General features: G+C 41.0%; 3 protein-coding genes across 3 annotated transcripts; all 3 read right to left on the bottom strand.

Moving 5' to 3' along the window:
* Positions 1 to 21,125: 21,125 nt before the first annotated feature.
* Positions 21,126 to 23,398, bottom strand: lratd2b (LRAT domain containing 2b). Its single transcript, XM_088307762.1, has 2 exons — positions 23,237 to 23,398; positions 21,126 to 23,003 (listed from the first exon to the last, which is right to left on the bottom strand). The coding sequence occupies exon 2, from the start codon at positions 22,861 to 22,863 to the stop codon at positions 22,030 to 22,032; it is 834 nt and encodes a 277-aa protein (XP_088163888.1). The 5' UTR covers positions 22,864 to 23,003; positions 23,237 to 23,398; the 3' UTR covers positions 21,126 to 22,029.
* Positions 23,399 to 25,784: 2,386 nt separating this feature from the next.
* On the bottom strand, positions 25,785 to 37,883 carry nsmce2 (NSE2 SUMO ligase component of SMC5/6 complex). Its single transcript, XM_088306431.1, has 6 exons — positions 37,369 to 37,883; positions 32,304 to 32,416; positions 32,018 to 32,171; positions 27,074 to 27,162; positions 26,283 to 26,389; positions 25,785 to 26,103 (listed from the first exon to the last, which is right to left on the bottom strand). The coding sequence occupies exons 1-6, from the start codon at positions 37,487 to 37,489 to the stop codon at positions 25,992 to 25,994; spliced, it is 696 nt and encodes a 231-aa protein (XP_088162557.1). The 5' UTR covers positions 37,490 to 37,883; the 3' UTR covers positions 25,785 to 25,991.
* Positions 37,884 to 40,984: 3,101 nt separating this feature from the next.
* On the bottom strand, positions 40,985 to 60,611 carry washc5 (WASH complex subunit 5). The gene is made up of 29 exons (XM_088306430.1): positions 60,467 to 60,611; positions 59,832 to 60,048; positions 58,645 to 58,790; positions 58,455 to 58,539; positions 58,179 to 58,279; positions 57,430 to 57,622; positions 56,433 to 56,585; positions 55,541 to 55,654; positions 55,248 to 55,419; positions 54,911 to 55,038; positions 52,564 to 52,693; positions 52,065 to 52,177; positions 51,297 to 51,463; positions 50,935 to 51,010; positions 50,726 to 50,836; positions 50,410 to 50,550; positions 50,073 to 50,153; positions 49,873 to 49,974; positions 49,612 to 49,791; positions 49,401 to 49,525; positions 49,122 to 49,284; positions 48,921 to 49,023; positions 48,757 to 48,836; positions 48,547 to 48,650; positions 42,559 to 42,688; positions 42,360 to 42,456; positions 41,935 to 42,088; positions 41,714 to 41,801; positions 40,985 to 41,629 (listed from the first exon to the last, which is right to left on the bottom strand). The coding sequence occupies exons 2-29, from the start codon at positions 60,015 to 60,017 to the stop codon at positions 41,573 to 41,575; spliced, it is 3,480 nt and encodes a 1,159-aa protein (XP_088162556.1). The 5' UTR covers positions 60,018 to 60,048; positions 60,467 to 60,611; the 3' UTR covers positions 40,985 to 41,572.
* Positions 60,612 to 63,834: the final 3,223 nt, after the last annotated feature.

Here is a 63,834-nt window from a genome sequence, read left to right on the forward strand (position 1 = left end):
GATTGCCGCGGAGCAGGACTCCGTTAAGTTCACTCAGTGTTCCACGCTCGTGAAAGTATCGCTTGGCTGGGATGGCTGTAGTTTTGATGCTGTCTGGCCAGCCGTTTTTAACATAGTTGAGGACACGCTGCAACTCACTGTCCGTTTCCGTTTTCTCTTTGATTTGGTCCAGGATTGGCCTCCTCACCCCAATGCTCTCCTCTATAGCATCCACATAGGCCTGTATCTCTCATTCCAGGTCACTGGTTTCAGTGGTCTGCAATGGGCACCTTGACAGGGCGTCGGCAGCAACGAGGTTCTTCCCCGGTACGTACACGGCGGTAGGGTTGAATCGCATCAGTCGGATCAGGAGGCGCTGGCAGCGGAGGGGCGTAGCATCAAGGTCCTTTGAGTTGATTAGTGTGACCAGTGGCTTGTGATCTGTGTAAAGCTGGTATGACTCTAATCCACACAAGTACTGATAGAAGCGCTCGGATGCCCAGACACCAGCCAGGCATTCTTTTTCGATTTGGGCGTATTTCCTCTCAGCGTCCGTTAGCGTCCGAGAACAGAAAGACACAGGCCGAAGCTTCCCGTCGTGCTCCTGCATCAATAAGCCACCTAGGCCGTAGCTGCTGGCATCTGAGCTAACCACTGTCGGTCTCTGAGGATCAAAGTAGGCCAACACTGGTGCAGAACAGATCTGAGTTTTCACATCTTTGAAAGCACTTTCTTGTCGGGGATCCCAAATCCACGCTCTCTCGGTCTTGAGAAGGTCATTCAAAGGTTGGAGTCGGGTAGACAGGTCGGATACATAGCGACCTACATAGTTCACCATCCCTAGGAACCGACGTAGTTCTGGGACGTTCTCCGGGGCGCTCATGTTTGTGATCGCAGCAACTCTCGCTGGATTGGGTTTGATGCCATCTTTGCTCACAACTTGTCCTAAGAAGTCCAATACTGGTCGAGATAGCTTGCACTTGTCTTTGTTGAGCTTTAGACCCGACTTCTCTATGGTTTCCATCACCTTTCTGAGTCTCACGTCGTGCTGTTGTTTGCTTTCTCCGCTGACCAGGATGTCATCCATATAGCATATCACACCCTCATGCCCTTGTAGTAATTCAGACATTTTCCTCTGTAATATTTCGGGTGCTGAAGTGATGCCGAACGGCATCCTCCTGAAGCAGTACCTTCCCAGGGGGGTGATAAAGGTTGTCAGCAGAGCGGACTCTTTATCCAATGGAATCTGCCAGAAACCGCTGGCCGCATCCAGGCTTGAGAAGACTGTACTCCCTGCTAGCTTGGGGAGGATGTCATCAATCGTGGGCAGAATGAAGCGTTCTCGTTCAACGCTTTCATTGAGCTTCTTTAAGTCGACGCAGATTCTGAGTCTTTTGGTCTTTTTGACGACTGGGACCATCGGTGCGCACCATTGCGTTGGCTGAGTCACTTTTTCGATAATCCCCATGGATTCCATGCGTCTTAGTTCTTCCTCTACTTTGGGAAGTAGTGGGACCGGAACACGACGAGGTGTGGCCAGACTGTATGGCTTTGCTCCCTTTTTAAGCACTATCCTCACGGGATCTCCCTTTAAGGTTCCTAGTTCACCGTACACGTCATTGATTTCGTTCAGTCTTTTAATCAGGCCCAATTTGGTAGCCACTGCACGACCAAGCAGATTCTCTCCACTGGATTTTACAACAACTACTCTAAAGTGACAGTCCCGCAGCTTGTTCTGGATCTCAGCTTGAGTTTTGGCAATAAACTGTCCCCTGGTAGCGACCATGCCGCCTGGACTTCCTAGAGATGTTCTCACTGGGTTTAGCTGGGGTTTTTTAGCTAGGCTATTGTAAGTAGCCTCCGTGATGACTGATGTATCAGCTCCCGAGTCTATTTTAAATGTCACTGGAGTGTTGCATATGCTCAGTACTGTGTGCCATGGTGGTTCATCCTCTGTTATCACTTCGTTCACATTTGCTTTGTTTTCAGTGAGTGAGCCGAGGAAGACAGACTCCTCTTCATCACTTTTACAGTTATCTGCATTTTCTATTATCTCTCGCACACTCTTTGTGTAACAAACAATTGCAAAATGTCCCACCTTCTTGCACTTGTTGCATCTCCTTCCTTTAGCTGGGCATTCGTCGGTCTCACTGTGTTCTCTGTTACATTTTCCACACTTTCCATCTTTGGTTTTATCTCTTTTTAGCCTGCCAGCATTAGCCACGCTTTTATTATAGTTTCGCTTCCCTTTGTGTTGGAAGGACTTTACTTCATCCACATTATCTGACGATCCATGTTGTAGGTTCTGTCCTTTAATTAGCTCATAGTGTCTCGCCATCTCTATTGCACTACGTAGGGTCAAATCTTGCTTCATTTGCAGCTTTTGAGACAGTTGTTTGTCACGAATTCCTATGACCAATCTATCTCTCATTTGTTCTTCCTTTTGGGCGCCAAAGTCACAATTTTCAGCTAGCTCATAGAGTTGTCTGATAAACACTTCCACGTTTTCACCAGGCTGTTGCACTCTGGAGTGGAACTTAGCTCTTTCATAAATGACGTTCCTTTTCGGGATGAAATGGGCGTCAAACTTTGCTAACACTGTTTCATATTTTTCTGCATCTGCTTCGGTGTCGAACGTGAAAGACTTGAATATGTGCTCAGCCTCTGCTCCCATTGCATAAATCAGCGCACTGACCTGCACCGACTCATCCTCCTCCATTAGTTTAGTAGCGACTCTGTACCGGGAAAATCTCTGTCTCCAGTCAGGCCACGCCGCCGGCTTCGTGAAGTCCAGCGCGTCGAGAGGCGAAAACTTTGCCATGGCGATGCACAAACGTCGTCTTTCATGCTTCTTTTCCTTCCCCTTCAAAAGCGTTTACTTCTGACACCATGTGGCGTTATGTTGTACGCGCGAATTAGAGTTACGATAGTAACAGTGAGGCTCGACTCCCGTTAGCAGTGCAAACACGGTTAGCCTTTATTTAACGTCTGCCAGGCACACACCGCGCCAGTCCGCATACGCGCTCTCACGCACGCAAAGCATCATGGTCAATGTAGGCTGAACTATTCACCATTTGTGACAGAGTGAACGCCCCCACGTCAGCTGGGCAGACAATAACAAAACATGAAGCATGGCAAAAACGGATCATGACAGCTGTTTTGGGTATCTCCTGAAAAGTGATGATTTTGGAAATACAAGGATTCCACCGGGCATCAGCGATGTATTATGGCTGTAATAAAAATAACAACTACAGTAGCTGCACCAACTTAACCCGAGATCATGCGGGAGAGGGGAAAATGATTTGTAATTCAACAGTGACTGGATCCATCCTCGCCCGACAAAGCATAGGCAGTCTCGCTATGGAGCTGCGGTTTCCCTTAAAACATTAAATTCACTTCTTTGCCCTTTTTTAGAATTACAGTTGGTAACACACAAGTGGGTGGAGCCTTGTGGACCACCCGATCAACAGAATGTATGTCATGCATTATGTTAATCAACAATACAAAAAAAAACACGCCCAATTTTAGCTCTGTGAATCGAAACACTTTTTGGTCAAATAAACAACATTTTACTCTGACAATAAAAACTCAACTGAGACCTGTTTTGTCTCAAAACTTAGGGCAAAAGAAGTTCTGCACCCAAAGCAGATAACCTGTCAGTCACAAGGTGAATTGGCTGGGACTCAAGCTTGCACGAGCAGCAGTAAGTTATGTGAACCTCTACACTACGGATATCTCTCTCTTACCGCACCTCCAAAGGATTTTTTTGTGCGCGTGTTTGTGTGTATCTGACCAATATTCAATATATATGAATATAGGAAATATATTTTAGAAAAATATTTCAAACAATTTCAAAGATACATTTCGCGTCCTAGGACACAGACTGGTCAGCTTCTCGTTGGACATTCAAATAACCAAGTGGGCATGATCCATTATGTACAGCCTATGGAGCAGTAATAAATGTGCACCGTGAACTCTGTCCAGCAACGTCATTGGAAATCTGATCGGGAAAAAGAATCAAAGCAATTTTCTGATAACATTGGTGATGTTGTCTGTGTTAACTAGTTGAGTTTCAATCCATTTCAAATGTTTGTTATCAAGAGACACTGAATTTTAAACAGAACTTCAGATGGTAAGCGAGATGAATGTAGTTTTGAAAGTCCGTAAGTGTGTTGTGCTCCACCACCCGCCCTGCTTCCCCCCTAAAGGAAGAGACACATCCTGTTCTCTGGCAAAATGTCTTGATGATAAGCAAAGCTCTCCACCTTTTATCTCGCTCTGGGAATGCAAACTATAAGGCCATTCTCCCTTAAAGGTGAAGTCAACACATTATTACGATTATTGATTTATTTTTATATTAATATGTTCTATGAGGCTGCACTAGTCTAAACACACATCCAATTAATATTGCCTTTGTGGAATATGAATTAAGCAGAAAATCCACACATTTCTATCCATTTCATGGGCTACCATTTTGCCACTTGCTGTTGACTGAAAATGACATCACAGTTGCTCAGCGCTCAGCTAACGGACAATGGCTCACCGATTTTCTGAGTTTGGTCATGTGCAACTATGATGTCATTTTCAGTCGCCAGCAAGTGGCAAAATGGCCACCCCGTGAGATGGATAAAAAAGAGTTGATTTTGCTGCTTATATTCATGTTCCACAAACGCAATATTAATCAGAACACCATCTTTAGCCTCGTGGGACCCCATAGAATAGCTGTGGGCAAACTACGGCCCAGGGGCCACATGCGGTCCGTTAGTTTTAATCCAGCCCGCTGAACTTGAAAAAAATTAAATGAATAAACCTTGTTAATGTTTGATTTTCTAAATACTGTGGTTTTTCAAAGACATATTTATTGTTGTAATGCTTTTGTTCACTTTCTTTTAAAATTGAATGTATTTTTTTCTCAGATGAGGTGAGGTTACCAAAACACTCCATCCATCTGCTCTTGGTTTGGCCACTCTGTCAAATTTTAGAACCCTTTGTGCCCGCCAATCAAAAAGTTTGCCCACCCCTGCCATAGAACATATATAAAAGAATATTTTTTTTAGTTTAATTCCCCTTTAAGAGTGCTTTGTCTCTTTAACTGTGTGTACGGATCTTTGCATTAGCTGTGTTGTATTTTGTCAACTTATTCGAGCTGTGATGAACTGACGGGCCCATTGTTTGCTCTCAGTCTCAACATATCTCCAATTTGCCAAGTGGTGAGGGGCATAATTCTGGGTGGCGACGCCAGGGTGTTGCAAATCTGTTTGCAACCTACGGCTCCAACAAGCTACTGAGAGGAGTTTAGGATGATGACCAATCATTCCCCTCATTCGCCACCCTTGCCTTCCCACTCAGGATCCTTTCCACCACCTCCTTCTCATTAAAACAACTCACTAGCATGCTGATGTATTGTTAAGTACTCTTAATGGAACTTGAGGATTCTAGATGTGCCGTCATTCAAATGGTTTGTGTGTGCGCTCAATGCTGGTGAGTCCAAGTCCTCTGTGCTGCATTAATCTCCACCTCCTCCACTGCACATTCATTCATCTCCGGGTATAGGGAGAAAGGGCAGATTGGTGTGCACCCACAGAGGAGAGGAATGCTGACGGCAAAAGCATTCGCTTGGTGCCAGTTGGGAATTTTACCATCGGCCAGCGAGAAGGTAACAGAAAAGAAAAGCCAAATCGGTGTAGAGAGGAAGCGGCAGGGAAGCGAGAGAGAAAGTTATTGTAGTAGATGGGGCACAGTGACATCAATAGCATCCTAAGCAGGGCCACAAACTAGGGAGCTGACAGCTGGGGACCCGTGTGCAACGCCACAAGGGGATTAGCAGGGTTTCACCATCTGACACAGAGGGGATGAGCGTCACGGGCAGAATAAAGAGCGTCGTTTGGATTAGACAGTTTCCTGACACTCTACCAAAACTCATGAGGGGCTTAGAGGGATATAGATATAATTAGAGATCCAACACAGAGAGAGCAAGGAGGTATTTTTCCTTCTTCTTCAGTCTGAAACCCCCTTAGGTCGTCGCTCAGATTTTTAATGATCATGCATTCCGCGTACATACATTAAAAATCAATGAGAGGCAGGCCAATGATGCAACGTGGCCTCGCGTTGATCACTCTACTAAACACACTGCTCACCAGACAGACATGGACACCACTCACTAGTGTTTCCTCTGAATATTAGGTTTGAATTATTTATCCGAGAGCTGTGATTAAAATGCCAAACGTATCTTTGAATAATTGCGGGCATGTCTGGAAACAAGATGCACACTGACGGGCCAAGTTGATGGGCTGACATGACCACTAAACCCGATTCATACATGGGAACTTGCTGATTTGTCCTCCTTAAACGGAACGTTTCTTCAGAGAGGTGTCACCTCACCACTGGCGATGATAGCACTTTCAACAAGTCTAATATTTGTAGCTTGTACCAGTGTTTATAAATGATGGTGCAACTTAAATGGAAATGGGAAGAGAGAGAGCGATAGAGAGAGAGATCCAGCAGGCATGTAGTGTTGCATATAAACATGAGTTGACTGTCATCATGTTTCCCGTGAACCTTGGAAGACGATACAATGTATTTTTTTCAAACACTCCTTTAGTATAGCCAGGCACAACTCCTCAATGTAAGCTAGATAACACTGCCGCAGCACCTCAATGAACTGCCATTTATTTAAAAATACTACTACCACAATCTCACATAAGTTGTCACACTTCACAGACCATTTGAACTTATTAGACCTTAGCAACCACAATTCTGTGGTCAACTGGGGATGGTCAAGTAAAAATGCACTTGACTTTTTCCTTAACTGGTAAGACGCAACCATTTCTTTATGAACAGAGGGTGAGGGGCGGTTGAACTGGGAGTAAATTCAAAACATACTTTATATACACTATGGAGACAATATAAGGAAGATCTATAATAAAATGCAGAATTTGGCATTGATAACTTGATTCCCAATAGCCAGAGTTGGCAAATGGGGCTCAAGGCATTTGGTAATGGTGGTAGCTGCCACCCCTAACTACACTGTAAAACCGCCCTTCCGCCTCATCAATATGTCTTTGACAATCAACTCCGCAAGGGATTTATTTTTTGACACCAAGATAGCCTTTGTGGTGCCATGGAGCAAAGACTCAAACACATGGAGCTAGTTGTGTCGGAAAAATAGCCAAGGAGGACTAAAAGTTGGCTGAACATCAGGACAATCTGTTACTTGAAAAACACCCCCATGCATCATTATAAAAGTGCTGCCTCCGAGGCGAGAGGGACAACATGGACAGGAAGGCACATAGAGATAAGTGTGCGTGTTGTTTAGGAACACGCAGTTATCATCCTCCTCCTTCGCCTCTGCTCTAATGGAGTCGTTATCATGAAGTACTTATCATTGGTTAGCCGCTGCAGATCAAGAGCACAACTGGATTTGCCACAGGGGCTCCCTGCTCTTTGATGAACTTTGTCAAAGTTTAATTTAGGTAAATAGAAGGTCTGCTCAACTGCCTACTTCTTTAAAATGAGGACATTTTGTGCTCTTTTTCTTCCGTTCATTTGTTTTGGAACTTGTCGCCCCATTCTGTTTGGATTCTGCCACTCATTCTGTGCTCCATTCTTCATTATTGCTCACCCTCTCCCACTCCTCCTTCATGACCCCCCCAGGTACCCCCAGGAAGTGGATGTTTGTGTGCATGTGTGCATGCACGTGTGAGCATTTGTAAACTCCTTGTTCTCTCCTGCATGTGAACATGTGTACGGCTTAGCCATCTGATGTGTTCCCCTTACGAAAAGGCAACAAGCAGGAGATGATGATGATATATTTATCTTCTGTACCTTATTTGTCCATAATATAGGAGACATGTTGTAATCACCATCTTCATGTAGAGTGAAATTATTTTGACCCTTTGTGAGAAGTAAAATTGTTTCGTATTGAGTTTAAGTCAATAGTATCAACCTCTTATCCATTCATCCATCCATTTAGCTGTGGCTTTTTCTAGTTGGCTTTCAGTGAGAGGCGGGTTACACCCTGGACATGTCCCCAGCTAATCAATCAATGAATCAATTGGCATGCATAACAATGTTTTCATTATTTTCCCAACATTATGCTTCAATATTATTATTAGAAATGATAATTTTACATGATAACAATACTTTTGTACTAGTTCTCTGGACGCATACACAAATCTTTGGTCACCATTTTTGCAGTGACGTACAGTCACGGCATTCAAGGCCTTTTCTGCTGACCCAAAATATCAAAAGCACGGATCTACATTGACAACTGAGTTATATGATAGTATAGACTAATTTTGATATGCATTAATTCACTTCACTTTACTATGAAGAGGGCAGATCAAATTATAGTATCAGAAGACTGTCACGGCCTGGGAGGTGTTGAATCTTCAAAGTGAAGACTCACCAAGGCTAGTTGGATCGCAGACATTCCAATGAGCACTGTAAAAATAACCAGATCTTTCTCAGTGTAGGAGAGGAAGTTATTTGTGTCTTAAGGTAAAGATACATGGAGCACTGGTACTGAAGGTACTAACGTGTTCCCTGTGTAAGCATATGTAATAAGTGAATATTCACATCATTCCTTATAAGAAGAAAAACACAAGAGAGAGGAGAGTGCACCTCATGTTGGGAGACTTGTTTGACATCACCATGTGACCAAAATAAAAATGTTAAACGAACCAAATTGGCTGAGTCAGAGAAGTTCATTTCCATCACTAATCCAGCCTCACTCTGCGGACACTGCGGGAGCGGGATCGCACTTCCAAGGAAATACACTACAACACTTACCAGAAATTGGAATGCTTTATTTCCAATACTCCTTTGTCTTCATTTTATAGTGTGTGCCTTCCAGTTGTGTGTAATTTTTTTGTCCAATCGAATTTCATCTTCTAATCTATGTGAATGTTATCTGCCCAAGCCCTTTAAATCTAGAATATTGAAAACAAATGCATATGCTTCTTTTTATAACCAATCAGATTTTTGATTCACCATGCTGCGCCTTCACGATGACGTGCACAATTTTCCATCCTCTGACTGGTTCAGCTAAATAGTCTGCTGTTTACCGCTCTGATTGGTTGAGCTAAATATGCCAACCAAAGATTGATTTGCAGCAGAGTATGATGGTAGATGATTAAAAATTAATTTCCAAAGCACACAAGAAAAATGGGACATTGTGAGGATAGGTCAACCAGCACCTTTGTTAGCTGGCTGGTTTCAGCCGGAAAGTGATTTATTGAGGGCATTTTCAGAGCAGAATGTATGAGGCGAAGCATGGCAGTTTTATTTATATAGCTCATTTCAACCCAAAGACAGCTCAATATGCTTGACACAAGCAAAAACGCAGCGCCTACAAGCATTTACAGACGCAAAACAAAACACATTTAAAAGGAAAGTGAAAACCAAAGGACCTGACAACCATTACTCAAATGCACTTTGACTACATTTAAAAACAATAACAGAAAACTTTAATATCATTTAAAAGTAAAGTAAAGAAACAAACATAGGTTTTTAAAATTAAGTGAAAGGAAAAAATATCTAAAATTGAAGGCTAGGTTTGTGCTCACCGCATATTGAGCAAAGCAGGCTTTGGAGTTGGTCTGTTTTTATTCATTTTGCTAGCTTGTAGGTTTAATTTTAGCGTAATGGCTGTCCCATGTTATTCTTGACTAAAAACCTTTGTTGCACTGTTTTGGTGTCGGCTACAGCCCACATTAGCCGTGTTGTAATAATGAAAGGGGATAGCTAAAATTGTGCCCTGTGATTGGCTGGCAACCAGTCCAGGGTGTACCCCGCCTAAAGCTGCGAAAGGCTCCAGCACACCTGGGACCCTCGTAAGGATAAGCGGCTTGGATAATGGATGGATGGAGAGAACTAAACTAATGTCTGACGTCGTATTTTTGGAAGACCTTACAATATTTTCCAGCCACTTTGGACCGGGCCGCGGCCCGGAGGTTGCGGACCACTGTTGTAAAGGGTTATATAGAAATACAGAACAAATGCCTCAAGCTCACAGTGCAGTCATCACAGGCTGAGATTGTAATCATCAGTATTACTGATTGATGCATGTGTGTGTTTTGTGCACACTTTTGTAGGGGGTTTAGGGGGAGAGTGTAATTCATCTTTGTAATTAGCCTCATAATTATAAGGCAATAAACTTGGGTGCTCGTGGGAGATTCATCTGGTAGATGCATAATTAGCATAAGGAGATGTGGTATAGTGACAAATCTCCACTCACATAATGGAGCGCCACTTTAAACACCACGTAGGCCTGTGTCAGTATTTTTATCAACACATACATTCAGGATGTGTGAATATTGCAAAATTAAATGCTTTTGGGTTTTGGTGGCCTATGTGTCGTGCATTCACAAAATGATTTGAAATTCCTCACCTGTTGCTCCTTCTGTGCTTGGAGCTTGCCTTCAAGTTCGATCTGCATACATCAGATGACCACTGAGAGAGGCCAAATTGGCTTTACCTCTAATAGCTCCAACAGTGCCAGCAGCCAGCATGCAGCCTGCGGGGCCAGACCTCAGCTAACACCACCCACTAATTCTATCTCACACACGCACACACACCCCCACACACCCCCGCACATCCAATGGATCCACAGGTATTTACACAAACTTTGACTTCCATTTCCATATATTTACCAGCTGGATGTTTCATAGCAGGCGCTCAACAAGGATGATGGGATGTAGCTGATCACTTGTAGAAGAGAGTGAAGATTAGTCATGCCGGTGGAAAAATATTTCCACACAAACACACAGTCAAGTACAACACGAGTGTGTGCACAAAGGTTGTTTTGCGCAAAAATGTACACACAAATGCCTTTTGCTCTTTTAGCCTTTTCTTCATGACATACAAACCTTTTTTCAGTTTCACAGGTCACCATCTGGGCTCATGTAAAATAATGGATCAGAAGTTCATGCTTCAATCGAGAATTCCGCTTTTGCTGGATGAGCCTTTGAACTCGAGGAAAGGAGAAAAAAATAGGAAGAGGCTGGAACGTTAAGCCATTAAATGAATTGAAATGTGTTTATTTGAATGTGGATAAAGGTGGTTGACTCCAGAAAACTCTTTATTCATAATCAGCATTAAGTTGTGCCTTCATAAGGGCACTATATTTGCTATATTAGTTCACACCATAAATCAGAAAAAATAAATACATATAAATGCACTGGAACGAAATGTTGATGCAGACATTAAAGCATGTTTGTGTATTCTATACAACCGAAGCATGACTTCACAGATGGGCGCTTACATTTTATTAAATATGCACGATTCAATCTAATTCATGCCTGATTCAAATAATTATGTCTTTACAAAGATAACAAAGCTCAGTTTTGATTGTCACAGACAGGAAATATTATTGTGGTTTTGCATTGTTCAACGAAATTGCACTGTACTAAATCCAACAGTTTCTAATATTTTCATTACAGAATACAATGCAATTCTACTTAAATGCAAACTACAGCCTCAAAATTGGTAATTTTGTTGAAAAAATACACCCATGACCATGTCAATCAATACTGAGCTTTCATTTTCTGTGTAAAGGCAACACTTTTGACAGAGCTCTTATAATATGTCGTTTTGTGATATGTACCTAATGTTGTGGCTGGCGAGAAAGCTGTTTTGATAAATAGTAATACTCACATCAACAAAACACACATTTAATTTTAGTCAGTCTACCAATTTGGCTTCATCTCATCTTTTACACAATCAGTTAGCTTGCTCAGCCACGGTTGAAAATCTGCAAGTCAGAATGACATAGTAGGCTTGCCATTGCCACAAAAGAAGCACATGCAAAAATGCCATTAGTTTAAGTCGTCAGATTGCTCAAGCGAGAAACAAGGCCCTTCTTTTTAGGTGAACAGAAACACTAACGTGAATCCAGCAGTGAAGTCAAGTAAAGTTAAATAAAATGAATAAGCATATGTGTTACGTTTGCATCCTCAACTCGTTGCCAAGGAGGTTGTGCCCTACAGACTTAAAAGTTGACCCAGTAAAGAAAAGGAATCTTGTCACAAAAAAATGTTTTTTAAAATTAAATCCTTTAAACCAATTCAAACTTGCTGCTTCTAAGTAACGTGCTTCCAGTTCAATGAGAAGACAGTTTCAGAGAGACAGACATATAAATGAAAAAAAAATAAATAAAAGCTATTTCTGAGCTAGACATACTGTGTGTGTGTGTATTATACATATATATCAATACAATACAACATGCAATGTATGTATGGGAATGTGGAAGGAAGCCAGAGTACCCGGAGGAAACCCACACAGGCACGGGGAGAATATGCAAACACCACATAGGAAGGACTCATAACTCACGACCTCTGAATTGTGAGGCCAGTCGTGCTTACCAGTCGCTCACCGTGCCGGACATTTAGCTACGCTAGTCTGGCCCACATGCGTGGGATGTGGTCACGAGGCGGTCAAAGGTTCATCTAAACCTACTAAGCGAAATGAGCAAATGACAAAAATTACCTCAGAACGCACCAAAAGCGCCCCTACCAACTGTGCGTACTTACTTGCATTGGGCACGTTAGCGGAGAAGAAGAAAGAAGAAGAATGAGATGAAGAAGAAGGAAAACAAAAAAGAGGGAGATGAAGAAGAAGATGATCGTGGCCAGGAGGCAGGGAATTGACCAGCAAAAAAGGGTCAAGTGCCCAGCTCTGGAAATACAATTAACACAAAACATGTTGCTCATGTATCATGCCATTCATATCCCAAGTGCTGCAAAGCATTCTGGAAGTGCTTCAACCTTAGCCAATCAGATTACTGTTTAGAGAGACGTCACAAGTGGCATGCATAGGGAAGCGTTTGTTTTTGTTTTATTTTTTTTTTCCATTTTCTTTTCAAACCGTGGCCAACAGTGGGTAGTAAGAAATGCTCCCATCTACGCAGTGCTCTGAAGTATGAAACCTTCACCAACTGAGGTTGCTAAAGAGTCAGTCAGTTACTCAATCGGAGCTCATTAAAGTCACAAATTTTGGAACTTGGTCCACACATAAGGAGCATTGTAAGGAGTAGGCGGGTGGGAGGAGGAGCAAAAGGCTGAATGGCATTCAAAATGTCCTAAAGAAGTCTTGAAGGCTGTTGTCCACTCATTTCCCTTGCGAATTCTGATCAAGTGGTGAGCATTGTGTAGGTCAAGTTTCGTGATAATGGTAGCGGATTGTAGTGGTGCAAAAGCGGAATCGAGTAGCGGAAGAGGATACTCATTCTTGACCATAATATCATTTGAGACCTCGGTAGTCAACGCATGGTCTTATTGTCTTCTTCCCTATGAAAAAAAAAAAAACCTTCAGGAGATTTGGAAGTCCGAATTAGTCCGGCTGCGAGGGATTTAGAAATGTATTCCTTTTAAAGCCTTCTGCTCAGGTTAAGATACCTGATATAATCTGGGAAGTTGGACGATCGGTAATAACTCAATGGCACAGTCATAGGTTCTGTGCAGTGGTAAGGATTGTGCACAGTCTTTACTAAGAACTTGACGCAACACATGATTTTCACTTGGAACCCCATCTAAAGAAATAATCTCCGCAAAAGCCTCGATTGAGCATACACTTCTCTCTATTGTCGACCGCAAGCAATGAGCGTAACAGAACGGACTCCAATTCTCAATGGCCTGGCAGTCCCACGCGATGACCAAATCGTGCATCGTAACCCACAGTAAACCCAGTACTATCGGCACAGCTCGGAATGGAATGATAAAAAGCCTTTGCTGTTCTACATGATTCCCGGAAAGTTAAAACTAAAGGGTTGTCTGGTAATCTGGTTAAATTCCGCCAGGAGTCGCCTGTCAAGATTGTAAACCTGCTTAATTTCTTCTAACTCCTCACCGGGACAGCCTAGTTTCTCTCCCACTCGGTGGTAAACAAAGCAGTCGTTTGTCCCAGAACCGACGAGAGCTCAAATTTGGAGAGTTTGGTGAAGTCCGGATATTTGACCCTCTAACTCGAGTCTCCGGGGACTACGAAAGCTTCCACTTGCTTGGCCATGATCTGCCGGAACCAGTTCATTCTCACCAGGCTTCTGGTGGCCAGCGCATGTGGTAGTGTCTGACTTTGAGTTGCCAAGTTGGGATGATAGATGTGAAGGTCTCTTCGGGCACCTGGAGACTCTGTGACCATGAAGAGTCAAGTCAGGTCAATTTTATTTGTATAGCCCTTAATCACAGACAGTCTCAAAGGGCTTTGCATAACCACAATCGACATCCCCGATCTTAAGCCCCAGGAGGACAAGGAAAAACTCAAAACCCCATTAGGGGAAAAGTGAGAAACCTTGAGAAGGGACCACAGATGGGGGAATCCCCCTTCCAGGATGACCAGGCAGCAATGGATGCCAACTGGGCAACATTTGACACATACAATGATGCTATACAATAATAGATGAGATAATGTGAGAGTCAATTGAATGAAGTGCTGCAGGAAGATGACTTCAGTGGAGTGGGTCCTCATCCAGGGCCGTAATATCCATGGCAGCATATCCGAGGATGAGCCTTCGATCTTGTACCGGTCAGTTGGTGTAAATTCAGAACAGCCACTTCCAAGTGAATCACCATCACCTAATTCCCAAGTCGGGGAATTGGGAACAGAAAAAAAAAAGAGAACAGAAACAGTAAACAGGCCAACAAGTAGTTCAACGAAGTGCTGAAATATAGGGAAATCAGAAGAGGCGCTGCATGAAGACGACTTCGGCAGAGCAGGTCCCTCCCCGGTTGATCAGTGCCGTAATCTTCATAGCAGGTCACCATCACCTAATTCTCAAGCAGGGGAAGAGGAGGCAGAAAAGAGAAGAAGCGGCAGTAAACAGGCCAACAAATAATTAAATTAGATGCTAAAGTATATAAATAAATTGATCAAATGTCGCGCTGCAGGAAGACAACATCACTGGAACAGGTGCATGCCCAGTTGGTCAATGCCTTAATCTTCCTAGTGGGTCACCGTCACCTAATCCACCAGCCGGGGGAAAAGGAGGCAGAAAAGAGAAGAAAAGAGAAAAAAAGCGGCAGTAAACAGGCCAACAAATAGTTCAACTAAATGCACACGAGTATAAATGCATCTTTAATAGTGTTTTGAACATTTGTACTGAGGTGGCGCCTCTAATACCTGAGGGTAGTGCATTCCAGAGCATTGGTGCCCGAATAGAGAACGCTCTAGATTCTAGATATAAGTTCTAGAGTCTAGAACCTGCGGACTTATTTTTGGCTCGCGGGATCACTAAAAGACCAGCATTTTGTGAGCGAAGGTTTCGCGACGGAACATATGGTACCACGAGGTCAACGAGATAGGAAGGTGCTAAGCCGTGCAATATTTTAAAAGTAAGTAGCAGAACTTTAAAATCACATCTCAAGTGGACCGGAAGCCAATGCAAATTGGCTAATATCGGGGTAATATGATCAAACTTTCTCGTCCTAGTCAAGAGTCTAGCTGCTGTATTTTGAACTAACTGCAGACTTTTAATACTAGACATGGGGAGACCCGAGAGCAAAACGTTACAATAGTCGAGGCGAGACGTAACAAACGCATGGATTAAGATTTCTGCATCACAAGTTGATAGAATTGGGCGAATTTTAGCAATGTTACGCAGATAAAAAAACACAGTTCTAGTAATATTTTTAATGTGCATTTGAAACGACATAGTTGCGTCAAATATAACGCCGAGATTTTTTGTTGAATCCTTTTGGGCAATATTACATTTATCGATACTCAGAGTGGTGTCTTTGAAAAGGTATAGATGACGCGCTGGTCCAATGATCAGCGTCTCGGTTTTATCTGAGTTAAGACGCAAAAAATTGAAAGACAGCCATTGTTTAATTTCGGCAAGGCATGCCTCTAATTTATAGCAATCACGCGGATTCGTTATATCCAACGGCATGTATAATTGCGTATCATCAGCATAACAGTGAAAACTAATGTTATATTTCCGTATAATATCACCGAGCGGTAGCATGTAAATGCTAAACAATAGAGGTCCAAGTACCGATCCCAGCGGAACTCTCTACTAGAATTAGAATTAGAATTAGAAATCCCTTTATTGTCATTGTACTCAAGTGTGCAACGAGATTAGAGGGCTCCCCTCTCCAGTGCAATACAACAATAATACAGACAAATATATAAATTAGATAAATAAATAAGAGAGTGCAATGGAATTTAGTACTGAATAGGGTATATAAAAACACATCACGATGCTGTTCTGCAAGGTAAGGGTGTTCTCGTGTGTGTGTAAGAGTTCAGAATGGAGATGGCTCTCGGAAAGAAACTGTTTCTCAGTCTATTGGTCCTCGATTTGATGCATCTGTAGCGCCTGCCAGAGGGCAACAGGTCCCGTGGTAAGCGATAGATTTATTATATTTAAAACAGACGGTCCTAGGGTCGTAAACAGTTTTTTAATTAGTTTGCCAGGAAGCGGATCGAGCACACAGGTTATCGGTTTTGCCGCACTAACCAATTTTGTTAGGCTTTCAAGAGATACTTTTTTCAATTGAGATAAGGTTATCGGACAGTTATCAGCCCTAACGTCCCTATTAACACCATTTATCGCGGAATTCAACGGAATTTTAAGAACAGTGAAGACCACAGTAAAACAGGCTCTTGATTGGAAGCGCCGCCACCTCTTCTCCAGGACTAAATGCCCTCCTCCCAGCTGCAACGGTTCCTCCCCCGGCGCAACAGGCACTGCCACTAGGCAACACTCCTGTTTGGCGAGTCGGGGTGTCTCGTGCATAGATGATCCTTGATAATAGTGACGGCTCGCTGACTTGAAACGAGACTGCTTACTTCATGTTCCCAACGTCTCTCCCTTAAGCGGTTGTCCATTTGAATGGCTAAAATAATTAGTTCTTCCAGGGTCGTAGTGTTGTTGTCGACGACTAGTTCATCTTTTAAAGAGGAACTCAATCCGTGGCAGAAAATGGTACGTAAAGTGCAGTCATCTAAGCCACTTTCCGCCTTCCAGGATACGAAAGATAAAGGAGTAATCAAGGACTGACTACCCTGACTACAGTACAATATTTGTCCTCCGGTCTCCCTTCCCCAACCGGATGATTGAACACATGACGAAACGCCGCAAGAAAATTGAGAAAGGAGGACCAAAGTACATTGCTCAGGGCCATAGCCCAAGAACTAGCTTGGCCATTCACTAGACTCATCATGAACGCTATCTTGGAGTTATCCTGGGTTTATGTAGATGGCTGCCGATCAAAGATTAGGCACTATTTATGTATAAATTGACGAACAACCACTTGCACTCACACTCACAGCTCGGAACAATTTAGAGTGTCCCAGTGACACTTCTCAGTCACCTCTGGTCTCATGAGAGAAAGAAAGGCATTTTATTTGGTGATGATACACGATAAGCCAGGCGTGGGCAAACTACAGCCTGGGGTCCACATGCCACATTAAAGGTTTTAATCCAGCCCGCCGAACTTGAAAGAAATTAAATGAATAAACCTCGTTGATGTTTTCTTTTCTTAATACTGTGATTTTTCAAAGACATATATATTGTTGTAATGCTTGTATTCACTTACATTTAAAATGAAATGTTTTGTTTTTTTTCTCCGATGAGGTGAGGCTCCCAAAACACTCCAAAGATCTACCGGTACTAGTGGAAGTCATACTTGCCCGTGAATTATGAACCCTTACATGGGTTGTTGCTTCATCATTATATATTTTTTTAATTATAAAGTCAAAGGCCCTTAAATCATACTGCATAGATTTTAACCATAAAATAACTCTAAAGAGTTTTAATCACTGCCATCCGAGCTCATAAGCCCGAGCATCAAAGACTTAGCTTTTGGTTTTCTTTGGCTTTTTGCAAGACAATTTCCAAAGAGCAGTGTAGCACAGTGGTCTAGTTGAAAATACAAAATTGTTTGATTTGTGTAAACATGAAGAAATGTCATTCAAAATGAAACATCAACACCTTGAATCCTCTTTTCAGGAAGTGCAACATCAATAGTTTATCTTCTTTTTAGGAATTTGGGGATTCTGAAATTCAGTACCCGTTTGAGGCCAATAGATGTTGTTCTTTAATGCTGCTTAATTTGTTTGTGACACCTTTCATCCTTAATTCATGTATATATATATATATATATATATATATATATATATATATATATATGTATAAATATATATATATATACGTATATATATATATATATACGTATATATATATATATATATATATATACGTATAAATATATATATATACGTATATATATATATATCTATATATATATATACACACGTGTATATATATATATATATATGTATATATATATATATATATATACGTAAATATACACGTATATATATATATATATATATACATATATTTATATACGTATATATATATATATATATATATATACATATACATGTGTGTGTGATATTAATCGTTTGTTAACTTCATTTTCCTCTCATTTCTCATAGCTTAATTCATCCAACTATTCTCTGTCGCACTTGTCCTCATTAGTGTTGCAGCTAAACTGGAGCCTATCAACTTGATAAAGCTTGGACTGGCTGTCAGCCAATTAAAAACAATCATTCACACTCACACTAACACCTATGGACAATTCAGAGTCGTCAATTCAAGAGTCTGTGATGTTTTATTGCCGTGTAATGAAGCATGCACGGTCTGTTTACGACATCCACTTATGTTCCAAACAAAAGGACCAGTTACAGTTGTTAGCTTCTTTTTGCACTGGTGTGGCAAGAATGCTAAAGTCAGATCCAAGAGCAGAATCCATAATCTTTACGCTTTTATATTCATCTTGAATGTTTTGTCATCTTGAATGCTTTTTTTCTAAACATTAACAGTGGTTAACTTAATTTTACAATTTGCTTCACATTTGTGAATGTTCGAAAATGTACTTAAAACATTAAGTGTACACAGTTAATCAAGGTTTTAATGGTGACAAGTAAACCCTGAAACTGATTATTTGTGTTCTCACTATTTTCTAATCTTAGAAGTTGCACTTGTTTAGCATTTGGAGAATATTTATTATTCATTCAAACCACACACACACACACACACACCCACACACACCCCCACCAATGGACGAGCAAATTTATTTTTTACTCTGGGTTTCTGGAGGAAGATTAAGTCTTCAGTTCAAAATCCCAGGTGACGTCGCCCCCATACAAGATGGGACTTTACAACAAGTCCTAATTGAAACTCATATAACTCGAAAGCACTTATCTGATTTTGTGTTGTATCGTGATTTACAGTATACATGTCTAATTCGCTCAAGGTTGGAATGCAATCAACGGGCATAAAAGAATTGAATAAAATGCCTGGAGGTGCAATTTCATCCTTGTAATAGTCAAGCGATTAAGATTAAATTGTCAAATGCTCCAAAACATATTATGAGCACTCTTCTCCCACATGATTAAGTCCAGCAGTAGTTGAAGCGTAGGGGTGTGTGTGTGTACCTACTTTCAAACTTCCTGCAACCCAACAGTTAGTTTAGCACCTCCCTTGAAAGAGCATTCCGCATGACATGTTTGCGCATGGCAAAAAGTTTTTGTAGATAAAGACAATTAGTAAAGACTTGGGTGGGTTTGATTTGAGCTGACTCCAAAATTGACAGTTTTGCCTGGAGGAGGTGGGCTTTGCTCCAATCCTCCACGGGAACCAAGTGAGTCTCACTGCCCAACAGTCTGACAAGAATGAGCCAACATGTCAAACTAAAAGCTTCCCCTGTGGAACAATTGAAGGAAGAGGTGGGAGTGCTCACATCTCTTTCACTAGTCAGTGGATTGTTCTGTTAAGTATATTGTGCAATATACATTATTTTTTCTATGGTCCAAACCACACAATGACAAAAAAAAAAAAACATCAACAACAAAAAAACTAATGAGCATAAAAGTACAGTGGAAGTGACATGTAATCCAGTGATGGATGTTGATAAACCTCTGATTTGTTTTGGGGACAATTTATTCCAAGGGAAATAACGGACATAATAAAGATTCTGGAGTGTCACCGTTAGAATAAAACACCTTTAATTGTCAAGGCGATGTCTTGATGATTGTTTTAATATTGTGTACAGCCATACATGTGTGAAACGTTAACCACTGGTAACATGAAAACAGTCCAAATACGTAATGAAAGGTTGAGTCACACAGACATAAAAACAATCCTTAAACCACTTGGAATTATTTTCTTTGCTTCACTTCTGTTTTTATTCCAACCATTGTAGTTTTTTGGAAGTGTCTCCTAAAAGCCAAAAAGAGAGGTCTTCCTCTTTTGATGCTCTTGATATGTTGCACAAATTTGAAGCATACTTTTACTTGAAAAATTATACGACAAATTCCGAAATACACAACTTCAGGCATTCTCAACTTGATGCCTATCTTGCTTTGGGCAACTGATTGCATTTGTGCATGATGTAAAAAAGGTCACTAGAGCTTTTAGCTCCAACGTACACCCAACTGTGTTAACATTGTGTGGGCCCATGTGGTCCTCGCTCGGTTGCTGTTAAAAAAAAAATTATTATCATAAATATGCATCTCAAACATGCACAGACGATTCCTATTTCGTCACAGTGACAAACCATGGAGAATCGAAAAAATGCTAATGTGTCCAGCAGCTCATTTACTTGTTACTAGCCCACATTATGATCTTATTTTAGCTTTTTTGGGACATGACCTGCTTGAAAACGCCATGAAAAAATGCATGAAAACATTAACATGAGAGACAGAGACATTGTTCCACTTCAAGGCCATAACATTTACAAACAGAACAGGTGGACCTCCTTCTCGGGGCTGCAATTCAAGCCACATATGAATTCCATTTTAATTATGTTGCATGGTTGTAAATAAAAATTTGCAGACTCAGTGAAGGTTTTTTTTTTTGGCCTATTTATGAATGTTGTCAAATAAAACCTGCATGTGTGACTGAACTGTAATGAACTCTGTGGTACCAATGGAGGGAAAGAAACTAAATAATCATGCCTGTGGCAGCTCACAAACAAATGACTTACTTGCAGCCGGCACAGTGTGTACACAATGTCAAGAAGATGCCTAGCAAGGCTTAGAACACACTAGTCCACAAGCTGCTATTTCAGAAGCTAAATAGTCTCACCAAACTACAAAAATGAAGCAAATACTTGCCTTTGTGTATAAAAAAGGGGAACATGTATTGACCAAATATATATTTATTTTAAGATTTTTTCATACAAACATCATTATTTTCAAAAATAAACAGATGAATCAATAAAAGTGCTACGTAATGGCTGTAAATTGTGTCGACAGAAATCGCCAAAAAGTAGGTAAAGCTGTGTAATTATTGGATAGAAGCATGTTGACAACAATCAGGGGGGAATGGGCAAAGTCACACCTCTGTGGGCTCAAACCACAAAGCTGCAAAGGAATTAACACTTTCCGCTCTATAATGTGGAGAAAACAAAAAAGAACTGTGTTAATTGTTCCACACAGCTAGATTTGAATGTTGGATCAAACTAATAGCAATCACAAAACACATACTCCAGAGAAACTGCCCCACTTTTGTCAATGGTGTAAAAGAACTGCATGTTTTGGAGTGACTTAACTTTCTCACTATGCCTCCAATTTGAGTGAAAAACAGGGGCAGAAATGGTGCACTTATATAGCCAATGAAAGTGACTCTGTCTCACGGTCCATGTGTTGCAAATGTTATTTATCATATACTAGAAATCAACCCTGGACCACGTATGCTTTTGTTTTTCCTTTGTTTTCAGTACTCCTTAACCCCCCCTCCAAAAAAAAAAACGTACAAAAAAAATAAAAGACTTGGCACATATTGACAAAATATTCTATGTATTTTTTATACATCATTAGCTATACAAACAGAGAAAATAATTGTGTGCTTGTAATGCTGTTTTTTTTAGGTGCATCAGTATCATACGATAGACATATAAGCAATAGAATCTTATTGTTTGCCTTTTTATGTGACAATATATAAACAAGTGTCACTCATCTTGTAAGTATGGCTGTGTTTAAACCAATATAAATGAGCCAATGGGGAGAATTCAGTTCCTCATAGCCTAAGGCAATGAAACAGTTTCAGTTGCCCATAGAGTCCTGCCGAAATTCCTGTGTTGCGTTCAAGTGATTGGCCAATTCTTGCATTACAGCATCCTTCCCGATCTGGTCATTCCTCCTCCGCTCCATGATCACATCCTCCAGACACTGGAACTCCAGGTTGTGGCTCCTCCTCTCTGGAAAATGCATTTTTAAGCGGTAAGGCTGTTTTCCTATCCTGATCTCCCCTCCGATTTTAAACTCTCGCCGTCCAAAGCGACACCAGGCTGCAAAGCACTCAGAGTTCCTCCAGTAGAGTTCTCTGTCCCGTGAGCCCACGTGGTCCACGGCGTTGCGCACAATCACCTGCGGCTGGAGCGCACGGTACCTGTAGAGGCTGTTCACTATGCGGCCTCTCTTGCCCTGACTCACGTCAGTGAGGAAGCCGTTCTTGATCTCAGCCCGATGCAAGTGGACCACCTGGAAGTCGCCCACGTACACGGCCCAGTGCGGGTACTGTCCCGTGGCCACGAACTCCAGCACGTCTCCGGGTCTGCACTTGTTGAGCAGACTCTCTGGTGAGTGGGTGGCGGTTCCGGTGTTCCTCTCGAACATGCACTCCTCTCGGAAGTAAACCGAACACTCCAGCTCGTCTTCTGGTTCGAAAGGCTTCTCTTCGTGCTTCGCGAGGTGGTTTTCGGGCGGGTACGGCTCCGAAATCTCGTCCTCGTCGTCGTCATCGCCGCCGTCGTTAGAGAAAATATAAGAGACGCCGATTCGCGGTCCGTCGTCGACGTCCGGCTCGAAGCTATTCGGGTCCGACGTGGGCACCTCAACATAATTTAAATGAGTTAGTTTCTCCATCTGGTTCCCCATAAAGGTGAAAGGTGGCGGACGCAGAGTGGAGCGTACAAACGGGATCCACCTGTTCTTTACGCGACCACGTTAACCGGATCCAAAGTTGAGCCAATAATCCATGTCCCGGTGCGGAAATTCAGCACAGGAACAGCACCTGTCTGTGTGGACATAGACACGCACAAAGAGTCAAGACCGACTCGTCCCTCTCCATCTTTCCCTCCCACGCGCGCAGATAGATTGTATAAACACGGCTTGCAACAGGTGAGACCTGACCCACCTGTTGGCTCAGTTTGCAACACTTCTTTGCCCCGCGAGACTCCCGTCACGATTCCCTCCCGTAAAATTGTCACAATTTCATTTTATCCCGTCGCATTTTCGTCCATTGACTCACCCGTACAGCAGAAAGTTGTAACTCCTCTGCTGCCTTTGTTCGTAGTGTTTAACACAACTACCCAACTCGCCACTCCACTCCACTCCACTCCACTCCACTCCTTTCTCTCTTCTGCTGTAAGTCGTGGGACACTCAGTGTTCGTTTATGACCAAACTTACGCAGCTTTCATTGAGTCACTACTGGGAGGTGTCATGATTTAAAGGCACAGAACACCTTTTTTTGGGGGGGCGTAATTTGCATGGGACTTTGTCAACAGAGCAGTTACGGCAGTAGTAATTTCGCATATATATATACATATATATATATATACATATATATATACATATATATATATATACATATATATATACATATATACATATATATATATATATACATATATATATATATACATGTATATATACATATATATAAATATTATATATATATATATATATATGTTAGTGCTGTCAAGTGATTAATTTTTTTTAATCACAAAAAATTCCATGATTATTTGTGATTAATCACATTTTTCAACTACAATTTTTTGCAAAGCTTATAACATTACATGAATATCTTGGAATTGATGCAAAATCACCAAATATGAAGTATATTACATATACACATATATATATATATATATATATATATATCAACATAGATAAGCCAAGTAAAATAGATGCAGTATGTGGTTTTTAAAGGGTTTTATTTATGAAGGAAAAAAATCTATTCAGTTACGTTACCTGGCCATAAGCGAAACAACTACTTGCCCCTTCAAACTTAGTAGCTGGTTGGGCCACTCTCAGCAGCAAGAACTGAAATCCTGTGTTTTCTGTAACTGGCATCAAGTCTTTCTCTGGAGATATTTGGCCCTACCCTGCATTTTTTTAAACCTATTCAGAATTTCAGTGCTAGTGAGTTCTGCTGCAGAAATCCACGTCCGCTTCAACTTGAGGTCACAAACTGCCGAACAAACATTGTCCCTCAGTATTTTCTGTTAAAGAGCAGAAGTCATGGTTCCATCAATAACATAACACCGTCCAGGTCCTGAAAAAGAAGAGCAGCCACAGGCTGAAACCACATTGCCATGTTTGACTGTAGAAATTGTTTTTTTTTTCTGAAATGCTGTGCTAGTTACGCTAGATGTACGTAACAGACACATTCTCAAAAGTTCAACATTCTCCCAAAAGTCTTGGGAATCATTCAGATGTCTTCTTGCAAATGTTAGATGACTCTTTCTCCTCTTTTTGGTCAGCAGTGGCTTTCTTCTTGGAACTCTACAAAGAATGTTATTTTCACTCAGTCCTTATTGTTGAGTCATGAAAACTGACTTCAACCGAGGTGAGGGAGGCCTGCTGTTCTTCAGATGTTGTCCTGGGTTACTGAACTACAGAACTGAAACAATCCCCGTTTTTATTCAGAACACAAAACTATTAGGAAAAGAGTCTGGCTTATGCACTCTGAAATTAAACTTCAATATTTTATCAGTCGGAACATTGTGTGCTCTTCTCTGATATCAGACATTCATATTAGATTCTTCGAATATCAGAAAAAGCTAACTTCTCTTCAAAGAGAGCCAAACAGAGCCAACTTTGTTCAGTCTTATCGAAAACCTTGAATTTGACCTTTACACTGGGGCAGTCATGCTGGAACACAACAGAGCCTCCCACAAACTGTTCCCACACCCTTGTAGAATAAAATAGAAAATCTCTCTGTGAAATGAAGAATGATCATATTATCCATACTGTATCTAGAGCTCTGCAACAAAGTGCAAATGTATGTGACTGTGCGACACAAAAGCCACAAACGAAATGGTTGTTGCAAAACTTCCTGTGACATAAGTTGTGCAGACAAGATCTAATTGAGTCGATGTGCATTCACAGCACAAATGAATCAACACAAATTCATACCATAATTGGTGAAGTAGTCAAAGTTCTGAATAAAGCACTCATGGGGACTCAGGGCGGGGCAACGAAAGACCCTTAGAAATGCCTAATGCAAGGTTATTAAAAGATTATCTAAACCATGTTGTATCTCAACACAGCCTTTGTTTGTTACTATTTGGACCCTTAATAGGCTTGGAATGACTTGACGACATATGCAGCAGACTACTTCATCTTGTTTGCATGCATGCATCACAGTTGAAATGCATATTTTACTTTGTAAACATACAGCCCCAGGTATAACTTTACCAGGCTTAAGAATAAGAAGAATACCAGAAAAAGAAGACATCAGCAAAGAAATTCCTGAACAATTTGGATCACTGCCTGAATTAGTCAAATAAAGCATCTTCCTTCTCCTGTTATTAAGGATGTTCTATGAGTCCTATTAGCCTAGTTTCTGTCTTTGGTGATCAAAAACCTACAAAAATGCAGCAGAAACCATTACTCAGTCTTAAAAGATACATTTGGAGGTCAGAATCGAAGTGGGGTTTACCAAAAGAAATATGTCATTCTCTCCTTGGGAGTTACGGATCTGTCATAGGGCATATGCCTCCCTCTAGTGGCTGGTTAGGCCATCACTGAGACAAAAATCAGCATTTAACACCAATATAATGCACAATTTACATACAAATGGTATACTTTTATTCCAATTCAATAAGACTGAAAGGTATTGCAGAAATACAACGCCACAAATACTTGAACAAAACCCAAACAACAAAAACAAACTATCCCCTACACAACTATTGCTCAACAATATGGGTGCATTTCTGGTGAAAACAATGAAAATTTTACTAACAATTTGGAAAAGGACAATAACGAAAAGTGAGGAGTTCTACGTGCTGTTGCTTTGTCTCTTGAGGTCTAAGATCTGTCTCTTCAGAGTGTGGTCAGGAACCAGGTCGGACTCTTTCACATCTTTGTTTCCACAACCCACCACAGGGCAGCTGGAGGTCACAAACATAAATTCTTAGCAGTACAGCAGCAAATACAGGGTCTCTCTCACTTCCTTAAGAGCATTGAAATGGCTACAAACTAGAAGCTTACATGGAGTGATCATGACATTACAAAATCTTCCATTTCAAAATGACAGCCGTGAAATATGAGGAGAACTCAATCATCTTACCGGCACTTCTTGTTCTGATTACGTCTTGTTTCAATGAGGATTCGAATGGGTTTTTCATCATAGTGATGGCAACACTTCTTATTCTTCACGGGGTTGACCATGTTCTCCTGGATTAGATGCATATACACAGAATCATTTTAAACATGGAAATTAATCATTACACTCGCAAAAGACACCATTAGGTGAACCCGCACAATCTCACGATGAGACTTCGTTCGCTGATGCTTCATTAGGAACTGTTCAAAAGTATTTGGGTTTCCTTTAATCAGCATGATGGGCAAAATACTGATAGAACCCTGAAACATGATCTGACAATCTAACTAAACTTTAGCATAGTAATTAATGTGGTTTTAATACCAGCATAGAAGCCACGTGAACGTCACAGTCAACTCTCGATACACTAAACAAAAAACCCTTTTACACAAATCCCCTTACTCAAATGAAGGCAGACTCATATAAATTAGTGGAAGCATGGTGTTCAAGTCCAAGTTTAGCTGCCACAATATTCCCATCTTCTGAGGTAGTAACAGCACTGGGTAAACACATAATAATGGCACAGAGGGGCAGAAGTTCTTTTGCGAAGTCGGTGGGAAACCATGAAAACACAAAGAAGACAAAAAAAAAACAGTTTATAGTTTTAAATGGTTATGTGTCGGGTTATTTTGGTGGCTGTGGAGTGTATGGTACTGTGGAACTTTTCATGAGGGTGCTACTGATATTATTAGTCGACAACTATTATGTTAGTTTGAAATGGGTGTCGTGCAGTGAGTGTGGAAAAACAAGGATGGTACCTGTGTGAGAGGGCAGGTGAAGTTGACCTGGGTCTGCGTCACAGCAAGGTCCTCGTCAAGTTCCTCAATGTTCCTTGACTCGTGGCTGTCTGAAAACATAACACCCACACCACATGACACTTAATTAAGTACTTTTGACAAACTAACAGGCAACCTTAGCAGCAAAAGAAAACAGCATGTCCTGAAAAAGCGACCACATTAGCCAACATGCTAACCTCAACATTGTTTGTGGAATATGAATCAAGCAGTAAACTTCATCCATCTTTGTCTATCTGACCATAGGAGTCGCAGCGAGTCAAGAAATTTTGATTGTGACGTTTGCTTCACTTTGTAACATACTCAATAAGTGAAGAAGTAAGATGCACTTCCTTTAAAAATATATGATTGAATTTGAGGTAAGGTACAGAAAATTATAACGTGTTACCAAACTCAGTAACTGTAATAGTATTACAAAAAAAATTAGAGTAAATCGTTATGTTACTACACGTAAGGCGGTACCTCCAACACTGATGACGAGTTGTACTGAACATAAGATGGAGAAGCCATGCTGATTGCTAAACTAACCTAAAATTTACATGAAATCTGTCTGGAACTGCAAGTGGAGTGTATCCAACTTTTAACAACATAACAGTGTCTGGAGAAACAATTATATACATAGCCTACCATATTTTCACGACCATAAGGCACACCCAAAAGTCTTAAATTTGCTAGAAAATGACCACAGCGTCTTATAGTGTGGCGCGCCTTATGTGTGGACCGAGTTCCAAAATCTGTAAATGTTGTGTGACTTTCATGTGCACTCCGCTGGACTGCGTGGGAAAATTTCCTGCCGACACGCTGCTTATATTGAGGAAAGCCGGATGTTACTGATGACTGCATGTGGACGTTAAAGGGTGAAGGGTGGGTGTGAAAGATGACAAAAGGCATGCCCGCAGTAGGTTTAGGGAGAAATGTCTGAGGCAGGGCATGAGAAGTCTGCTTTTACTTTTGTGCTTATTTACCATGGTACTCATGGACAGAAACTGTCACCCATGAGGATTTTTAAGAGAAAGATGCTGCCTTACGAAAGCCGGAGTCATCATTAAGTCCAATCAAAATGTCTGGATGGACGAGGAGAAAACGAATGGCTGAGTGAGGCATACGTAAAATGTCTGGGTTTTTTTCCACACGTCAACCTCCCTGTTGATCTATGACTCCTTGCGCGCCCATCTCACAGCGGCTGTGAAAAAACGTGGCTCTCTCCATCAGCAGCGAGAATGACTGACATTGACAAGAGGGAACCTCGCGTGTTTGATGGAGAACTTGCCCAACTGTTCATTTCGGATACAGAAGATAAGGACTTTAAAGGATTTGTGGATGAGGACTGACCCAAAAATAATGTGAGTAAATTGTTAAATACTTTAATTAAGTACAACCGGATTGTCATTTAAAAAACATTCACTAGTTATGCATGCAGGCACATGTTTTAGTGTGCATGTATGCTAAGCTAAGATATGTTTTCACATGGCTGCGCCCAATACTACAGTGCGCCCTATGTATTTGTTAAATACAGACATAGCACCTGCAAATGAGACTGCGTCTGTTAATATTGTGCATGTATGGTTGTGAAAATACAGTAATAAGGAGAAATGATGCACACAGCTAAACAGGACTGAAACTGGAGTTGAATGACATTACATGGCACCGTAGGTCAGCTGGGATGAGTGGCTTAGAAGATAGAAAGTATATTAATATCCAACCATCCAGCCACTGTCCAAGCAGCTTATCCTCACAAGGGACCGTGCTGGAGCCCATCCCAGCTGTCTTTGGGCAGTAGGTGGGGTACACCCTGAAGTGGTTGACAGCCAATCACAGGCCACATATATTGATATAGTATACTGAATACCACGATCATATCACTAATGTTATAGGTTTGTTTTTACGGTGTAGTCCTGATTTTTTATTTGAACTTTTGCAATCTGCACAATAAATGTTCTCAAAATTACATTACAGTAGACCTTTTTTTAAAGTCAATTTAGCTTTGCTAAAGGTCTGTGCCAAGGTTATTATCGCAAACAAATACAAAATAAATAACGAAAACTAAAATGAAAAAAAAAACAATTGTTAACGAAATAAACTAAAAACGAGAACGTTATCATTTTTCCCAAGACAAACTAAAACAACTGCTCACAAATCCAACTAAAAAGAACAATAATCATGGAGAAAATATAATTTTTTTCCCCCTCTTTGTTAGCTTTTTGTGGTAATTTAAAATGTAAAACATGGCGCTGCCTGAATTACGCTAGACGTCCGAAGTGACATGAGGTCCCATGGGTATGAAAAAAAAAATAATAATCCAACAGCATAATCGCTAAAGTTGGGATAAAACGGCAGATCCCCATTTGAGATTATTCAGATTTTGAAATTAAGAAAAATAAAATTAATAATTTTTTAAATAAAAAAAAAAAGACCCTGATAAGTAATTTCCCACCATTAATGACCACAATAAAAGTTCCCTAACACATGGGAAAAGTGTTATGGGCTGATGAATCCATGGCTGGACCTTTTGGCCATATTTCGTAAAGGTATGTCAGGCACAAACACGACACTGCTCCTCACAAAAGAACACCATACCTGAAGCATGGTGGTGGCAGGATCACAATTTGGGCCTGTTTTTCTTTTGGTGAGACTGGAACCAATTATAAACAAGGCTATATACCCAATTATAAAATTGCGTACACACTGCTCACAAAGTCATTAATCTTTTTGTTGTTACTCAACTTCTCAAAAAAGTAAATAATCTTTTCAATTGAATTGTACTGATTATGGGTCACGTTAATAGTGGAATAACTTTTGAAATGATTTAATTTGTGTTATTTTTAATGTCACAAAAATAGCTTTGCAAAAGGCATGCTTAGACGATAACCACTAAGTTTAGCAACATTTACATTATGTTGTGTTTTGTCCGCGTTTTGACTTTAGAACAGCATTTTAATGAAACCCATGCTAGAGATCCCTGGGATTAACCTGCAGAAAATTGCTCCTCAAAATTAGAAAGTTGTTCCTTAAATAAAGTCAATCATTAGTAAGACTGCTACTCAAAAAATAGTATGAGAGAGTGAGAGTGAGTGAGAGAGAGAGCGAGAGAGAGACTTGAATGCCACGAAAAATATAAAAAGGTTACTGCCACTACTTGTCCCCATTAGCATTGCAGGTGATCAAAATATTGCAAATAATATTGATAAGATTGTAAATATTTAATATAATGTAACGAATTGGGTTATCTGTGTTCTTGGGGTGACATTTGTGTCTCGCTGAGGTGTGTTGTTTCCAAGTTTTCTGAACGCATGGGTTGCTCAGCGTTGGCGGCAACTCCGGACCACAGTGGCCGTCTTGTAACAATAAAAAAAGGAGAATATATAATATAAATGAAGGTCTGACGTAGTGTCTTTTGAAGACGCTACTATACTTAGAAAAGCATGATGTAAATAAATGACAGTTTTTCTTATTATTATTTTTCCAACTTCGCTTATCAAAACCGCAATTTAGCACCTCAGTCTTGTTTTATCTTAGCATTAACCAAACATTAGGAACATCAATACATAGCTGGCAAGTGACAGCTGTCCTCTCATCACGTTGAGCCCGTCGTACACGCAGACAAACCATGGGAACATCACAAATAAATCATTTGAAAAAGAGCAAAAATAATTTCTGACATTGCTACAGTGACACGAGCTCCGTCAATAATAAAACAACTTTATTCTACTTTATTACTATTCCAGCTTTGCGTCTTTCCCCATCCCGCGGGCCTTTTGGTCACTTCCGTTTCAGCTTTTGCCTCTGCACTTCCGTTGTGTTGTGACTTCTGCGATAGTGCTGTAGTTTAATGTTGTTATGTTGTGGCTTTTGCAATAGTAGTGACCTTTCTTGGCCATCGTAGTTTTGACCCTTATGATGCTGCAACACAAACTTGTGCATTTTCGCGACAAGCTGTTGCCTAGGCAGCGTTCTTTTCGCCAATAAAATACTTTGGATGTTATAAACTTCTACAGAAACTGATGCAATTTCGCAACAACATCAGGCCTGGCAGCAGCATTGATATTCCATTAGGTTATTGTGTGATTAAACAAAACAAAAAAAAAGGCTCAATTATGCTGTTGCAAATTTTTATCAAAGCAGCCGTTGGCTGTACGTGTCAACAAGTTCTAGTAAAAGTTGCAGGCACATGTGCCATCCTAAGATCTACGGAAAGTCACAGAAGATCCACCCTAAATTCAAAAGGAAGTAGGCCATTTTTAATTTCCTTTCAAATTGTTGGCCTTTTATGGAGGTTATATTTTATCAAAATTGGTTTTAATCTCATGTACTTCATTTTAAGAGAAGATTGCAATTCCAATGGGCCAGTATCCCAACGTGCCAGTACCCCAACGTTACCACGGCTGTGAGAGGCCTTTATAGCTGCTGGTAGCTCTAGTTATTATTGTGATTTTTTTTTTTTATTGGATTTACGCCTCTATTACGTAGTTGCGACCACATTGACACCAACTTTCAAAATACTTGTTCCACAACACATTTATCTTTGAAAATGCAAGACCAAGCTGCACACTGTGAGAGGAACGTGATCTATAAGACCGACAGAGGACAATTTCGACGGAACGTGGGTCAACAAAGGCTGAAATTTACATTTTTATCCTAAATTTGGTTTACCTTAATTAGAATGACTACACAACAGCTTTAGGAAATGACCAAGAGCATGACAAATTCTAAAGGATGTTTGCTCTGTCTATAGACACTAAATTTGAATAAATATGCCTTAAAAGGGGTGTAATAAAGACAATTGTAAGCAATATTAAAGCTGCCGTGAGTGGCAAATATTTATACCCAAATAAAAGAGGGGGTGCTATCTTTTTAAATTTTGCTTCAAGCACCAGCCACCCATCATAGTTTTTCCAAGCAAATTTGTACCTTGGTCACGAGAGCTCTTGATGCTTTCCTTAAACGCAACTATTTTGCGATGAGTCTGCAGATCTGTGTCAGATAGGTGGGCAATCTTTTCTGTGAAGTTCTCCTTCACTCTAGAGGAGATAGTAAACAAGGCTTCTTGTTCTTGTGCAGTCACCTACAGAAAGAACGAGTTTTAGTTTACTTTCACCAAGAATCCATGCCCGGTTTTACCGAGGCAAAGGCCGATTTTCCAAACTTTGTAAAGCATCTTTGAATGTAACTGTTTATCTAGAATGAATAGAAACACCTCTGCTGTGGCTCGTTGCACAGTGTCAACAAAGCACTCAATTTCTCGGTCCAGCTTGGCACATTCCAACATGAGGGATTCCATCTCGCTGATACCAGAGTTCCCCTCTCCATCTGCGCACACAACACGAGAGGTGGACATAATCATTGGATCATTTCGAGCATGGTTGTACAAACTGTTTTGTTTTTTTTGCACAAAACATAGTTATGGTTGTCTTTAGGGATCTGCATAAACATTTACCGTATTTTCCGGGCCATAGGGCGCTCTTTAAAGTCCCTAATCTTGCCCAAAACAAACAAAGCGCCATGTAAAGCGGCGCGCCCATTATACGGACTAAGCATCACTCGCGACCATCAACCCTTTTACTAATTGGACTGTTCGGAGTGCATGTTAGCACACCCTGCTGGTCAAAGTCTGAGTCATCTATGCTTCTAATTGACCGTGACTTATACATTATGTGACTATGGTGTTTGGGTGATGCTGTGGGAGAAAGCTGGACAAAAGGGCAGCTGTCCACAATGTTGTAGTCAGTCTTATCATTTATGTTATTGCAAGCAAGAAACGTCCCAGGTTTAGACAACAGACAAAAAGCCCAAAGCACAACAGCACATCTCTCTAAACAGCCATGCACAACTCTCTAAACAGCCATGCACATCTCTCTAAACAGCCATGTGATTGGCTGAGTCTGAGTGGCTCCCAAGAAGCCATTGCTGTAATTGGCTAAGGCTGAGTGGCTCCCAAGAAGCCATTGCTATAATCTTTTTGTGTTATTTTTATTTCTTTTGGGTATATTGATGGCATTAGAGATACATGTTTTGTGTTAATCTTATTTCTTTGTTTCATTGTTTGCTTGTATGCTGAGTTTTTTTTGGTTTTGATTTGAAACCGTGACTCTAAGGAGTGTGGTGACCAGTGAAGTCCCTCCCCTGACCTAATGCCAAGACACCTTTTATTGGTTAGAGTCATTATTATTGACAGTGATTCCTATTATTTTCATGGCATCTGTCAATGAAATGGGGTGACGCTTCTGGCAGCGATTCTTTATGGGATTGAGTCCTGGTGAACTGGCATCAGCCGAGCTAGCGCGAGCAGCCGAGCAAGCGCGAACGTGCTAGCGGGGGCAGCCGAGCTAGCGCGAACGTGCTAGCGCGAGCAGCCGAGCTAGCGCCTTGTAATGCGGCGCGCCTAGTATATGCATTAAAGACGGAAATAGCACCCTCAACTGGTGTTGCGCCCTTTGAGGCAGCGCGTCGTATGGCCGTAAAAAATACGGTACTTATGAGGGGTCTAAGTGTACACGGACATTCCTGGTTAAATGCGTACTCTGGTTTTAAGGTCATAATTTGGAACAAAATGAAAAACTGATTATATTTTGTGTAATGTGGAATATATTTCATGACATTACCAGCTACAATATTTTCTTTTTCATTCAATGCACGATGCAGATGGCGCACAAGGCAGTTGCACTCCTTGTTCCTTACCCAGAGGTGTTAAATCCAGGTCCAGAAAGTAAAAACCCTGCCACCATTTGGCTTTATCCAAAGGTCTTTCTACTCAACCGGCAGGTGAAAGAGCAAGGAGGTTAACAAGCTCTTTACCTCTTGCCGGTTGAGAATAAGCACCTAAGCCAAAGCCAAACGGTGGCACGGTTTTTACTTTCCGGACTTCAGTTTTACCCATAGAATCTATGTTCTACATGGCTATCCTAATAATAACCGCCTCACATTACCTCATTGAACCCTCCATTCAATTATTAACATATTTACAATATATAACAGGCAACCTCACAGTAGGTCTCGTTTTGAATCTTACCTCTGGCCTTCCTGTGTGACGTTCTGGTGCTTGTGTGGGTTTTCTCTGGGTACACTTAACATCCTCACGCATTCCCCAAAAAACACGCAAGTTTACAGTACTTTGAGAATCTAGGTAGACCTCCCTACGATTGACTGACAACCTGTGCAGAGTGTACGCCCACCTCATGCCCAAAGTCAGCTGGGATGAGGGCCAACTCATGAAATCCATGATCCCAATGAGGATAGACGATATAGAAAATGAATGGTTGATGAATATAGATTTGAATGGAAGTCAAGGAACAATTCTGACAAGCTTTTATGGGCCACGCAGAATGAGCGGGCCACAGGTTGGAGACCAGTGATTTAGCATACTTTTTGTCAACGAAAGTACAACTACAGGGGTCACCCAACGTGGTGCACCATAATCATTTGAAAATGTAAACATTTGCAGAGATTTCTCAAAATAGTGTGTTTGTTATACTGACATTTATCTGCGTGCGACCTTGTTAATAAATTAACATCATCGATGACTTCACACAGATGAATAGCAATTATTAATAACAACATCAAGGTAATTTGAGCAACTTTCTTATTTTAGAAGTGTGGATTAAATTGGTATCCTGTTGCATTAATCAGTACCAAAGAAGTAGGTAGCACTTACTTTCAAAAAGGTTGGTAAACCCTGGTCTAGTACCATTTATATTAAGATGCTGGTGACTTTGTAGACAAGCTGAAGCGATAGGGTCTGCGGTGGGGTCCATCAGTGGTTCCCAACCATTTTTGGCTTCTTTACGCCTCAAAACGTCTTGTCAAACTATGAGTACCCCCTCATTCATACATTTTGATGATTCTCTTAAATTAGGACGTAACACAACTGACTATTGAATGGAAATGCTTTTACTCTGTAAACTTAATTTGAAATTTTAACTCTTAGGCATTGTCTTGTTTTTAACTCAAATTAAGCATAAAAAATAATATGGTCCAATTGAAAATACATACTATAAATAAGAAAATATCCATCCATCCATTTTTTTTAAACACTGCTTATCCTCTTTCCGAAAAATGGACATCCGTCAGCGACATTCAGACTTGACTCTTCGGTCCCTGGGAAGAAATGCCCATCCCTGCAAACAACTATAAGGATGTCTCGCATCATGTCTCCAGAGTTTAGCTCGCTGTCTAGCTCAGGCTTAGGGTGCGTTCGGAAATTCCTTCTTATGCCTGTGCACTACTTTGATGCAGCCAGCACTGTCGCAAGGTGTCCCAAGTCAGAGCACCTCAGAATCAGAATCAAAATCAGAAATCTCTTTATCTTCACTGTACAGTGTGCAACAAGATTAGAGAGTGCACGCACACCGTTTTTGGTGCACTCTGAATGACAAATTTAGCAACATTCTGTGTTTCAGAATGATTGGAGTGAACCAGCGCCCTCAGTTGTGTGACTCATATCTAAGTCCTATTCCCTTAATTTTTGGGGTATGACCCATCCGAAGTATTTTTAACTTGTTTTTTTTATATCTCTCGCTTGACACAAGCAGTGTATCTTGACTTGACTATGATCCTCCTCGTGTCCCCTTAAATTTGACCAGTACATCAACGCCAATTGATCTCATCTGTTGTAAAGAGGCATTTCCTCACCTCAACAGGTAATGAATTTATAGGGTTGGTCTAAGTTGTTCTACTTTCAACACTAAGTAGGCCTCGCTCATTTCTCTCCCAAAATAACCACCAGTCAGCCTTGCCTAAAATCCACTTACTAACCCTTACGTTACATTCCCTAACCTGCTCCAAATCGAATTGAGTCACCAGAGGATCATTATTCGTTGGTAACTGCTTCTTTGTGTTTGGAGGCGGCTGCACGCCGCTGCCTACAACATATGGTCAGCGTTGCTTTCTGATTTTATTCTATTGAACATTTTATTGAAGGCATTTTCTAATGATATAGATAATGTGTCAATCATGATATATACTGACGCTGAATTATAACCCAGCCCTAATCAACAGTGTTTTTGTCGTAAAGCTGTAGTGAGCACCTATGGCGACGAAGATAATATGCCCATAAAGTTAAAAATTTTAAATATAAAATATAAATATAAAATATCAGTCTAAAACTTTGAAGATTGATGAAAGTTTTAAGACATCATGTAATGTGAAACTTGTTTACATTAAGCATCTGGTCAAGTGGTTACCGTGCAGTGGGGAGTAGTAGGGGTGGCTTGGTCCTACATCTGCTTGAAGATAAATAAGAATAGTCTGTGTCCAGTCTTTTTTAACAAAATGTGACCAACTTTCTTACTCGGTCGGTACTGCTACTCCGCAGAGCTTTTCAGATTGCTCATGTCTGAAGCGGCAGAGGTCAAAAAGTAGTGAAACTCGTGACTGTCATCCTCCTATGCCAGTACATTAGCAGTAAGGAGTAACTGCTAATGGAGTAAAATGTTGTGGGTGACACAACACCACAGTGAGAATTAGGCAGAGGTGTCGATGCATGCATCATTCTTTATCATAGCATCCACAGTCAGGGTTTCATGAAATACAATTCACACATCCAGAACAATGGCTATAACACTCATAATTAAGCAGGAACAAATCAACATAAAGAGCATAAATTTAGCTGAGCTTAATTTACTGGATAATGCCATTTCTTTGCAGTAGGATTGCATTTGTATTCGCATTTGTGTGTACGTTTAGTCATGCACTGATTCGCCAAGTGATCAAATGTCGCATTCAGTCGATACCGTTTTGCATACGACACTCAATGGCTCATTCATTCAAATCCTATAAAAAGCACAATGACACAAAATCTCTTAATTGTTCACAATTCAGTTTTTTTTATAAGTTTCTTCCTGATTGAATTATGAGTGCGTGTGCAAGATTGGTATATGTGTGCATTGTATTTTACTTTCTGGCTTATACAATAAACATTCACTTTTCTGCCAAATGGTTTCCTTGCTATGGTGTGAAAATGATCATTTTGACTGAGAGTGACTAACAATTGAATGTTCTTAACTTAGAACTTCTTAACTTACAACATAGTTTGCATTCAGATAAATTGTACATTTGTTATTTAAATGCGCAATTAATAAAAAACGTGGATGAGTATCAAGGGTCAAAGAATACTGAATCCATGTGAAAATGACAGCAAATCATTATTTTAGAATCGCTGTTGGAAGCAATTGAATTAAACGATGAATGACATTGTAAAAGCGACTGTAAATGAATGTTGAACGTGGAGGCGACTAAACACGAATGCAGTTACTGCATGTAGTTACCCTGGTCTTCAATTAGGTCCAAGGCCACCGAGGTGACGATGTCCATTCCCGTGGCGAGGTCGGCCTGACAAGCTTTCAGGCTGGACACACTGCTGTGCACGGCGCTCAGACTCTGATACATCCTATCGACGCTGCGAGATACACTTCAAACACTTAACGCTAGCAGTACGTTACCGTAGCTCGCTGCCGCTAACTGAACACACTAGAGCTATAATATAATTAGTTAAACGTTCGAAAGAGTGGAATTATTTTTTAAGCATTCAAGTTTTGGTATGAAACCCCGCGGAACTGCGATACGTCATAACAGGGGATTCTACTTCCGGGTCCCGTTTTGTGCAAACTCAATTTTTTAATGCATGTTGAATGCTTTGAAGGTAAGCCTTATATATAATATAGAAAGTTGTGAAGGCGTCTTTGCGCGAGGTCAGAAGCAGCCCTGTTTGTTGTTTACATTCGCCGGAAGCGGTTAGAGGTCGGAACTGGCACAATCCGAGTAGAATCTCCGACTTCCCACTTTCCACAAGTGCAGCATTAAATATGAATGGTCTATCAACGGGGCCCTTCAGCTTGAAGGCACATGGCAGCCATCTTACATTGCCACTGCTACTGACAACTTCTGTTACTTCTTTTCGCTGAAAACAGCGTTATCATTGGGTGTTCTACGCCTGCCTCCCCATATGGAGTCATGAGAGCCTCTCAAATAACGAATTTCACTGTTTGCATCTATTATCACAGTAACATTAATTGTGCCCGACAGAGATTTGGTCTCCATTTTGCAGCGAATTTCGTCCGTGTGGGCTTAATTATATTTTATACTTTAATATTGTGAACAGATTACTTTGTAATACACTCTCTTTGATTACTTTGTAATGCACTCTCCATGGGAATGGAGATGGTTAAATGCGCTATATAAATACAGTTGTATTGCTTTGTATTGTATTGTAATAAATTGCACTTTGAGGTCTTTTTCATCTGGGGGGGAAGCTAAATAAAACTTTGTCTTCATTTATTTTAAAAATACTTTTGCTCACCAAATTATATTAAGAAAACATTCAGCATTGACAGGATACCTTGTTATATTTTATAGCGTACCACATATAAAATATATAGTATTGTAGCGACTTTGTAAATAGTTGAAGGGTTCTGTATTCCTCTTTTCTGGGGAGGCTGTGAAGGCAGCGGGGGAGCGACTGGAGTGAACGTTATGTTGTTGTCGTTGTGTTGTGTTTTGTTTTTTGATCGGCGTGGTTGCGGCAAACAGCAGCCGTTTTGGGCTTAATAATGAAAGTGTTCGCTGATGGACAAATTGGCTTGATTTATTATACAACGATACAGTATGTATAGTTTTATGAAATAAAGATAAAATTCTATTTATCTTTTTTCCCTCATTTTCGCTTATCTGAAAAGCGATCCGAACCGTGCCTTGCGTGATCCGTTGCACCAAGAGCAACCGTTCCAAGTCCTCCTCCATGATTCTTACTGTCTCCGACGTTTTTCAAACACTACATAAACGTACATTAAAAAAAATACGTTCCTTTGCCAAAAAACTTGTAAGATATTGCAATCTTGAAATTGGTCAAATATTGTGGTTCATTAGATGTTTAATATGCCCAAATTGAATAATGTCCTGACAATCTGGGTTATATTCCTCCAAGCATTCAAAACAGCTTCTGACAACCAAATTCTAAAATGACCTGTTTTTAGTTCAATGAAATAATCATACTTCTGAATTTATGTTTGTCATTGCTGGGTCTTATTCCGCTGCAAATTCTATTCTCACCTGATTGCACCAGTTTAATAATTTTCTTTCTATCATCACAGGTTCAGAACATACAGCAATTAAATGATGCCTCATTGTCGCCCTGGATCATCATTCAGCCTGATGGGAATGTCCTCTCTGCTCACTGCAGCTGCATGGAGGTCTTGGGAGAAGCCCGTACCCATATTGTGTCTTTACTTTTCACTGTTGAGGAAACTGTGAAAGTAAGAGTCGCTGACCGTCCCGGATAAGAAATTACACTGGCTCCCTAAATCTATGAAAGGTATTTCCCCCAGCAAGATGGAGAACATTGATTTCAGCTCTGCCATAAAGCAAAAGAGTAAATTATACTGAACTAGTAGGTACCCAATTGACACACAAAGCAATGAGCTGAAATTTAAGAACAGATGCACCAACTGAAGAGCAACTCAGTAACTTCATGCAGGAAGTTTACTCATCTAGTGCTGAATCTTCTATTTTGACAGTAAAGAAGACATTTAATTAGTTTTGTTACTTCGTCAAAAGTTTAAAAAAAAATCCAACTTTCTTGACTGACCTTATGGATGAAAACTGAGTGTTATGTTCTGTTATTGTGTTTTTGTTCTTGAGAATATAAACTGTTGATTCAACTGATCTCTGACATGTCTTTAATGAAATCTCCACACAGTACTCATAATAATCCATCATGGAGAAATTATGTTTTGAGTTACACACCATAGAGAGCTAGATTGTACAGATGCACGCAAACCGTCCTGAACCTCTTGAGCTGGAAGGGGTGGGGTTGGTGAATTAAGATAAGATAAGATGTCTTTTATTAGTCCCACAATGGGGAAATTTGAGGTGTTACAGCAGGGTACCTGCTAGTTCAGTATAATTGCTATATTGTGCTTCAACGGCAGCCAGCAAGCAGCAACTAAATTTTTTTTTTCTGTAGCTGGACCTAGACTATGACCATCCAGTTCCAAAGCCAAATTTTTACAGAAGACCTGCTGCCGCCCTAAATATAAATTACAGCAAAAATGTAAATCGTTTAAAAACACAGTAACGTTCAAGAATAACAGACCACTTTTCACACCCATTCTTTTATTGTGTTGCTGAAATTACCCTCTTGAAGAGAGCAGCCTGTCTAATGCAAATAAGTTAGAACTCATTGTGCCGCATATATTGCAGGGCCAATGGTGAGTATGAATTTCATTACCATGGCACCGTGGGGTGGAACGAGAGGTAGCTGCACTTAAGAGACCCAAATCTATAATTTCAACACACACTCATGGCCTCATGTGTGTTGTGCAGCAGACACTTTGCCAAACATATGCCCCCAGAACCAGCCCTCAGAAGCAAAAGTTAATCTGCGAATTCAACAAAGCACAGTGCAGCTGTTTGTTTACTCTTTGACTTTGATGTTGCACTTCAGACTGTCATCAGTACTCCTGTCCCTGCTGGAAAAAAACACAGCAGAGACCAGCATGGTTTTGTTGTGCTTTCGTGCTGGACTTGCGAAACAAAACAGCCAAGATTCAAACTGCCGAACCTTCAGTCACAGTGCAACCCGCTTGACCAGCTGCTATCACCAGTTTCAGACTGGTCCTGCTAAGCGGCTGTGGCTAAGTTCATAGAACGAGTTTGTCCAGTGACCAAAGGTTTGGCTTTTCAAATTTTGGCTGCTCTGCTGTTGCATGAAAACACTACAACACTACTTTTTTTGCAGGGCTTTTACTTCAGCTGCCACTTAAAAGTGATCCAGTATTTTTCCCAGCTCAGCTTCAAGTCACTAAAAACTCTTGGGGAGGTACTATGTAAAAAGTGCAGACTAGTCTGCTCACACAGATGTATTTTCAGAAATACATTCACAATAAATGTATTTACTTGGCTGTTTATTTTCACACTTTCTGGAGACCCAACTATTTGTATACATGCAGTTAAAAATATTTTTTGGGGGTCACAATATCTCCCCTTTTCACAACAAATTGACAATGTTTATGATTTACATGTGGTATGACAAAATGGTAAGATGAATGGAAAGAAGGAATGCTAAGGCAAATTTTATCTATGTATAAAATACAATGTTACATGTGCTTTAAGACAATGGTCTACACCAGGGGCCACCAACGTGGTGCCCTCGGAAGCCCTCAAGGGCCTCATGAGTAGATCGCGGGCATGTTTCCAAAAAAATCTTACCAGGAATGGGAAATGGTGATTTTCTAGGAATGCTGTAAAAGTGATCATTTTGAAATTTTCTCTGGCAGAGATTTATAAAAGTGTCGTCTATTGATAGTTACAGTAGTAGTAGTATAAATGTGTTCAAACAGGTAGTCCTTCACACTAATCTGTAGCCAACAAGTAGCTCTCAATTTCCAAAGGTTGGTGACCCCTGATCTACACAATGAAAGGCATACAAAAGGCAAGAAAGGTATTATTTTCTGGCTGGGTGCTTCCAACGGCTCTTCACAGTATAGTTCTGAATTCATCAAAAATGAAACTGGGGACATGGGCTTCAGCCACCTTAAACAAACAAACAAAATTAAGGATACAGTTACAAAAAATTAACTGCAAATGTTTCATTTTCAAAATTTGCGAGTGACTTACCTTGCGTGACAATTTAGTATATTTTACATAATCTTCCAGGAACATGAGTGCTCCCACCACATCCGAGGGCATGTCGGGGATCTTCTGACTTTAATTGGGGAAAACAAGGAATAAGATGAAAGCTCGTAACTGAATTCATTCCATATTTGTATTCACAACAAAACAATCATAATTAAAAACTACGGACTAAGGAAACTGAGCCACTTTGTCTACCTCCTTACCTTGTACACTGTTCCATGATAGAGCGGATGAACTGACCAATGAGAGCCAAGAACTGGTGTGTGTATCTGGAGTGAAACTGCTTCAGAAGTGTGAGCAGGCCAAGCACTAAGGGAGGCCAGTCAACTGGGTCGGTGGATTTCCTGCATGTCATTCCTGTTAGAAGTCCAAGCAGATTCGTACACTATTATAATTACTCTGAGTAATTAATAGGTTTCATTAAAATGGAAAAAAGCACATGACACATACACTTATAAGTAAGCAATTTTCCTTTTTTTTGTAAGAAATACCTCACATTTAGGGATTTTTTTATTTGCAATATGCTCCTATTGAATTGTAAGTAAGAGTAATCTGTAAAATGTAGGACCCATCATTTAATAAACTGACTGACAGGTTCTAATTCTGAAGGAAATAAATTGAAACCAACCTTGGTTTCTGCTGTATTGAAGCTTAGGCAGCTGTGCAATTATGAACAGGAAGTTGAGGATGGGAAAGAAAGGAAGGCGCTTTGTCGTGATGTATATCTGTGAAAAACACAAACATAAAAATCTGAACATTCTGCAAATTGATTTGAGGTAAACCAGAATGATCACAAGACCACATCATTTATATTAATCTCCACAAACCTTATTAAGCGGGTTGTGAATACCCGCAGCTTCCAAATAAGCTGTGATCTCATATAAAAGAGTGTTGTCCTCTTTTGGGAAGGGCAGCGACGGGTCCTGGTAGTGGGCTTCAATGTCTGCTAGCAGCGACCTGGAAGGATCAAAAATGCAAAAGAACATAGATGAACAAAAATTGTATACATTAACGATGACCTTTCTTGGAGTCACAACACCACAGCAGTGGTAAAGAAGGTCCGCCAACGTCTGCACTTCCTGAGAGTCCTCAGGAAATTCAACCTGGACAGGAAGCTGCTGCTGGCCTTCTACCACTCGTCCATCGAGAGCCTGCTGACGTACTGTGTCTCCACCTGGTACAGCGGCTGCACTGAGGCGGACAGAGTGAGGCTCCAGAGGACAGTCAAAACAGCGCAAAGGATTATTGGCTGCCCTCTCCCCCCACTGTCGGACATCTACACCGCCCGGTGCCTCAGAAGGGCTCTCAACATCGTCAATGACAATACCCACCCAAACTCACACCTGTTCGACCTGTTGCCCTCTGGCAGGCGCTACAGATGCATCAAATCAAGGACCAATAGACTGAGAAACAGTTTCTTTCCGAGAGCCATCTCCATACTGAACTCTCACACACACACGAGACCACCCTGATGTGTTTCTATATGCCCTATTCAGCACTGAATTCCATTGCACTGTCTTCTTTATTTATCTAATTTATATATTTGTCTGTATTATTGTTGTATTGCACTGGAGAGGGGAGCCCTCTAATCTCGTTGCACACTTGAGTACAATGACAATAAAGGGATTTCTATTCTTTTCTATTCTAAAAGCAATTAGACTTACATTCAAATTTAGTTATAAGGTCCAGCTATGCTTTCATAGTGTTTAAACACTTGCTGCTTCGGTCTGCTTTTGCTTGCATTCTTTTTGCTGCTAAGCTCCTTATTATTTTGCTCTGGGGCTACAGTGGGCAAATGAGTTGAACCTATTTTTCAATAGGTTTGATCAGATGCCTGCCCCCGCTCAGTCTCCCCTGCTGCAGCCCCGACCAACCCCTCCTGCCTCTGCGAATGAGACCCTCTCTCCCCCTCTCTCTCCTCTCCCCCTCTTCTCTCTGTCATGCCTTGTCTTGTTGTTATTGTTTTCCCAGCTGAGTGGGCGTTTCCCTCCAGCCTTACCTCCTCGATCCGTGCCGCCCTTGCGGAACAGACGCGCCCACCGGTTGCGCACCAGGCTCTGATCAACACCATGATTACCACGCTACTTAAGCCAAGGGAACGGACTCCTCAGCGTCGGAATATTGCTTATCGCTCACGACTCATGATCCCACGTCTCGATCTCGTACCTCTCGATCTCGCTCTGCATTTGCAGTAGACGCTTTTTGTTCCCTCGTTTATATCCAGCTAAGGCTACTCTCTTTTGTTTTCTCGTTTGCTCGTTTGGCTCCCTCTTGCCCTTCAGCGGTAAGCAATTTAAGTTCTATGTTCCTTGCCTTTTGCAAGCGATTTCTGTTTTGCCGTCAGTTCCTTTTTTCCTGGCGTGACCTTTCCGCCAGCGCGTTTAGTTCTCTAGTTGTCGGCACCCTGATTGTATTGATTATATTGATTGGAAAATATATACTATTTGTAGCAATAAATACCTTTGTAAACTCGCATCTTGCTGTGTCTGCAATTTTGGGGTCCACTCCGCGACTCCCAGTGTTCGCTGGGAGGCGCGCACAACACTCTCCCCTCTCTCTCTCCACAGGCTTCAGTTCCCAGCCACATCAGACAACCACCACTTCCTCCTGCTCAGCCTTGTTCCTCACAACATCTCAGGTGAAGAACCAGCTGAGGAAGATGAATGCAAGGAAGGCAACGGGTCCAGATGGGATTAGCTCCCAGCTCCTCAAATCCTGTGCAGACCAGCTGTGTGAAATTATCCAGCACATGTTCAACCTGAGCCTGAAGCTGGGCAGAGTCCCCCAGCTGTGGAAAACATCCTGCCTGGTTCTGATTCCAAAGACCCCCCCATCCGAAGGAGCTCAACAACTTCAGACCAGTGGCGCTGACGTCTCATCTGATGAAGACCCTGGAGAGACTGGTCCTCGTCCATCTGCGCCCCCTGGTCAGCACCTCAATGGACCCACTCCAGTTCGCATACCAGCCTGGCATCAGTGCGGATGATGCCATCATCTACCTGCTCCACACTTCACTCTCCCACCTGGAGAAGGCGGGGAGCACTGTGAGGATCATGTTCTTTGATTTCTCCAGTCCTTTCAACACCATCCAGCCCACTCTATGGGGAGACAAGCTAGAGCAGGCGGGAGTGGCCCACCACCGCATCACATGGATCCACGACTACCTCACAACCCGGCCACAGTACGTGAGAACACAGGACTGTGTGTCTGACGTGCTCCTCTGCAGCACAGGAACACAGCAGGGAACTGTTCTGGCTCCCTTCCTGTTCACCCTCTACACCGTGGACTACAAATACAATTCCTCCACCTGTCACCTGCAGAAGTTCTCTGATGACTCTGCGATTGTCAGCCTCATCACTGACGGAGACGATCGGGAGTACAGAGGGGTTACTCAGGGTTTTGTGGACTGGTGTCAGCAGAACCACCTCCAAATCAACGCTGGGAAATCCAAAGAGCTGGTGGTGGATTTCTGCAAGCGTCGGCACTCTCCACCTGCACCAGTGAATATCCAGGGAACAGACGTTGAGAGGGTCTCAACCTACTAGTACCTGGGTGTTCACCTGAACAATAAACTGGACTGGAGCGACAATACAGACGCTCTCTATAGGAAAGGTCAGAGCAGACTCTTCTGACTCAGGAGGCTGAGGTCCTTTGGCGTTCAGGGGACACTCCTCCGGAACTTATATGACTCTGTGGTTTCACCGGTCATTTTCTATGGAGAGGTCTCCTAGGTAGGAGGCATCTCAGGCTGGGACACAAAAGAGACTGGACAAATGTTAGGTTGATTTCCCCATTGTGGGACTAATAAAGGACATCTTGCATATATAAGTTATCCCATATTTTACTCTTTTTGTATTACAAAAGAATTGTTCCGCAGTGTGTCCTATGTTTGACCATATGGATGAGAAGACTTCAAGAGATGCGGATGCCTAAAGACTGGAATCAATAGCTGCAACATCAAAGGAGGTGTGCCCGAGACACACCTTTGAAACAAAAGGACTGAGACTTTAGTGTGAGAGCATTAAAAGGCATATCTGCCTTGTCAATCAGTTAACGACTGCCATTGATGTCTGTTTTTCCTCTCGTGTCTGAAATGTTTACATGTTCCTGCTGGTGCTCCCCCCTACATTCTTTAGTGCAAATTCATTGTATGTTAGGGAATTCCCTGATAAAATAGAGGGCTCGGCGGAGTGTGCTCCAGAACGAATTTGGAGATGTAACTGAACACACTTCCGTTCGTTCTCCTCGCAAGTAAAAGATCAACTCTTGTCTTCCTTTCATTCATTTTGCCTGTGTTCAGTGAATGCTTAGGTGATTAAACCTGACAACAAACTAGTGATGAGGGCCAGCTCTGTCCTGCGCTGCTCCCTGGACTCTGTGGACTCAGTGGGGGGCAGGAGGATGACGGCGAAACTGTCATCAATGCTGGACAACCCAGCCCACCCACTCAATGACACTCTTAGAACACTTCACAGCTCCTTCAGTGATAGACTGTTACACCCTCGCTGTACCAAAGAGAGATTTTGCCGCTCCTTCCTGCTGGCTGCTGTCAGACTTTTTAACAAGAACATTAGGTCAGGCCTACAAACGGGTGGGCATTATTGCAATTGTGCAGTCCTAGGATGCAATACACACTACTACTGTGCTTCATCCAATGCTGTACTTAAATAGTGACCAATGCTGTATTTTGTTTACCATTATAGTATTCTTATCATTACAGTACTTTTATCATTGCAGTATTTTTCTATCGTTGCAGTACTTATACCATTACAGTACTTTTACCATTGTCGTATTTTCTATCATTGCAGTACTTCTACTATTACAGTGCTTTTATCATTGCAGTATTTTTCTATCATTTCAGTCCTCTTACCATGACAGTACTTTTATCAGTGCAGTATTGTTATTATTGCAGTATTTTCTATCATTCAGTATTTTTTTACCATTGCAGCGTTTTTATTTATTTCCCCTCTGTACCATGGACAGACATTAGGAGTGTTTCCTTACACTTGTATATGTTGTGAGATGTAAGTGTGTATATACATCGGGATTTGTGTATATACGTATATACTGTGTAGAGTGGCATGCTTTTTATGAATGTCTGCTGCTAATGTTATACATTAACGGCCACATTACGCCGCCGCCTCTGTGTGATCTATATCTTTGCTGCTTTAACACTGCAAATTTCCCCATTGTGGGACTATTAAAGGACATCTTTATCTTTATCTTTATAATAAGGAGCAGCCCATCTTACAGATGTTGGTTGCAAACAAAAGTAATGTGTGTGGATTGAAATAACTTGTTTTTGTGACATTCAAGAACATGGAAGGTGGCAACACTTTGCCAGTAGGAGCTTTAACATCGCCACAGGCATGACTGGTAAATCACATCTACCACATTTGCACATTGACGGCTCCCAGAATGCATTGTGTGGTGCAATGCATTTAATTAATGACGTTATAAGGACGTTGATACGTGTCATGTGTTTGTTAGCAGGAGTAGAATTGGTCAGATTTACACATATACATTTGATTTGTGCAGCAAGATGTTTTTTTTTCTTTTCTTTTTTTTTTATATATGAATCAAACGTGATTTAAGTTTGTATGTAAAATAGTGTAAACAAAACACATTGAAAGGAAGGCTTGCATATTGACGATTTCATTGAAATGTTTGATACACATTATGTTCTGAGTGTATTAAGTTAGGTATAGAGATTACTTCTATACAACTAACATTGACCATTTGGCAAATTTAAGGTGGCTGAAGTATAAAAATAAATACAACCCGACCGAACAATGACTCGCGGGCCAGATTAATCCCGGTTACAGGCCTGATCCGGCCCCCGGGCCATATATTAGGCAACCCTAGTTTTGAGGATAAATCACAAAAAAATAATTAAATCAGTCGTTAAATATAAAGGGGGCTACAATAAAGTAAATTAGGATTTTTATTTTATCTAAAATAGAGATTAAAATTTTGACCCAAACACACATAATTCACATTTGACTTCGGTGGCAATTTTTATTAACTACAGCTATTGAATCATAGACGATACAAGATCCTATTATATAGCAAGCCTAAATGCAGTTCGATTGAAAAAAAAAACCTAAAATCATAAATGCATGGGAGGTAAGAGAGAAATGGGACATCTAATAGATGAGCATGAGAATGCATAATGATGACTCTAGTGACGTTGGATACATCAAATTTAACCCCAAATGAGCAGCAAAGTCGGCACCTACATCTGGTCAGCGGGGTCTCACTTTTTGATCAACTGGAAGGGACTTCAATTGCAGACGAGAAAATGAAAAGAAACAGCTGGAAGCGGCAAAACAAATGCTTGGTAGGGTTCTCGTGTGGCTCGGACCTTGTGCGGTGATGGTGGTTGTCAGGAGGTGAGAGGTCTTTCAGCAGAATGCGTAGTCAGAGAAACATGGAAAAGTAGTGCCGAAATATTTTAGGGAGAACTTTGAAGCCCTTGGAGTGAGCTTTGGAGAGAATTTATTGGAAGTGAAGTCCGACCGAAGTATAAGTGCTTTTAAATCCAGAATAAAAACTATGATTTTTCCCCATTCCTTTGATGAAGTTTTAATTTTAGGGTTTTTAAAATCAATTTCATTCTTTAAGTAATCTTGAGACACTTTGTGTATGAAATGTGTTATATAAATTAAGTTGCCGTGCTTTGCCTAAAGTAAATTTAATGTTTGAAGCAATCTATTCACAGAAAATGTTAAAGCATTACAAAACCCAAGATGTAATACTTTTTGTATTTTGTTCCATGCAGCAGTGTGAAGCAGAAAAATAAGCATTGGACTGACTTGTTAATGTTTTCGAGGGCAGCCGCCAGATGTTTGGAATCAAACTTGCAGGAGTAGTTCAACTCATTAGCAATTTGCTGTCGAAGAATTTGCATTTGACCAACCTACAACAAACATTCAACATTAGGTTAGGCATTTTCTTCTTATTGTAAAAAGAATTATAGCTCTGTTTATTATTCGCAAACATGAAATTACCACACGTAGTACTACCTTCATGATGACCTCCAAATATTGCCCCCAGATTTTAGGTGTTTTGGCTACAGCACTGGCATATACTTTGCTGGCATTACCTATCAGAAAAGGAAAATACATTCCATATTTTTGTCACATAATCCCCCAAAATATCCAAGGTGTTTTTTTCAATTATTACCTACCCACAATGCCCTGAACTGGACTGACAGCAACCAGCATGGCTTTAAAGACCTCTAATGCCGCTTTATCCTTCAGAATGGTCTTCTGAATCATTGTCAGGAAATTCTAAATGAAGATGCACACATATTGAGGTCCACATTCACTGGAATGAAGAACTGAAACAATATATATTGTACACTAACTGCAGTCTGGAAACTCATTACCTGTAGCTCCTTGACAATCATAAAGCACAGCAAACGGTCCAGTCCATTGAGGCCAAAAGTTCCCAAAGAGCTCTGGATCTCTGAGAACAGTCTGTTGTTGGTCACTTCCTGGTGGCTCTTCAGGTCATACCAGGTGTTCATTTGGTCAATGTAGCACGTTAGCCTGTGAAAAATATTTAGGTACACATTCATTTTGCTGCAACATATGACTTAGCTTTTTTTTTTTTTAATCAGAAAAACATCAATTATCTGTAGTTTCTAGGTCTCATGTATCCATACTTAGGATCCGTGATTCTGATAATTTCTCTGCAGAGACGGCCAATGAAGGTGGCAGACTCATCCACAGAGGGAAACTTGGGGATGGGAATGTGAGTGGACTGGTACACACTCTGCCAGTCTTGGATCTGATCAAGATCAACAACAGAAATAAATAATCTACTGATATATGCTGGAAAAAAATTAGTGTTGCCCTGCCATTACTGAATCCAACCTTAGCCCTCAGAAAACTGTTGCATTCTTGTTCTACGTTGTAGTTGATGATTCGGGACACTTCCTCCTGCCAAATTTTAAGGCCATATATACTGACATAGTCCTGGATGTACTCAAATGACCTGTAGAATCCGTCCATGGTGGCTGCCATGTCTTTTAACTTGGGCATCAACTCACTGGTCTGAAATAATTGAGAATGCACTATGAACAACAACATATTCATATTAACATTATAATATCACATATAAATCTGATGCCTAACCTTAGCCTTAGGGTTGAAAATCAATCCTTTGTGCAGAGCATAAGCGACCCTCTTCACCAGCTCCTTCCTGATGCCATCCTCCAGAAGTTGCTTAGGATCCACCTAAAACATCATATCAAATACTGCACGTTAACTTTGCACAATGTATCAAAGAAGTCTGTGTCACAAGTTTAAATATATGCCATGCACGAACAAGCAACCTTGATGATTCCAACTAAAGTGGTCTTCATCATCAAGATACCCTCGGTAAAAATGGAGATGTCATGGGTGAGCTTTGCCACCTGTCATGTGAAAGCACAAAGACGAATCATTAATGCCAAATGTTTATGAAAAAAAAGAATAATAATGAGTAATGAATGTGTTCTTCTTTGATCGTTGTGTTCCTAGGGAAAAATTGCTCCAATAAGAGCTGCAGTGTGATCACATTCATATTTCCACAAGAAAACATCGTTAAGCCTTTTTGAATAATTCAGCTTTCAATTTTACACAGTAGATGTGATATGTGTGAGACCATTACAAACTAATCAGCATCTGTACTTCATAGCGCGCCGCCAGCTGGGAGTAGTCCTTCAATTTGTCCTTGTCCAGCCGTGTGGGCACCTCAATGATATCATGGATCTGAAGCTTTATGATCTTGGCCAGAGAGGTGAACATGCTCTCTGGGATGATCTGCAGTACCTAAAAACATCAGGTAAAGACAGTAAGTAATGAAAATTGATACTTGAAGCTGAGAAGAGAAAATGTAACATTGAAGAAATCACAAAATAAAATGTAAAATACTACAGGAAACAGTACAATTAGAGTTAAGAGCTCTAGGTAATTATTTGAATGCTAAATACAGAACGTATTCAACCTTTCTGACATAGGCCACCAATTCTCCCGAGTAGAACTGCGAAACACTCAGCAGGTCAGCGCTGTTGACTTGGTTGATGCGCAGCAATGGAAGGTCCAAAGCCGATGCCAGCTGGTCTCACAAACGCAAAGAATTGATTTTAAGATCATTGTTTGGAAGTGTCAAACAATTCTAGTTATCCATGCAGACGGCGTAAAAATTGGCCTCACCTTCAAAAAGGTAGCTCGCAGTTTTGTGACCATGGATGAACTGACACGGATGCTCTCTTGCATAATGGATGTGAAGCTGCAGGGTAAAACATGCGCCGGGTAGCAAAATGCGTGTTATAGGAAAAGAAACTAATGAAATCTGTTTTTCATAACAAACACGGTGACAACGCACACAGCACCTGCATCATCTGCTACCTATATACAGATGAATTAATAAGACATTGCAGAGTATAAAATCAATTATGTATGCGACATTCCAGGAATGGAAATATTAGGTGTTATTTTTTTAACTTAAAACTGTATGAATGTCATTTGTCACTCACTGTGGCATATGTTTTTATCATGTATTCGAGAGTGCCTACCTGTCAATGATCTGCCAAGCGTATGACAAGTCTCCCACTATCTGCATTGTAATGAGAACCTCTTCCTTAATATTGATGGTGCGAATCATTTGATGGAGGAATTTTCTTGTGTCTGCCAGAAACTGACAGACCTGCAGGTTAGACTCTAACTGGTGGAACTCCTGAACCTGGGGATCAAGCGGAAAAAACTGCATTCATAACATGTATATGTAACAGGGTTCTACATTGACAGTGGCCAGTTGCCCCAGCTTCAAATGAACTTAACTGACGTTGGCCGGGCTGGGCCAAAATACTATTTGCAAATATAGTACATATATACTGTATTGTATCTGGTTGATCGTTAGCTTAGTGAAACCAATGATGTAATTCAAACTCCATATAGGAAGAGAAAAGAGAGAGTATGCCACGCTTAAAGTATATGTTTGTTGTGAAAGGAGTGCTCTCTCCTGTTTTTCTCCACTTTTGGACAACTTATAGTCTTCAATTAACTTTATACGCAGTTTTTTGGAACGTGGGAGTACTCAGGGAGAGCAGTACTCCGGAAAAAAAAATACATTACTCAAGAAGATCACCCAAATTCCCCAAAGCAGGGTCTGTAGCTGAGATTTTAAACAAAGGGCCTCTCGGCTGTGAGGCAGCCCTGCGAACCACAGTGGTGCATAATCATGTCCATCAAACAGATAGCAGGTCACAATGTTACAAAAGTAACAAAAAAATATTATATGATTCTATTTTGGAGGTTCTGCTCAAATACATTTTCGTGCTCACCTCGACAAGAGCCTGGATGAGTTGGACCGTCTTCCTACCAGCAGCTGTTGAGTCCTCATAGTTCAAAGATTCAATCTGTTTTGAGATTTCTCTAAACCAGGCTTGTAGATTTTCTGTGAAGGTGACAGAACACAAACATTAGGTCACAACAGTAAACTAATCATCGCATTATCTTTTATTATCTATACACTTTTGACAATTTTATCATCCATCCATCCATTATCCGATTCGCTTCTCCTCACGAAGGTTGCAGGCGTGCTGGAGTCTATCCTAGCTGTCATCGGGCAGTAGGCAGGGTGCATTCTGAACTGGTTGCCAGCCAATGTCAGGGCACACAGACGAACAAGCATTCACACTCACAATCACACCTAGGTACAATTTGGAATGTTCAATTAACCTACCATGCATTCTGCCTAAAATATAAGAAATCATTTTTGTGCTCATGAGACATGATTGCAATAATCCTCCCACTCTATACTTGCTTGTGAACCGAACTCACCGTTCTTTTCCACCCTTGTGAGCGGTTTCACTCCAGAGAAGACTTCGGCCAGTTCGGTCATTCTTTCTGAGCCCTCCTTCTTGTAGCTCTCCCATTTGATCTGTTTCTCTGACAGCATCTGCTTGAACATCTGGAGAAGGACCAGCACAGATGTGCAGTTGATGAGGAAGGATTAGTCAGGTGAGTTATATAATGAAAAGATTCTATTTGTGTCATCTCCTAATTAACGAGCCATATGCTACCATGCAGTATGTTAAGAAACAACAGAGCGGATAACATGCTGAACAAGAAACTCAGATTGTGCTGATCGCTCAAAAAATTTCTCTTGTCTGTCCAACAATTCCTGCGGTCACTAGAGCACCAACATAATTATTTGTTTTTTCTTTGTGTGCCCGGGGATTGGCTGACAACCAGTTCAGTGTGTACCACGCCTAGTGCCCGAAGACAGCTGGGATAGGCTACAGCACGCTCCCAACCCTCATGAGTAGTAGCGGTACAGATAATGGGTGGATGAATGGATGATTCGCAGCGCCATGTTAACCATAGCTGTCTGAGATGTAAACGAACTGCATATGCACAATGACTGTCTGCAATGCACATGGGCGTTAGTGGTAATCCGGGTCATCCGTGACCAAAAACAGAAGCATTTGTGGGTGTGTTTCATGTCTAAACCGTGTTAATGGTAGCAACAAAGTCCAAAAGTGGGCCCATTCACAAAAATACTTAACACAATGTAAACTTTCATAGCAGCATGGCTTTGGAAGTTTATCTCTCAGTCGAGTTGCACTTCCACATGTTTCCTTTCTGGTCACGAGTCACGAGTGCGCGCACCTGTCTTCGGCTGCTCGTTTGTCTTTATCCACCGGGCGAGTAAACGCAACTATGGTTTCGTGCACCACCACATGAAACACTTGCACCCTTCTCATGGAAAGACTTTCCCTGCTAGAGGGACGTGTCCGCCAGCTAGAGCACAACAATGTGGTAAGCGTAAATGTGGCGGACACGACTGTTACCACGGGTTGTAGCCAACCTGCTAGTCTGGTTAGCATTGGCCGTAAATGGCCCAACTAATCGTGGTGGGCCTGTTAAGACACATAGCAGTTCCATTCCAATTCGGTCTTCTGGCTCGCGCACTTTAGTTATAGGTCACCATTACCCGCAACATTAAGTTTGAAAATCCAGCCACAGTAATGTGTATTCCTGGGGCCAGAGCACCCGACATTGAAGCTAATCTTATGGGGCTGGCACGCATGAGACCTAGACACCAGCATAGTGCAAGCAACGCTAGCTATTCAGATATAGTGATACAAGTTGGCTCCAATGATACTAGTATGAAGCAATCAGAGATCACAAAAAAAAAACATAGCACGGACTTGTGATCTCGCCAGAAAGAAGAGTCGGCATTGAGGAATTGTCTCTGGCCCCTTGCCTGCGAGAGGCAATGATTGAGAGGTTTAGCAGATTATTCTCGCTTAATCGGTGGCTGGCTAGCTCTTGTACTGAGCAAGGACTGCAGTTTGAAGATAATTGGCCTTCTTTCTGGGGCCGACCTGACCTGCTGAAGATGGCCGGCCTTCACCCTAACTGGAAAGGCGCCATCACTCTTTCCAGAAACAGATTGTTTGAGTTTGAGCCTTCCATGACAGTTCATATCAGAGCAGGTCGGGTTGCAGGCGATTAGTGAGCCTGTAAGGATGGGTATGGAGTCTGTAATTTCTCGCCGCGTTTATAGTTGCTCGAGGTACAATACGGGACCTAGGCAATGCAATCGTATTAATATTATGACCAGGAGTCCTGTTATGCGGAACAATTAAAATAAACCTATTTTATTGAAACTCGTTTTTTTAAATATTAGATCGCTATCATCGATTTAATTTCTGACATAAGGACAGTCGAGTCTGGAAGCGAGCTGTAGTTAGCACACAAAGGCTACCGTGTGCACGCAATGTCCTTGTGGGCTTGCGAACGTGATGAACAGCTCACGTTCCCTTAAGGATCTCTGTTGCATGGACCCACAAAGTATGCATGGGATGGGACAGCCACAAATTGTACAGTTAAAAACGATGGTCCGCGAGCGTACTAGCTTACAAGCTAGCAGGCGGACCAAGAGGGCCGTCCAGTTCCCCACCACCTTCCTCCAAGCATCGCGCCTGGGTCCACAACGCAGACAAAGAAGGCTAAATAACATGAAACACATAACTAGCAAATAACGATTAAATTAATAATCGATAAATCTGTCAATTATTTTGGTGATTTAAAAAAAAAAAAGCTTTAATATCCACCTCTATAACCTTGATGGAAATACTAAGAATTTCTTGCCCTTGAGTAATATTGTAAAAACGCTCACCTCCTTGAGGGTAAATTCGAGCTGCGCTGCATCGAGTAGAAGCTGAAAGAGGATCTTGGAGTTGTACTTGGAGTCAGTAAGCACTTGGTCTTTGATCTGACGTAGTTTCTTATTGTTCGGGTCATAGGCTGTTAGACATTGACACATTCTTGTCAGCAGTACATCAATATTGTACGTGGTAAAAAAAAATATTTAAGTGGACCGAACTTAAAATCTTCAAAGCATTTAGCATGTTTGCCCCCATAGGTAACATTGAACACTACTGATGCATTATTTATCTTTTTGGTAAGCTATCTAAAGATAGCTGAAAACAAAGAGCAAGCATAATTAGTATTACCTGACTCTGCAGAATGCAGCATCAGCCAGCGAATGGCAACATTGCAGTCCCTCAGGCAGTTAAGCAATTTAGGAATGTTGTCCAGAATGATCTCTTCTCTTAGGAAACCTTCCTTCAGCAGCTGCTGCACCTGAGGCCGAAGGGTCTCCATGCTAGTACCATAGCGGGTTGCCTAGAAACATACCACCGTTACGTTAATTATCCAAGTTTCAAAGCTCACATATTCATATATTCATATTGTACTTGTCAGTCAGTACCTGAGTGGCACTGATGTAAGTGCAATTTTATTGTACCTGTTCTTTGACGTTAGCTGAATCGAGCGTATAGTTGAGGGCAGTTTTAGCAGCTTTGTATGGCTCCCAAGACTCCACCAGATTCACTGTGATCCCCATGTAGATACTGATAACCTGTGGAGGGACAAGATGAAAATGGTTCAATGTCATAATTTGATCAAACACCATGAGGACATACCCTATTGAATTCGGAAAAATAACTGATATATTTCAATTATTGGCAGTTATTATAATTCAAAAGGTAATAATTTGTCGCTGTCCTATGAAAATAAAACATGTCCAATTTTGTCATTTTTTAAAACGTTCATGTTAAAGGTGATGTCTGTAACGTAGAAACATTGAGGTAAAAATGAAAAGAAAAAGAAAACAAATGTGTTTTTCGCATCATAGTGACGAATTGTTCCAAAGAAAAACATTTTTCTGAAATAATATTTCTCGTATTTTTAATACCAAAATGTCGTTACCATTAACAAATGAAATGTCATGATTTGCAACAGGTTTTGATGCTAATTACAATTTTGGATACGTAGGATTTTTCTCCTATGGCTTAATATATGCATTTTCCATGAAAGCTAACAAAAATGTATCTTAGAGTCATAAGAGTTCTTTTTTGCGTTTTTTTTTGTTGTTTTTTTTTAACAAATAGTCCTTCGATGTAACTCAGGTTTTCTTAAAGGAGTACAAGATCCAAGATGGACCATTTTTCACTAACAAGCTCGGTTCCTATATTTTTTGATCAGGAAACTGAAATTAGTTAGCATTTTCATTTTTATTTATTAATTTTGGAGAAATTAGGAAATAAGCGACGACTTGAAAAACACCTACTTTTAATGCCAAAAAACAAATAAAAGGCCTCAGTCTAACCACAGAAGATACCCATTGACAGTCATACCCAGTTGTCAGGGAAGTACTTGTCCACGATCTCTCTCATCTTGGCCTGCTGGGTTTGCAGTATGGACGGGCTGAAGTAAAGGCAGACATACAGCATGGATGCCTGATTAGCCAGTGCTGTACTACGATGTTCTGGTAGAGGGTAAGCAGACACCTTTAAAATGGGGAGAAAATGTGTATTTATAGAATAGAATAGAATACAGCCCATTTACAACTTTAAAGGTACATTGTGTAAAATGCACTTACCATTTAGTAGTGAACTAATAGAATGCAATGACCTAAGTTTGAAGCACGTGCTTCGGTGCCTTAGAGAGACCACAATTTGCAAGCCTATCCTATATATTTTCACCAGAGGTGCCACACAAATATTATGACCAATTACTTATACTATTCCCTCAAGTGACAAAGTAAGTGCATTGTATATGTTATACATGCTGTCATCATTGAGCCAGCAAATTTGTGATTGGGTAATTGTCTCCTTCGGGTGTCCATAGCAGAAAGATGGCGGTGAAACATGTTGTTGTACCATAAACAATTACTAGAACTAAGATTCTATAAAAAAAATGTACATTGATGTGATAGAACATTTTTGGGATATTATGGAAATTAATAGTGCATTCCTAAAATGAATGAACATTGAAAAATCCAAAATTTCTACATACTCTGCCTTTAACGGTTTAAAGTATCAGTCCAGATGGCACATTTTTCACTAACAAGCTCAGTTTTCATATTTTGTTTTAGGATTTTAAAGATCCATGCCCGCCTGCTGGCTGCTGTCAGCCACTGTCTACCTTCTTCAAATTGACACGACTATAGTGTAGCTAAATGTCAGAAATATAACGAGTTCGTGTGCACATTCACAAACATGACATTCTGATTTATAATGTGTTTGTGGAATATGAGCTTTGCAACAGAATCCACCTGTTTTTTTCATCTCAGGGGGGCAGCCATAATGCCTGGAACTAATGAGCAATCCTTTTAAGGCAAGTGTTTCTTACTTGGTTGTAGATGTCGTCAGAGCGCAGTCTCCCAATGACCATACTAATGAATGTGGCACTAATGGGAACCCTCTGAAAGTAGCTTTCTGGGTAGTTGCTAGGCCGACGGGCTCCAGGCTGGGTGGAGAAGCCGGTGCTGCGCAGGAGCTTGCAGATGTCGTCCATGTTGGAGTCAGCTGAAGACCTTGTGGCACTGAAGATATAATACATGTCATTTCAAAACAAAGTAGTTATTCATATGAATAGGTATGTGCTCAGCACATACTGGCGTCAGGCTGAAACCTTGTACCTCCAAAATACAAAAGCCACTTTTCAGGAAACTCCCAAAAAATTAATTGTATTCAAACATTAACATTGCATCATTTAGGAGAGCAATCCATTTTCAACACTTTAGATTGGTCAATAATTTATAAAGATAAAACCCATACATGCTAGCGCATGTTTTAGCGTGCATGCATGATAACCTAAGATGTGTTTTGACATCTCTGCACCCAATAATAGACTGCGCCCTATATATGTGTTAAATACAGAAATAGCACTCACACCTGAGATTGCAGCCTTCAATACGGTGCATCCTTTGGTCGTGAAAATACGGTATGTAAAGTAAGAAGCTCGGTCAATATGAAGCCCGGAGGAGTAACAGTAAATATATTCCGCTGTCAGTAAGGTCTAACATTGATCTGTAACTTGAGCCAATAGAAAAGGTGTGTGTTTATTTGCATGCAAGTGAATGTGAGTCATAAATCTACCTGTATCTGTAGTAGGAGACAAGCATTCTTTCTCGGACATCCCCTTCAATTTTTTGGTCAATAACAAGCAACATAACACCATACAGGTAGAGCGCCTCACACTGGGAGAGGGAAAGAAAACACTTTAAACTTTCTTCTGTAGTGTCTTTCTAAATAGTTCCAAGCGCAACATACTCAAATCAGGCTGCATATCAGTGGCAAACAACAAGATAGCTTTGGCGTGAACTCAGTATAAAGAAATGCAAAGTAAGCTTTTACAACTGTTTCATCACTTACAAGTAGCTGTTTTCCGTCCTCATTTAGAAGCACAGTCTCCAGGGTCTGCTGAATATAAACACCCTCATGTAAGTCATCCAAGTATCTAGAGAGAAAATAAACAAGACATAAGATTCATCGTCAACATCTAATTTTAAACTCAGTCATTCGTTTGCGATGAAGCGCAAGTCAAAGAGAACGTAATGTTTACCTATTCAGATCCACTATGTATTTGTGGACACTCTCAAAAGCTAGATAGAATCTTGAAAGAATCTCAATGTTGTTTTCTCTAAACTCTTCATCCAGGTCCTGAAGATCAGGTTTGGCCTCCAGCTTTCCCTCATAATACTCTGGGCCCTAGAGAATCATGAGTGGTTTGAGAGAATGACACAAACATTTTAATGAGCAACGCATTTCACACACAAGAAAACTAATGTGCTGCACATAATTAAAACACAACAACATTTAAAGGCATTTACAAATAAAATAATTGAAGTAAAGACATTAAAACACACACACAAACAACAGAATTTAAGACAATTAAAAGCAAAGTAAAGATAAAAAGTATATGTATTTGTGTGTGTGTAGAGAGAGCGAGAGAGAAAATTGCTTAAAATATGTATCAATGTAAAAACTAAAAGAATCAATTTGCAACGCCATGTTAACCATAGCCCCTCTTCTCATGCCTTTGCTGTAAACAAACTGCAAGCGCATTTTGTGTATATTACTTGTTTGACACTAGGTCTGCCAAGATTAATGGACTAATCACGACCACGTTGACAATTAAATGTTACTAGACTATGCGTCGGTTATATTTATATTTAATTATTTGGCACTGTGTTTTCCTCTGAAAAATTTTTCATCTCCTGGTGGCTGTTTGCATGTCTACAACGCACATGCGCATTAGTAGTTATCTGAGTTATCAGTGATATAAAACAGAAGGATTGTGGGTAACTTGATTTTCATGGCTGTGTTAGCAACAGAGTCCGAAAGCGCAATTGACAAAATTATTTAATACAATATAAACCTCCCTTTCATAACAGCATGGAGGCAATAAACTAACATCTACAAAGGTAGCACGTTGCGGCTGATGCCCAACTCTGACATAAGGTTCTTGTGTGGGGTTTGAATGTTCTCCCCGTGGCTGTGGCCGTTTTCTACAGGTCCTCTGGTTTCCTCCCACATTCCAAAGACATGAATGGTAAGTTGATTGGACACTCTAAATTGTCCCTCGGCGTGATTGTGAGCGTGAATGGATGCTTGTTTTTGTGTGGCCTACAATTGTCCGGCTCTGTCCAGGGTGAACTCCACCTTCTGCCCGTTGACAGCTGGGCCTTGTGAGGATAAGCAGCTCAGATAATGGATGGATGGACGGATGACTCCATAACAAGTCCATACCTTAAAGTAGCTGAAGTCACAGATAATGTCTCCATATTTCTGCTGATCACTCTTGTCTTTGAGTCTGAAGACTGCAGGGATGAAGTCAGAGAGGCGCAGAAGCTCGGCAATGATAGCATTTCCCCTGGAAACTATCCTGAGGATAGCCTGACCGCAAAGGTTGTTCTCGGCCAAGAAGTCCACCATAGTGGTTGGAGGAGATGACGAGGATCCACACCTGAAGGTAATCGGAATGTTTGAATACAGCGCTTTTCTTTTGTTTTCTTTTTTTCTGTAATTTTATTTTTTTTTTCAAATTACAGATACAAGACACGTCATATTAGCAGCAACAATGCACTTTGCTACAGTCTTCCATGTGTATACTACTACTTCTTTAATACCAAATACGAATCCACACTAGGTCCTGTGCTAACATGTCCAAAACTATCACACCATTTGAAGTAGTGATTATGTACCGCACCTCTACCATTAAACGATGTACAGAAACAGGCACTAAGCTAATGGGGAAAAAAATGAAAATGTTCTACGCTCGATTAGCTCCCTCCTTCAATGCCAAGCTAACATTAAGACAGAAACTTCAATTAGCTTTGATGCTGCACACAAATTCATATAAATATATGACCCACATCACGTACCTTGATATGCGTCAGTGCTCCAATACAATGTCAGAAAACATGGTAATTTTTATCAATTATCTCTGGGATTTTTTTTTTCTCCCTCCTTCACACTGTTTACTTCCTCATGACCAACCATGTGACCACACCATAAGGTGCGTTTGTTTCATTGCAAGCAACGCGCCGGGCGGGAACGGAAACGAACGAAACACAAATTGTTGTCTTTTTTGGGGGGGGTGGAGGGGTTGTTTTTTTTTTGTTTTTTTAATAATAATAATCTTAACATTTGTTAATTATAGAAACTAATAAAACACATTCAACCATTTTAGAAAAACAATATAATGAATTCAAGTGGTCGCATCTTCCATTTAGCAATGACAATGCTTGGTTAAAACGTTTTTAAACAAACCTAGAAAATCATTCATATACCTTGAAAAACTACTGATATATTATTCCGTAGCATTTGATAGCTCTCGTTTCTCTGTTCTTGTGAAATTGCAGTTAATATTTAAAATCCACCATGATTCGCTAGATGGCAACAAAGATCCACTGTATCTGGTAGTCACTGCTGCTACACAATAGACATCCTGTTCTTGCTCAGTGACTGCGGCGTCAAGGTGTCATATTTGGATAACACGTGAACAACTGGCGCTGGGGAAAAAAGAAAGAAATGTAATGGCCAGAGTCCATCCATCCATTATCTGTACCGTTTCTACCCACAAGGGTCAAGGGGAGGGGGGTAGTATTGCTGGAGCCTCTCCCAGCTATCATTGGGCAGTAGGCGGGGTACACCCTGAACTGGTTGCCCGCCAATCGTAGGGCACACATAGACGAACAATCATCCGCGCTCACACTCGTACCTAGGAGCAATTTAGAATGTCCAATCAACCTGGCATGCATGTTTTTGGAATGTGGGAGGAAACCAGAGTACCCGGAGGAAACCCACTTTCAATTATCCATCCATCCAATATCTGAGAAGCTTCTCCTCACAAGGGGTGCGGGCGTGCTGGAGCCGATAAGCCTCAGGCAGTAGGCAGAGTACACCCTGGACTGGTTGTGGGAGAAACCGGAGTACCCGGAGGGAACCCACGTAAGCACGGGGAGAACATGCAAACTCCACAGAGGAAGGCTGGAGCCGGAATCAAACCCATGACCTCTGCACTGTGAGGCCATCATGCTAACCTTTGAAAAGCAGTTCTACTACTTTTATTTAGTAAATGAGAGAATGTTGTCAAGAACTGTTTGTAAATGTTTGTAGGTGTTGTGTTACTGCTTATGTGAAGCACATTGAGTTGTCTTGGTGTATGAAATGTGCTATATAAATAAAACAAAAGAAAAAGAAAGAACATACATTGTTGTTCTCATAACTTTAATTACAGTGGCAGAATATGTAAGATGTGTACCGTTCATGAACAAAGATTGACACATTTTCAATGGGATTAAAATTAAATTACAAGGTATTCTAGAAAAGTAGAGTCATTAAACAAAACATACCAAATATAAATATATATATATATATATATATATATACACAGTAATATTTGTTAATTGTTTTGTGTATGTGAGGGCGGCATCAGTTGAGTCGTGGGTGACGTCATTGAGAGCGGACGAGCCAGATTAGGGAAGATTAGCTTGGGCGGTTAGTCTGAATGTGGAGCGTGTGGGCGGAAGTTGTGGTCATCAGTAGCTCCTGTGTGTGTTTTATTCACTGTTATTTTGTTATTAAAATGAACAGATTGCATGACTGACTGTATGCATCCTTGACCACCGGGACGGGCATTACAATATATAAGTACTGTTCCAACACAGCTGGGGTAGTTAGACATTAGGATCTGCCAGACCTTTGCTTTAAGAAATGTTCTTGAGCTGGACCTTTGAATTGTATAGCTGTTCTATAATAACCAACACGAACTAATGCATTTTGATGCCAGATATCTCGGAAAAGAACCATTAGGGAAAATTGTCATGCGCTCATTCCTATTTCCTGCCAGTTTTAAATTGTAATTGTTTATTTATTGCCAAGACGCCAGCAGGCTGGCAGGCGTAGTGAGAGCCAGAGGTTAATTGTGGTCACACTGTTTGTTTGACCTGTGACCTTTTTGCGTCACAAGAGTTTCATCCTCTAGCCTGCAACAGTTGATCATTGCTAATGCACATTTTTTGCCCCATTTTCAGATGGATAACATTATAGGATCATTTTATATGCATTAGGTACTCTCGAACCCTAATAACAGCCCATCATATTTAGTCGTGCAATGTGTTCACAGGAAAATCTGACGTGTCATTTCGCAAGGTGCATGCTGTTTAACACCCTGAGGAACGTCAATCTTACAATATCTGATCCAGTGCAATGCCATTATTTCAATGCATTTCATAGTTAGAAACACAGATGGGAACAATTTCGATTCATAGCTAGCTTTCTCATTATCCTGTACACACACTATATGCGATGTCCCTACGGCAGCGGGATTTATTACCCACTTACTATCACACCAAGGTCGCATTCTCTGAGGCACATGTAAGCTTGTATGGGATTCCTGGGACGCATCATGAAAGGCTTTCTCTAATAAGGTCTCTTACTACAAGCCTCTTATTAACCTTCCACTGCCTTAAGAGGGTTCCTCATCTTGTTTTCTTGATTGGTCTTTGTGGATCTGCTCACACCAAAGAAAAATCCCTGACTCAAGCTGGTATTTGATAATAAAATGAAAAATCATTTTAGTGTGGGCAAAGTGCAGGCATTGTATGTCACAAGGGTCAGACAAAGCCATTTCACTTTTCACCATAGATGGACGAGTGACCAAGTCATCTTCATTCCCCAACCTACAGTATTAAAAGCACTGATATCCAACTTCTCATTCCCTGAGTAACCTCATTGACTGTGGTGCCAGGTAATTATCGTTTGTCAGTAAAACCCTTGAATTAACTGTCAAAATGGTTGACTGGGTTTATCAAAGCGTCTTTGTATTAAAACAAACTCCAGCCTTTAAAAACTTTTATACTAAAATTATTTTTAAAAAAAGAGGTTCTTATCAGCAACCATCCATCCATCCATCATCTATACCGCTTCTCCTCACTAGGGTCGCGGGGGGTGCTGGAGCCTATCCCAGCTATCTTCGGGCAGTAGGCGGGGGACACCCTGAACCGGTTGCCAGTCAATTGCAGGGCACACAGAGACGAACAACCATCTGCGCTCACACTCATACCTAGGGGCAATTTAGAGTGTTCAATCGGCCTACAATGCATGTTTTTGGAATGTGTGAGGAAACCGGAGTACCCGGAGGAAACCCACACAAGCACGGGGAGAACATGCAAACTCCACACAGGATAGCCGGAGCCGGGATCGAACCCACGCCCGATGCTGTCTCTCACTGTGAGGCCATCGTGCT

This window comes from Idiotropiscis lumnitzeri, chromosome 10 (assembly GCF_059441095.1).
Source record: "Idiotropiscis lumnitzeri isolate Australia: NSW breed Sydney's pygmy pipehorse chromosome 10, RoL_Ilum_1.0, whole genome shotgun sequence".
NCBI classification, from domain to species: domain Eukaryota; kingdom Metazoa; phylum Chordata; class Actinopteri; order Syngnathiformes; family Syngnathidae; genus Idiotropiscis; species Idiotropiscis lumnitzeri.

Bases quoted from the DNA above. Each gene is read 5' to 3' on its own strand.
- lratd2b (XM_088307762.1), bottom strand. From the start codon at position 22,863: ATGGGGAACCAGATGGAGAAACTAACTCATTTAAATTATGTTGAGGTG.
- nsmce2 (XM_088306431.1), bottom strand. From the start codon at position 37,489: ATGTATCAGAGTCTGAGCGCCGTGCACAGCAGTGTGTCCAGCCTGAAA. The intron at 32,417-37,368 runs GTAACTACATGC...TTGTGTGCGCAG, and splicing joins GGACCTAATTGAAGACCAGG to ATGGAGAGGGGAACTCTGGT. The intron at 26,390-27,073 runs GTACCATCCTTG...CATCTAATCCAG, and splicing joins TCACCTGCCCTCTCACACAG to GAGAACATGGTCAACCCCGT.
- washc5 (XM_088306430.1), bottom strand. From the start codon at position 60,017: ATGGTGGACTTCTTGGCCGAGAACAACCTTTGCGGTCAGGCTATCCTC. The intron at 49,526-49,611 runs GTTGGATTCAGT...GATCTTGATCAG, and splicing joins ACAGTTTTCTGAGGGCTAAG to ATCCAAGACTGGCAGAGTGT. The intron at 48,837-48,920 runs GTAGGTAATAAT...CTTTTCTGATAG, and splicing joins TCCAGTTCAGGGCATTGTGG to GTAATGCCAGCAAAGTATAT.